Source organism: Notolabrus celidotus, chromosome 22 (assembly GCF_009762535.1).
Source record: "Notolabrus celidotus isolate fNotCel1 chromosome 22, fNotCel1.pri, whole genome shotgun sequence".
NCBI classification, from domain to species: domain Eukaryota; kingdom Metazoa; phylum Chordata; class Actinopteri; order Labriformes; family Labridae; genus Notolabrus; species Notolabrus celidotus.
The window spans coordinates 23,477,682-23,535,628 of record NC_048293.1 but is presented as its reverse complement, the minus strand read 5'-3'; the positions used below and the strand labels follow the sequence as shown (position 1 = coordinate 23,535,628).

The 57,947-nt window shown below is 42.7% G+C and overlaps 1 protein-coding gene across 2 annotated transcripts; it reads right to left on the bottom strand.

Annotated features, from left to right (window-relative positions):
• Window positions 1–13,618: 13,618 nt before the first annotated feature.
• Window positions 13,619–55,952, bottom strand: syne3 (spectrin repeat containing, nuclear envelope family member 3). 2 transcript variants are annotated; one of them, XM_034675288.1, is made up of 18 exons: window positions 55,845–55,952; window positions 52,776–52,933; window positions 51,497–51,669; window positions 51,030–51,339; window positions 46,668–46,823; window positions 45,097–45,456; window positions 40,386–40,522; window positions 34,276–34,450; window positions 33,373–33,555; window positions 32,021–32,164; window positions 31,697–31,831; window positions 31,269–31,430; window positions 29,094–29,266; window positions 27,554–28,211; window positions 26,875–27,018; window positions 26,272–26,457; window positions 25,657–25,707; window positions 13,619–17,034 (listed from the first exon to the last, which is right to left on the bottom strand). In XM_034675288.1, the coding sequence occupies exons 2-18, from the start codon at window positions 52,917–52,919 to the stop codon at window positions 16,852–16,854; spliced, it is 3,474 nt and encodes a 1,157-aa protein (XP_034531179.1). In that variant the 5' UTR covers window positions 52,920–52,933; window positions 55,845–55,952; the 3' UTR covers window positions 13,619–16,851. The 2 variants fall into 2 exon arrangements, with proteins under 2 accessions (XP_034531179.1, XP_034531180.1); XM_034675289.1 differs by having other exon boundaries at window positions 52,776–52,961; window positions 55,845–55,927.
• Between the last annotated feature and the right edge of the window lie 1,995 nt (window positions 55,953–57,947).

The window sequence follows — 57,947 nt, the reverse complement described above, 5'->3', positions numbered from 1 at the left end:
GTGCCCTTACATTGCATCATCATCCCTGATATTAAAGCTCCATCACGTCCTCATCCAAACAGTGAATGCAGCTCTTCTTCTTGTTCACCTCAACAATAAAGCTGTTCCACTTAGCACCCCCTACAGGCCTGGAGCCCCTCCGTTAAACTCTTGATTTGCAGTCTTTTTCTGGCTTTGTGTGTTTGCAGCCTGTTTCCTGTTAATGTCGTTGTGAAGCTTTTGGCAGCATGCTATTTTTATTTGCAGCTCTGCTCCACAGTCGCAGCTATTTTGGACCTCTGCATGTGATTCTGAATTTGCATCTCTTTATTTATCTTGATAAAGATCATCCGGGCTGTAGCAGACCGCCCTCGTCGGCCAAAAGGATTCATGTATTTTCTCCTGTAATGCATTTCGCTCACCACAGAGACGATGCCTCTCAGCAGGTTATGCAACAATCATTTATTATTTATACCGAGGCGTGAGCTGCTTCCATGAACCCCCGGTCCTCTGTCGCTTTTTCCCATGAGCAGAGAGCATCTGTGTCACTGAGACCGTTCCTGTTTGTTCCTGAACCACAAAGTGAACTCTAGTGTTCAAAGATGAATCACACAGAAACATGAATGTGACCCCAAAATACTGAACGCAGACTTCAGTCTGAGAACATAAAAGAATCCAGGATCCTGTGTGTTGTGCTGTTTGTTCCTAAACCTGTAGATATTGTTCAGCATTAATGGAGCCTTCACAGATGTGGAAGCTACCCATGCCATGGACTCTTATGATCCCCATACCATCAGGGACGCTGAGGTGGTTTTTAAATGAGAGGAGAGAGTCAGAGTGTGTGGAGGGAGAGAGTTCAAGAGGCAGCGATGGCAAAGGCTCTGCCCCCCAAGGTGTGGTGCTTGGACTTGGTGATAGGGGACAGGAGGTTGGCATCTGATGATCTGAGGCGGCGAGATGGGGAGTGGCGTTTGAGGAGGTCGGACAGGTAAGAGGGGGCGAGGTTACTGAGGGCTTTGTAGGTGATGAGGAGGATCTTGAAGTGGATTCGGTGCTGAATGGGGAGCCAGTGGAGGTGCTGAAGGATGGGTGTGATGTGGGCTCTGGAGTGGGAGTGGGTGAGTAATCAGGCAGCTGAATTTTGGACATATTGAAGTTTTTTGAGGTCGGTGGAGGGGAAGGCCGTAGAGAATGCTGAACTGATACCAAGCCGGGTGGTCCCTCTCCTCTTTAGAGCGGCGGACACAGCGTCCATGATTTCCAAAAAGTATGTCAGAGTTTGATTCATCAGACCACAGGACAGTTTTCCACTTCCCCTCAGTCCATCTTAAACTGGCTCAAGTCCAGAGAAGTCTCAGCTGGTTCTGGATCAGGTTTATATATGGTTTCCTTTGTGCAAGTACAAATGATCAAGGATTATATAACACCTAAAGATGAATCGTGCACATTTGAACAGGAACACAAGGAGGTATGGGGAGAATATTGAGTAGTATCATGAAAAATAATCATCACAGTTTTTGTAAAAAGCCTCCTGATACTTTGTTTTTGATGTTTCAGATTAAAAATAACTGTTTCTGCAAAGATGGAGCACGTGTAATCCGGATTATGTAACATGTAGTCGTTATTTTCTGCAGATAAAACGCAGAAACAGTTCGGACGTGAATTCGAGCAGCTGAGTGATTACGGTGTGTCTCTTCCTGTGCTGCAGTCATTAAATCCAGACTAAATCTGTGTCCGCTCTCTGCACACTGTCACCACACGGAAATGAGGATCATATTAGTGAAGTCTGTTTATACACTTCACACACACACACACACACACACACACACACACACACACACACACACACACACACACACACACACACACACACACACACACACACACACACAAACACACACACACACACACACGGCCATGTTACAGATTACAGAGCAGTACATGGCTGATGAGGGAGGCTGTCTTCCTCTGTTCAGCGGAGGCGGATGAAACTAAGACGGGTCACTTTGGGTCATATTCACCAAGGAAGGACGAAGACTTCAGATCATTAGAGTTTGAATATGAATTCTGTGAACTGGAGGGTAAAACAAGTCAACACAACTTAACACAGATTGGAGAGATGAACTACAAAGCCCAGACTTTCTTTGTTAAGTTCTTATTTGAGGTGATGGTGAGTCTCAGGAGGCGGGACGTGACATTAAAGTCAAGCTACAGTGTGACGCTCACAACACGGAGCAGCAGAGACCGACACGATGATGACAGCTGTAACATCTATGTTAGGGATGGATCTTCACTGTTCTCATCCTGGAAATGATTCTCCCTCTTCATCCTCAGGTATTTTTATCATCTTGTGTCGCAGCCCGGGTTCACTCTAGTCACATGATGTAGACGTCATCATGCCAGCCCACTGGCTCACAACAGCTCAATCCGACTTTAAGAGGAGAGCTAGCCGGTCTGAAGTCTGGGCGAGGTCGGGTTGAAAGATTTAATAATAGTTATAATAACAATGATCTTTATTTATGTTGCACTTTTCAAAACAGGGTAAGAAAGTGATTTAAAAATGAGAAAGAAACTAAAATACAATAAGAGAGAGAAATGTGAGGAAGACAAATAAAAGGAAATAAAACAATGTGAGGGGAATAAAATCAACAAAAGATTAAAACTATGAAAGAATCAAAAATATGAAATATAAAATTATAAATTATAAAACTATAAGTGATAAAATTATAAATCTATAAAACTATGAAACTATAAAAGTATAACAGTATAAAACTATAAATTAAAAAACTATAAATTAAAAAACTATAAAACAATACAATTATGAAACTATAAAATAATTAAAAACTATAAAATTATAAAATTATAAAACTATAAAATTATAAAACTATAACATTATGAAACAATACAATTTCAAAACTATAAAATTATAAAACTATAAAATTATAAACTACAAAATTATGAAACTATAAAACTATAAACTATAAAATTATAAACTATAAAATTATAAACTATACAATTATAAAACAGAAAATTATAAACTATAAAATTATAAAACTATAAAACAAAAAATTATAAACTATAAAATTATAAACTGTAAAATTATGAAACTATAAAATTATAAACTATAAAATTATAAAACAAAAAATTATAAACTATAAAATTATAAAACTATAAAACAAAAAATTATAAACTATAAAATTATAAAACTATAAAACTATAAAATTATAAACTATAAAATTATAAAACAAAAAATTATGAAACTATAAAATTATAAAACTATAAAACTATAAAATTATAAACTATAAAATTATAAAACAAAAAATTATAAACTATAAAATTATAAAATTATAAAACAAAGAATTATAAACTATAAATTATAAAACTATAAAACAAAAAATTATAAACTATAAAATTATAAAACTATAAAATTATAATATGTTTAAATTATACAGTTATACAACTTTAAAATTATAAAATGATGATATATATAAAATTTTTAAATGAAATCCTGGCAGTGATGCTGCTTGAAAAAGAATAAAAACCTCTTGTTGTTGTTTGTTTGCGTTCACACATGCAGCTCACTCTGAGCATTTCAGGAACGATATCAGGGACGGCTTTCTTTCATACAGATCAGATAACACAACACTTTGTTATGCAGTACCAGCATGACTGGATAGTTTACTAACCCACCTGCAGAAACCCACACCAGCCACCACACCGCCCAGAGCGCCTATAAATAAAAACAAATGGGAGGGTTTCTGAGAGGAGCAGGTTTGCATGCTGACCCACATCAGGCCTCTGCAGCAGTCAGGAGGTGATTCTCACTCTCTCTCCTTCAAACAGCAGCAGAGTGGATGCACTCCTGCCCACACGTTACAAAGCAGAGGCTGACGTTACGTAACCATTTCAAAGTGATCATCCTCCCACAGACAGAAACATCATGTTTCGGAGGCCAAAGACACTCCATCAACCTTCGAGTCGATCCTAATCTTTAGTGAGCTAAAATCGGCGGCGCCCCGGACGATACCATCGCAGTAATCTGTTTAAAAGCCATCTGGCATATTTTACTGCAGCCGGCTGTTCTCCACAAATAATCAAATCACACAGCAATACTTCCTCCACAACAATGTAATTCTTCTGATCACTGTCACACAATCAGCACACGACATAACTCATCCCTTCAGCGTGCTAAAAATGGACCTGCATGTTTATCCGCTGCAGCGGCGCTCGCTCTGATGTGGATTATAATGCGGCTCAATGTGTCATACAGTAAGTAATCACACAGAGTTCTGACCCTGCTGCAGTGTATCTGTGGAGGCATCAGCTCTAATCACTGATGAAGAATGTAAAGAATGCTTCAGACGATAAGGACGCCTCATTATACTTCTGAGGTTTAAGGAAGCTAGCTGCTAAACAAGGAAGAGGAAGGTTAGCATGAGCCAATCAGCCAATCAGCTCTCCACCAGGAAGTTCTGAATCACGCTGCATGATTCTCTCTCTGAATAGAAACAAAAGAGACAGAAACAAAACAAAATAAAACAAAACAAAATAAAACAACACTAAAAGGCAGCCCCACATTAAGTGCCAATAAGTAACACTGTTCAATAACTTATATTTTTTTAAGTTCATCTACACACCTGTACACACATTCTCTGACATTATATACAAACCTTGGGTAGATAAGCCCCGCCCCCTGAGTACATTGTGTCCTCTCTAGGATGTTTCCTCCCCAATTGAAGTCAGAAAAGCTTTCCATAATTGGCTAGTTTTGCTTTGTGCATTATTTAATCTTGCGATCATGCTTTCAAATGCAGCAGTTTCAGCCATGAGTCTGCACCACTCTTAAACTCTGGTTTGTGTGGGCTCTTCCAATTATGCAGAAGAAGCTTAGCTGCATTAATACAGCCTGTTATTATCAGTGCAGATTCTGTTTTAGTAACACCACATGGCACTAGAGAAAAGTTCCCTAAAAGACACAACTGAGGAGACTCTGGAAGAGGCTGTTTAAGCCAGCCTTCAAATCTTTTCAACACCGTTCTCCAAAATGGTAATGCCGTGTTGCAGCCCACAAATGTGCCCACTTCTTTATTACATTGCCAGCATTAATTATCCTTGTTTAGGCCCATTTTAAATATTTTTACGGGTGTGAAATAATATCTATGAACAATTTTCACCTTGCATCTCTTGTGGCCCCGCCTACGTTTGGTGGGCAGGGCCGTTTGGTGTTCTTGCACGGCTCTGGGACCTGTAGATACCACGAAGCAGGACCGGCAGCTCTTCAGGTAAGACGATGACGAAGGAAGAGTTCTGAATGTCCTAACTGTTGGAACAACTAAAAGGTTACAATGTTACAATGTCATTTAGCAGACGCTTTTATCCAAAGCGACGTACATACAAGAACAAGAACAACACAAGCAAAGATCTAAACAATTTAAGACCTTCCATTATCATCATCAACAATTAACATTACCACAATAATGACCAAAGTACCAAGTGCTGGGTCACTCAAGAGCTGAACACAGATTCCCAGAGTAGAGCAGGACAGGGTGAGTCAACTGTAGCTGGAGGACATGATCTGCCACTGGGGACAACAGTGGAGAACAGTCTAGCTAAGTGCATAGTGCTTCCTAAAGAGCTGGGTCTTTAGCTGTCTTTTGAAAGTAGAGGGGGACTCTGCAGATCGAATGGAGTTGGACAATTCATTCCACTATTTAGGGGCAACAGAAGAGAAGAGTGGAGCTAGTGATTTTGAGGCCTTGTGTGCTGGAAGCACTAGGCACTTTTCAGAGGCTGAGCGTAGCGGGCGAGAAGGGGTGTAGACCTGGATGAGGGGTTCCAGGTAAACTGGAGCGGTTTTGGTTACTGCTTTGTAAGTCATGATTAGAGTTTTGTATCTGATGCGAGCTACAACTGGAAGCCAGTGTAGTGAGATGAGCAGGGGAGTGACATGAGCTGTCTCAGGCTGGTTGAAGACCAGACGTGCTGCTGCTTTCTGGATCATTTGCAGAGGTTTAACCGTGCATGCAGGGAGGCCTGCCAGTAGAGAGTTGCAGCAGTCAATGCGTGACACTACAAGAGCCTGAACCAGAAGCTGTGTTGTGTGTTCTGTCAGGTAGGGTCTGATCCTCTTGATGTTATAAAAGGTCCTAGAGGTGCGGTCACAGAGGTCCGGAAACTGCAGCCTCTGGCTCTGCAGACGTGAGTTTCTGAGGATTATAGTCATGTGCCAGCATGGAGGAGTCTTCCTGGATACAGATCACTTCAGAAACACGGTTCTCCTCATTGTTTGATATCACTCTGATCAAACTTTACCTCTCCTAATGGTGTCTTACTTTATTTTTGAAGCCTTTCAACCTTAACGTTGGACTTCCACTGGATGCATTGCGGATCGAAACCATCTGCTCTAAGTCAGGTAGAGCTGATGTGTAAACACAGGCAGGTATATGACCCAGCTAAATCCACACGCTGATATGAAACATCAAACTCTGGATCAAAGTTTTTGAGTCTTTTGGTCAAACTTCTCTGATCGGCGTTATTTATAGTAACTGACTCACTTTTGAGTCACACATCTGAATAAACCATCAACGTTCACAGTCATCTGCTGCTGAGAGAGAAGTTTAACGTCTCTGCAGTTTGTCGGGAACATGAAGTCGCTTCTTGCAGAACATTTGGCGTGGACAGATCTGGCAGCGAGGACGTAAACAGGGAGGGAGCCGTGACTCGATTATTTCTGTCATCATGTTTTCAGATCGCTCGGTGGGGCAGATGGATCCTCATTGATCAGGGTGACAGATCTCTAACAGGGTGGATCTTTATATCTGTATCTATATGTGGAGCAGAGCTGAGCCGTCTGTGAGTCATGTTTCAGTCTGTGGACGTCGATGCTGTTTCTCTACAGGTGTCAGTCCTCAGAGCATCTTCAGCAGATCTCTCCATCAGGAGGAGGGTTTGTCTCTGAAGGACAGACACACTTCCTGCAGGGCTCTGAGCCAATCAGCTACTGGTCGGCTATATTTAACTGTATCCCTGTTTGAATCCAGGCAAAAACTGGGATTCATCACAATATTATCATGTTTAGAAGCCGCCTGAATAGTCCCAATAAAGCTCTCGTCAGCTGCACTGATCAATAAAGTTTGTATTAAGAAGACGTTCAGATGTTGTATTTTAAAGTGACTGATCATCATACACAATCTCAAAAACTCTCCCCTCTTCTCTCTGAATGTTGGAGCTCTTTCTGCAAACCGATAAACCGATAAAGACACAAAGAGGAGGAAGTTTAAACATCTCCGGTCAGAGTCAACGATGCACACGCCTGTTCTGCATGTCTCACAGTCATAGTTCATGCTACACACATGCTTCCTGTGTGATGCATCATTATTTATTCACCAGGTTTGATCCTGTTGCAGATTTGTCATCTTTCACCGCACTGTATTTTTAGAGCAGATATTTCCTGATGTTGCAGAAAGGCTCGCTTCTTTCAGAGAGCTCATGTTCAGCAGCCTTCCTTTATGATGCGCTCGATAAAGGAGGTTTGAAGGGTCAGGCTGGGGTGCAGGTTTGATTTCTTTTTCTTTTCACTTTTGATTGACTTTTCCATAATACATTTTATTTGCAGCACACATTGCTGGTTAACAAATACAAACAAAAACAGCTGCTGCAGTATTTAAGGTTGCCATTCCCTTTCCATGCCCCACCCTATCCCATCCCATCCCTCCCTTCAACCCTACAGCCCAGATCTTAAAAATTAAAGATAAAACAACCAACTATTCAGAATAATGATATCCTGACCCTCCCACAGCAGAAGAATGGATAAACACAATCAACAATATATACAAGGGAAAAAAATCACCTGCTCAATTAATTTAGCAGACTAGACTACTGTAACGGGGTCTTTTCAGGACTCCCTAAAAAGTCCATCAGACGACTGCAGCTCATACAGAATGCTGCTGCTCGAGTCCTAACAAGGACCAACAAAGTAGACCACATCACTCCAGTTCTTAAATCTCTACACTGGCTTCCTGTCTGTCAGATAATAGACTTTAAAATCCTGCTGATGGTTTATAAAGCACTGAATGGTTTAGGCTCCAAAATACATTGCTGATCTGCTGCTACTTTATGAACCACCTCGACCTCTGAGGTCATCAGGTACTGGTCTGCTTTCAGTCCCTAGAGTCAGAAGGAAACATGGTGAAGCAGCGTTTAGTCATTATGCACCACATATCTGGAACACACTCCCTGAAAGCTGCAGGTCTGCTCCAACTCTCACCTCTTTTAAATCAAAGACTAAGACTTTTTTATTTGCCACTGCCTTCCTATCTTAGCTCATTTTAACTCACTTTAAATTAAAATTTTAATGTAATTTTTAATATATTCTAATTTTCCTTTTCTTTTCTGTTTTATTATATTTGTCATTTTAATTATGTTCTTTTATGCTTGTCTGAATGTCTCCAATGCTTTTAATGTTTTAATGTAAAGCACATTGAGTTGCTCTCGTTTATGAAATGTGCTATACAAATAAAGCTGCCTTGCCTTGCCTTGCCTTACAAATAGACAGATTTAATAAGATATGGTCAAAATGGGTACCCTTCCAGAAGAACAGCCAACCCACTCAGGGAAAATAAAACTGCATTGGAGATGGACGTTGAAAAGAGGGACAGATATGGACACTGGCAGAGTGTGTGAAAAAGGTTGAAAACTTGATGTCATGATGATTGAAAACGATGTAAAACTGTTGATATCTGTCTGAATGAGGTGCTCTGAAAATAAAAAATAAAAGATAAAATTCAATAAAATAAAATAAAATAGAATAGAGTAGAATAGAATAGAATATGGAAAGATATTTCCACTCGTCAGACTGTTTTTAGAGTTATCATGTAAAAGTCAAATATTGATCTGCTGCTCAGAGCAAAGTTTGAGTCTTTACTGCACATTTAAAAAAACAAGTCCTCATAAAATCATAAATCCAAACAAACACAGTCAAAGGAAAAACATGTTCATGCAGACACACACTTCCTTTTCCTCATCTCAACAAACACACACACATCACACACACACACACATCACACACTGTCACAAACACAAACTCATGGTATTCTTTGGACAAACGTCCAGCTTGCTGTCCATCTGTTGTGTGACTGAATACAGACGGAAGCCAGGATCTCACACACACACACACACACACACACACACACACACACACACACACACACACACACACACACACACACACACACACACACACACACACACACACACACACACACACACAGAGACACACACCACATGTAGTTAAGGGGAAGGACGAGTCAACAGTTGAGTGCACAAACACAGAGCAGCTTCAGAGCGTCTCTTCAGAGTTTGAGTTCAGTTTGTTGAAGCTCTGCGACGTGAAGCTTCAGTGTAACGACACAAACAAACTTTAAATGTTTGTATTATCCGTGTTAGAGTGTGTTTTAACTTGTTTACACCGAGCAGCACAAACAGAAACCCTGTTCAGATTTACCCTGATGTTGAATGATCTCTCTCTTTTCATGTAGTGTTGATTTTTGTATTCTGCAGTCGGCCTTATTTCTCAGGCTCCTCATTTTACTTTCAAATCAGAGCCACCCGACTGCTTTCCTCTCACTGTTTCTATTTTACACAGAGCCTTAAACCACAGAGGTGTTAAACACACGCTGCTGTCTATGAGTGTTAACTGGAACAACAACACAGGACTCTGCTCCTCGTAGATCACACTTGTTCCTGATCTATTACATGAAGCACGCCGCCGTCTGTGAGATATGATTGTAAATGTAAACTTGATTTCAGGTCCTGTAATTTCATGATATTGGTGGTGTTTACTTTAAAAGGTTTAGAGGTGAGCTGATGAAACTTAAAAGGAGCACAAAACCAAAACCTCAAAATGATCCGTGGTTTCCTGAAAAACCAGTCCGGGTCTCTGAGGACGCTGAAGGTTCCTGAATATTTGAAAGCATCTTGAAATATTTGTATTTAATAATTAAAATCAAAGAGGACCGGCTTTTAGGAGTGTTCCTAAAAACTCACACTCGCTCTCAGAGAGTTACCAGTTCAATACGACCATCCAGACTGGGTTACCTGGTCAAACACTGGAGCCAGTTTCAAGGAGCGTCAGACTCTTTGTTGTAGTTTGTTTGTTGTTGTAGTTAAGTGAAATACGATCTGGTGAAAACACAGAGCGTTTTATTCTGAAAATTAACCGGATGTTTTCATTTTGTTTTGGTGCCTGACTTCCTGTCCCGCTCCATCTGCTCTGTTGAGATTGATGCGTCGTGCTCCGGCATCCGGCAAAAATAGAAGTCTTGTGTATCTGATCCGGAGGGCTCCGGCCTGCTGGATCAAAGACGCAGCCGGAATGCAACGGAGCGGATCCAGTGGAAGTTAACATATTGACTAGAATATAAACCTATCGGATCCGGTGCAGTGACAGACCGGACATGGGTCTGGTGGAATTTAGCCGTTAGCTTCTGCCTTCAGGGACCAGGTGGTAGAGAAGGTAGTATCGGTGTTGTCACTACCTGGAGCCTCTGTCTGTTGAACGTTACAATGGAATATAAAGAAGTCCTGCTAGTCCAGGGGACACACTGTAGTGGACACTGGAGGAGCTGCAGAAGACACACTGTAGTGGACACTGGAGGAACTGCAGAAGACACACTGTAGTGGACACTGGAGGAACTGCAGAAGACACACTGTAGTGAACACTGGTGGAACTGCAGGAGACACACTCTAGTGGACACTGGAGGAACTGCAGGAGACACACTCTAGTGGACACTGGAGGAACTGCAGGAGACACTCTAGTGGACACTGGAGAAACTGCAGGAGACACTCTAGTGGACTCTGGAGGAACTGCAGGAGACACTCTAGTGGACACTGGAGAAACTGCAGGAGACACTCTAGTGGACTCTGGAGGAACAGCAGGAGACACTCTAGTGGACACTGGAGAAACTGCAGGAGACACACTCTAGTGGACTCTGGAGGAACTGCAGGAGACACTCTAGTGGACACTGGAGAAACTGCAGGAGACACTCTAGTGGACTCTGGAGGAACGGCAGGAGACACACTCCAGTGGACACTGGAGGAACTGTAGGAGACACTGTAGTGGACACTGGAGGAACTGCAGGAGACACTCTAATGGACTCTGGAGGAACTGCAGGGGACACAGTCTAGTGGACACTGGTGGAACTGCAGGATACACTCTAGTGGACACTGGAGGAAGTGCAGGAGACACACTCTAGTGAACACTGGTGGAACTGCAGGAGACACACTCTAGTGGACACTGGAGGAACTGCAGGAGACACACTCCAGTGGACACTGGGATTTAATTGTTCCGACAAAGACAGAAAAGCCTGAAGTTGCCAAAACATGATTCTATCCTCACATTAAGGAATAAAGATCGTCAAATCAATGCCAGGATCAGATCAGCTAGTATCGGTATCAGCAGAAACCAAAGCCCAGGTATCAATATCGGTATCGGGACCCAATAAGTGGGATCGTTGCATAATTATATCACTATCAGATGAAAAGTGGTAATGATGGGATGATATGATGTCGTCTTATTACAACACAGCCATGTTTACTTCCTCTTCATCATGTTTGTTATTCAGATTGTTTCATTCTGCAGCTTCAGAAGAACCCTCCATGGTGAGAGTGAAGAGCAATAGTTTGAACATGGCTGCAGGGAGAGACATGTCTGTTAAATTGCTGCAGATTGATGAGGGCTGAATTCTCCATGGTCGAGAGGCTGTGCTGGTATTTCTGCTCCGTGTTTTTGGCAGAGCGAGAGCACCAGATTGCAGCACAGCTCGGTGCGCCCGGCTGGGGGGGCGAGGTGAGAGCGGCGTGGGAGGCAGCAGCACTCTTAGTGAGAACACTCATACAAACTGACACTGGTTTAGGGCTGAGCTGCTGAGATGAGAGAGGATGAATTCTCTGGAGAAAGTGGACTGTAGTAGCACTTCGAAACAGGATGCATCGAAAACAGAGGATGGATCCGTGTGACAACTTCCTGTTTGATGTTTTAGTTCAATAAACGTCAAAAATATATCTCAAGACTAATCTGGAATAATGTCTTTACTTCAGTCTGCAGTCTGATTTAAACTCCAGCTTTATCACTGTTTTTTTTCTCCACGCAGACTTTGTGACATCACTGCGTCACCGATCTCTTGATTGGTCAGGGCAGTCAAACGCCACTTCCTGCTATTACTTAATTATTCAATGTTTACAGTCACAGTTGTAATGAAGAGAGAAATGAGCTATAGAGACCCAAACTGTTCCTGTACCAGGCTGGAGGAACTGCAGGAGACACACTCGTGGACAGTGGAGGAACTGCAGGAGACACAGTCTAGTGGACACTGGAGGAACTGAAGGAGACACTCCAGTGAACAGTGGAGGAACTGCAGGAGACACAGTCTAGTGGGCACTGGAGGCAATGGAGACACACTCTAGTGAACACTGGAGGTACTCCAGGAGACGCACTCTAGTGGACACTGGAGTAACTGCAGGAGACACACTCTAGTGGACACTGGAGGCAATGGAGACACACTCTAGTGATCACTGGAGGAACTGCAGGAGACATACTCTAGTGGACTCTGGGGAACTGCAGGAGACACACTCTAGTGGACACTGGAGGAGCTGAAGGAGACACTCTAGTAGACACTGGAGGAACTGCAGGAGACACTCTAGTGGACTCTGGAGGAACCGCAGGAGACACTCAAGTAGACACTGGAGGAACTGCAGGAGACACACTCTAGTGGACACTGGAGGTACTCCAGGAGACACACTCTAGTGGACACTGGAGTAACTGCAGGAGACACACTCTAGTGGACACTGGAGGCAATGGAGACACACTCTAGTGATCACTGAAGGAACTGCAGGAGACATAATCTAGTAGACACTGGGGGAACTGCAGGAGACACTCTACTGAACGCTTGAGGAAGTGCAGGAGACAATCTAGTGGACACTGGAGGAACCGCAGGAGACACTCTAGTGGACTCTGGAGGAACTGCAGGAGACACACTCTAGTGGACACTGGAGGTACTCCAGGAGACACACTCTAGTGGACACTGGAGTAACTGCAGGAGACACACTCTAGTGGACACTGGAGGCAATGGAGACACACTCTAGTGATCACTGGAGGAACTGCAGGAGACATACTCTAGTGGACTCTGGTGAACTGCAGGAGACACACTCTAGTAGACACTGGGGGAACTGCAGGAGACACTCTACTGAACGCTTGAGGAAGTGCAGGAGACAATCTAGTGGACACTGGAGGAACCGCAGGAGACACTCTAGTGGACTCTGGAGGAACTGCAGGAGACATACTCTGGTAGACACTTGAGGAACTCCAGGAGACATACTCTAGTGGACTCTGGAGGAACTGCAGGAGACACACTCTGGTAGACACTTGAGGAACTCCAGGAGACATACTCTAGTGGACTCTGGAGGAACCTCAGGAGACACTCAAGTAGACACTGGAGGAACTGCAGGAGACACACTCTAGTGGACACTGGAGGAACTGCAGGAGACACACTCTAGTGGACACTGGAGGAACTGCAGGTTTTCATGTTGGCTTCTTGTGTTTGATTCTCTTCTTTTTTTCTTCTTCTTGAAAGAAAACACAAACTTCAAGCACAGAAAATATAAATTTAATGTTTATTTCATCAGGATACAAAAACATTGGTTAAATACAAGCTCTGTTGAATAATATGAAGCACTTCTACTCTGTTTCAAACAATAAAATAAAATCTCATCCTCTTACAAAAAGCTCTCACGTGTGTATCATTACCCGTGCTCTGTGTAATAACAGTAAGTACCTCGCTCTGAGAGCACTTTGGACTTTTTTTGCATAACGAGTGTGCTCAAACTATCTGACAGCTGTTCTTCGTTGTCTTTGCTACACATTCTGTATCTGCAGGAGCAGCTGTGCTCTGAGATTCAAGTCATTTCACATGTTGCATAAAGTTTCATTGGACATATAATAACAGAGCCAGGCGTTGCATAGGCGTCTCTAAAAGGGACACGTGCAGAGCAGACGGGCGGCGCGGCGAGCAGCCTGATTATTGATGCAGTATAAAAACACACACACACACACATTACTTATCCATACTTTTAAAGTGGTTATATAATGGTTACATATACTGTTAGACGGTAAGTGTCTGTAAAGCTTTATAAAGCTGCAGGCTGAATAAATACATGTGAGAATGGCACTGAGTAAAGATGATTAAATGGATGATTATGATGAGCTTTAAGGCCATAACAGCTTCTACATGTTTTATATATACACATCAAAATAAAGCATGATTGTTCTCACACATCAGTGCAAATTCACTTTGTATCTTTGAACCTTTACTTTTGGTTTCAGGGTCATGTTGAGCAGAGATAACAAGGTTTGAAGTTTTTACAGACTTCTGCCAACAAATCAGCAAATTCAGAAAACAAAGTCTCTGCGGTAACAATGTGAGAAGAATGACTTGGCACTAACGGGACCAGCTGATAACATAAAGGAAGGTTTAGTTCTGCTGTGATTCGGACTGAATGGGTCCGCACAGATTATGGCTTCACTGCACAAAGCTGTGTCCACCCTCTGCTCAGAGAAGTGTCTGTTAGGCAGTTTAACTCTGCAAACACAGAATAGAATAATCTTTAAGTTTGCTGATCTGTGTTTTCAAGAACACTGCAAACATGATTTTCTTCATCATCGTCACTCCTGAAAATGTCTGGAGTTCTGAAAGGGACTCCAAACATTTCAAGGACGCAGCTAAAGAGGCTGTCCGGCTGCAGCTGAAGATATCTGAGTCGACTTTGTGTTTGTGATTTGGTTGTAACTACATTTTTAAACACTGTCGCTCACAGAATCAAACTACATGTTTGTTATACACCCTGTAGGAGGATCGCATGAAGCTCAGTAAGCTGAAACACGAACACAGCTATAACTGATTTTGTCTTTAAAATACCCCAGCCTGATTTAAATAGTTGTTTTGGCGCTGAGATGATTCAGTGAAGCTGAAATGTTTCCTCTGATGTCTCCTCCTGAGCTCAGTCAGTCTGAGCTCAGTCTAACATGGAGTTATAAAAGAAGTGAAGAACATGTGAAGTGTGCAGAAACAGACCTTCACATGTAATAGATTATCATGATTTGGTTTCCCTGGTGAGAGTGACCGGTCAATCCTCAGAACACCCCGGCCTAAAAAGGGAAGATATGTGTGTACGAGAAGGTGTGGAGGTGTTTGGGAGTATTTTTAGGAGTGGTGTGAAAAGAGAGAATGCAGGAGAAAAGAGCAATCACAAGCTATTTTAGGTTTGCACAAAGAAGGCGACTGCCAACGTTTACAGCTCGGGCTTTGGCACCGAACGCACACGGTGGTCCAAGAACATGTCGGGGGGGGGTGTAAGACGGCGTGCCAATTGCACTCACACGAGGTTCAGACTGAGCAAAAGACAGATCGCCGTGGTCGAGCCAACACAGCACCTCAGAGATAAAAAAGTCTCCGACAGCTCTCATGAGACGCTGTTACAGTAAAACAGAACAAAGGACGAGTGATGCATGAGAGCGCTGAAGTCATGCACACCTGAGTCCTGCAGCAATATTACCGGATTAACTGTGATAGAATCAGGGGAAAAATAAAGGTGCAACAATCTTAAGTTAACATGCAGGAAGGTTAAACTGCTCAGAGAACCCTCACACCTTCTACAGACGGACTCTGGAGGATTTCATTCTTCAAAGAACATTCTGCAAAAAAAAACAAACGTGCTGAATCCTTCAGTGATTCATCAGAGCACTGCGTGTCGTGTTTATGAGGTAATGTTTCTGACTGCAGGGAACAGACTTCATTAGACAAACGTCTGGGCGCCGCCGCTCTAAAGTAATCTGACCGGATTAAACTATCCGACCAGATCATGAAAACAGGCTGAGATCTGGATCAGGCTGAATCTCAGGTCGAACAAAACAACAGGTACTTTACCCTCTGTTCTTCAATCTGCTCAGTGACGCTGAGGACGATGTTCACTTTGAGCTGTGAGGAATAAAATTAAATATAAAACATTTCTCCGAACATCGACGGCATTGATCTTTCAGGTTGTGTGGGTTTTGGCGCCCCCTGTGGAGTAAGGAGGTAATACGTAGTCCCATTAAGAACACTGCTAATCCAGATTTGGTAACGTTTAGTCTGGATCTGGATCAGCTTAATGCAAACTGGATTATCAGATCCTGGTAGGGAAAGATTAGATTTCCTAATCCAGATGATTTTAACCGGATTAAACCTTTTTGAACGGCCGGGCCTGGACCTGCATCAATGATCATCAGGGAGGAAGACGTATCAAGAACAAAGTTCCACATATCACTGCCTCTTCTTGTGTCATCACAAACTGAGCTGATGTTTAAGGAGGACAGGATTCAACAGGGTTAATCTGATGTGCATTAACTAGAATATATCATACAGTATGATGTGTTTTAAGAGCCGGAGCAGGTTCTTGTTAAATTGGAGTTACAGTGTTAAAAGTGGAGACATTGCAATGAATGACGACTTTGGTTGAACAGATGTTAAAGCTCCTACAGTTTGATTAAAACTGTTAAAGTGTAGGATGACAGACAAGTCTGTTAAAAGGATTTTAAAATGAAGAATAAAGGTTTATGGAGGTTTAAGGGAGTGATGGATCTGTGGTTTGCAGACGTGCGTGCTACTTGAGGTCATGGTTCCTTCATAGATTGTGTTGCAACAGAACAGAGAAGATATTTAAAAGCTGTAAATGTAGTCATTGGGGGGGTTGAAGCTCTCGAGGTGAAGTGGATCCTGTTTGTGGTCTGCTGGAGTCTTACTGTGGGGAGGTCAGATGTGACTCCGTGCAGAGGTGGGTCTCCTATGTGGGCGGGGGTCCGTCGTACCGCAGCATGACGTTGAAGGATCTGGCGAAGTTGTTGGAGAGCGAGCAGCTGCTTCCTTCGTCCATGAGGGGCAGCAGGAAGGCGAGGAGGAGCAGAGCGAGGAGGAGGAGCCACAGAGGGAGCGCCACACGACAGACCCGATGACACAAACTGGGTTTCTGCAGGAAAACATCAAAGCTCTCATGAACACCAGAAGTTATATGCTGGTTAAATTGAAACGTCTCTAAACTCTGCATAAGCTTGGTGAGTGAAGTAGTCCATGAAACACTCTCTGAAGGTGCTTCAGTTGCACTTTATAATACACACGGCACAGTCCTCTGATTCTGTTGCTAATCTAGAGAAAGCCCAGATAATACTCTGCATGTTTTGTTGGACATTAAAATAAGACTCCTGCACATTTCTGATCTGTGACGACTTGGCTTCTTTTTCTCTGGATCTCATGAACGACAGCACGAGGACGACTCCGCCTTCATTTCTGACAAACTGTAATTTCTCTCCTCTTTTAAAGATCTGAAGAACGAGCTCTGTCTTTGATGCTTTTCACATCCACGTGATCATCTGCTGCTTTCTCTCAGCTAAAAAATTCTTCAGATTATCTGGAACTTTATGTTTGGGCATGCATGAAAATAACACAGTGATAATGTTGTGGTGATTCATTTGCTCAGAGACACAGGAGACGGTTTTAAAATGACACATCTTGTTGTTAGTTTGAGATGGTGGAGAGATGAAGGCGGCAGCGGCAGCAGCAGCAGCAGCGGCAGCAGCAGCAGCTCGCCCACACAGTCACAAACATCATGTACCGGAGGAAAGTGATGCAGCTCAGTCCTGCAGACTCTACATTTGTTTGTGTGAATCATTTCTGCTGCCCACGTTCATCTCTTACTCTCTGAACTCTTTGGATGTCATTCAGTGTCAAACTGAGCGGGATGAGCAACAAACTCCGACACACCGAGCAGCAGATGTTTATGTGTTGAGTTATTATGAATATAATTAGATGAAACTCATGATGCTGAATCATTATTAGGGACGTAAGGAGATATCACAAGACAGTAAAAAATCAATATGAATAAAGGGAGCTGTAGCTGCTGCCATAACGCTCTAAAGCTCTACTACCTGGATATAAAGGAGCACAGGTGATTTTATTTTATTTTTTTCTGTGTTAAGCATTTAATCTGCAAATAGTTTCTGCAAATAAGATCCTTAGAAAATAAAAATACACCCAAAAAAATCTATCATATCTGCAACAACTTGCAGCAGACCCTGATTTCTAACCCTCATGCCGACATTAAATATTTTCACACTCAAGTTTCATTTCATAGATTTTCATTTGAGCATCATGCATGTTTTCTTAAAGTGCACCCCTTTCTGAATATAGCTTTTGCCTCTCAAAGCATACATGAGCTGTGTCCAAGTCTTTCTAACTATATAACGAAAAGCTAAATTCTAGCAACAGTAAAAGTTAGCATAAATGTAGGTAATTGCATGACAGTTTAAAATCTGATTAGGACAAATCCTTCTTTACAGCTTATTATAACCCAGGATTAATACAGCAGATGACTGACTTAAGATCACTGCAGCCATCGTCACATTTCATTTGTTTCATAACTACTTCATGATAACGTTATGACTATGTAAAGCCACAGTGGAAAGCAGCAAAGTTCATGTGGCGTTAAGGCTCAGGTTTGCTGGATGTGGAAAGACTTCCCTCAAAAGTAATTTAATGGGGCTTCATTTAGCTGGTATGGAGAACATTAACCTACCCAGGGTTCCCACTCTTTTCCAGAGATCATTTTCCAGGACATTTCCAGGACATTTTCATTGATGATCAAGCTGGTATGACAGTCTAAAATTAGTTCCTAATTTAGTTTCTAAATAGTCTAATATGTTCCTCTCAGTGGAAGTCTACATTGAAAGACATGTAGTCTACGGCTATCAATGAAATCATTTCTGTGTTTCTGAGTTTCTGTGCAGCTGTGCTGCTCTTTTTGTTCCATTTGTTTTCACTATAGGGAGTTTGCACTCCTACTAGCTTGAGCAGGGGTTCTCAAACTTTTTGGGGCCAGAGCCCCTTTACAGGTGAGAAAAATGTCCAAGGCCCCCTCATAATTGTAACACAGATTAAGCACATTAGTGATGTGTCATGATCAAAAGCTGCGGCTCTGAGAGCCGATGCTTTATAGTGAATCAGAAGAGCCGGCTCGCATCGAGAGAGAGCCGGCTCCCAGTTTTTTCATTTCCCTGCTTAGCTCTCACAGTCCCCAGCTCTGCTCACAGCAGAACTTTGTTTTGATTGGTCAGCATGGCGGCCATGCGGCCAATCATATGTGAGGATATAGGATACAGGTGATGGAGGGGAGGCTGTGTATCGTGGCTTCATCTGTTCCCTCAGAGAGAGTCTTCTTGAAGACAGGGCAAATACTCACTGAGAGGAGAAATCGGATCAGCCCATCCAAACTGAGGCATCGAACTTTTCTCAATGCCAACCTGAGGACATTAAAAATGTTTGCTCCAGTTTGGTTCTGGTTCTGTTTGCTTGAGTTTGGTTCTGGTTCGGTTCTAGTTCGATTCTGGTTCGGTTCTGGTATGGTTCTGGTTCTGTTCTGGCTCGATTCTGGTTCAAGTCTGGTACGGTTCTGGTTCGGTTCTGTTACATTCCGATATGGTTCTGGTTTGGTTCTGGTTCGTTTCTGGTTCAGTTCTGTTCAGTTCTGGTTCGGTTCGGTTCTGGGTCAGTTCTGGTACGGTTCTGGTTCGGTTCTGGTTCGGTTCTGGTTCGGTTCTGGTACGGTTCTGTTTCGGTTCAGTTCTGGTTCAGTTCTGGTTCGGGTCTGGTTCGGTTCTGATCCGGTTCTGGTTCGATTCGGTTCTGGTTCAGTTCTGGTATGGTTCTGGTATGGTTCTGGTTCGGTTCTGGTTCGGTTCTGGTTCGGTTCTGGTTCGGTACTGGTTCAAGTCTGGTTCGGTTCTGGTTCGGTTCTGGCACGGTTCTGTTCAGTTCGGTTCCGGTTCCGGTTCAGTTCTGGTACGGTTCGGTTCCGGTTCGGTTCTGGTTCAGTTCTGTTATGGTTCTGGTTCGGGCCTTGTTAGGTTCTGATCCGGTTCTGGTTAGATTCGGTTCAGTTCTGGTAGGGTTCTGGTTCGGTTATGATCCGGTTCTGGTTCGGTTCTGTATGCTTAAGTTTAGTTCTGGTTCTAAACTAATCCTAACCCTAACCCTAACCCTAATCCTAACCCTAACCCTAATCACAACCCTAACCCTAATCCTAACCCTAATCACAACCCTAACCCTAATCACAACCCTAATCACAACCCTAACCCTAATCACAACCCTAACCCTAACCCTAATCACAACCCTAACCCTAATCCTAACCCTAATCACAACCCTAACCCTAATCCTAACCCTAATCACAACCCTAACCCTAATCACAACCCTAACCCTAACCCTAATCACAACCCTAACCCTAACCCTAATCACAACCCTAACCCTAACCCTAACCCTAACCCTAATCACAACCCTAACCCTAACCCTAATCACAACCCTAACCCTAACCCTAACCCTAATCACAACCCTAACCCTAACCCTAACCCTAATCACAACCCTAACCCTAACCCTAATCACAACCCTAACCCTAACCCTAATCCTAACCCTAACCCTAATCCTAACCCTAACCCTAATCACAACCCTAACCCTAACCCTAACACAACCCTAACCCTAACACAACCCTAACCCTAATCACAACCCTAACCCTAACCCTAATCCTAACCCTAACCCTAATCACAACCCTAACCCTAACCCTAATCCTAACCCTAACCCTAATCACAACCCTAACCCTAATCTCAACCCTAACCCTAACCCTAACCCTAACCCAACCCTAATCCTAACCCTAATCACAATCCTAACCCTAATCACAACCCTAACCCTAATCATAACCCTAATCACAACTCTAACCCTAACCCTAATCACAACCCTAACCCTAATCACAACCCTAACCCTAATCACAACCCTAACCCTAATCACAACCCTAACCCTAATCACAACCCTAACCCTAACTCTAATCACAACCCTAACCCTAATCACAACCCTAACCCTAATCACAACCCTAACCCTAATCACAACCCTAACCCTAACTCTAATCACAACCCTAACCCTAATCACAACCCTAACCCTAACCCTAATCCTAACCCTAACCCTAATCACAACCCTAACCCTAATCACAACCCTAACCCTAACCCTAATCACAACCCTAACCCAACCCTAATCCTAACCCTAATCACAATCCTAACCCTAATCACAACCCTAACCCAACCCTAACCCTAACCCTAACCCTAATCACAACCCTAACCCTAATCACAACCCTAACCCTAACCCTAATCACAACCCTAACCCAACCCTAACCCTAATCACAATCCTAACCCTAATCCTAACACTTATCACAACCCTAACCCTAACCCTAATCCTAACCCTAACCCTAATCACAACCCTAACCCTATCACAACCCTAACCCTAACCCTAACCCTAACCCTAATCCTAACCCTAATCCTAACCCTAACCCTAATCACAACCCTAACCCTAATCACAACCCTAACCCTAATCACAACTCTAACCCTAACTCTAATCACAACCCTAACCCTAATCACAACCATAACCCTAACCCTTATCCTAACCCTAACCCTAATCACAACCCTAACTCTAATCACAACCCTAACCCTAATCACAACCCTAACCCTAATCACAACCCTAACCCTAACTCTAACCACAACCCTAACCCTAATCATAACCCTAATCACAACCCTAACCCTAACTCTAATCACAACCCTAACCCTAATCACAACCCTAACCCTAACCCTAATCACAACCCTAACCCCAATCACAACCCTAACCCTTATCACAACCCTAACCCTAACTCTAACCACAACCCTAACCCTAATCATAACCCTAATCACAACCCTAACCCTAACTCTAATCACAACCCTAACCCTAATCATAACCCTAATCACAACTCTAACCCTAACCCTAATCAAAACCCTAACCCTAATCATAACCCTAGGATCAGGGTGAGAATGATTTTGTAACAGAATAAATGCATACAATTGAGCAATTATAAGGCTTCTCATAAAATCACCATACGTAAAAGGGTTTTCAACACACAAACCATTAGTTTTTGCAAAATTAAGGTAAAATATACGGCTACAAAAGATCCTAAATTAAGAGCCGTTCGTGAGTCGAAAGAGCCGGCTCTTCTTGGGGGCTGAGTCAACAGAGCTGGCTCTCTGAAAAGAGCCCAACTTCCCATCACTAAAGCACATGCTTAATACCATTTGCACTCTTAGATGACCATGGAACTATTTGTATTGTAAAACGTATTAATGTAAATACTTCAGACCTGTACCATAGTGATAAACAGATAACACTTCAATTTGAATCAAGTAAATACCACTTGTATACTTTAAAACAGAGGATCATTTCATTCCTTGTGGACTCAACATGACAGCATTATACTTTTCAAGTAATTGATCTTAAACGCTTTCAGAAAATTAACAGTAACAAGACTCACATATCCCTTCGATCCACCAAATGGTATCATAACAATGGTGTATGCTGTTTTGTAATGACACAGCACAATTTTATAATTAATTAGAAATGTATTTAAAATATTTCACGGGCCCCCAACCTATGGTTCGCAGACCCCCAGGGGTCACAGTACCCCACTTTGAGAACAACTGAGCTAGAGTACGGTAATTGAGCCAAATGTACCATAAAACATGAACAATATACCCCCGTTTTCTGTGAATGCATGATTATGAAGTGAAGGAGAAAAGATGTGAAAAAAGTTGCGCAGTGTCGCTGTCTTTTCCAGCACAGCATGCACTCAACTTTCCATGAATGGGGATGTGTTTTATTAATAGGGTCAGGTCAAACGCAGCCATGTTGGAATAATTTTCCAGGACTATATGTCATTTTCCAGGACATTTGACTTTTTCTCCCATTTTCCAGGTGTTTTCCAGTACTGGAAAACTGGTCAACTGTTTTCCAGGTTTTCCAGGACGCGTGGGAACCCTGCCTACCTATATGAGCATGTGGCTGTGTTTCCTGTGCTGTTATGAATTAACCTGCTGCTACTGATGCTTTTGATAATTAACTATTCACTAACCCTAAACTTAGGAGTCATCTGGCAACAAAGAAAGGCAGAAAACTCATTACATTTTCTATTTTCAAGGTTTTATTTCAAGTTTAGCTACTATTTTTGTCCATATTTTTTTACTATAATGGGTAAAATTTGCTATTTTTAGATAACTTACAAAAAAAAACATTCTGGAAGACATCTCACGACCCCCCAGGAGGTCCCCACCCACACTTTGGGAACCCCTGATGTAGTAAATGGAGTTAAAGCTGTATGTAGGCTGTGTCTGGTTAATCTGACATCTAACCACTCCACCAGAGACCTGAGGAACCATCAAAGGCATGAGGACGCTGACCTGCAGGTGGAGCTAGCTCTGCTTTCCTTTCTGTTTGAATGACTGAAGATAAGTTGCTCCTACACATCCCAACACATGAACTAAAACACATGTCATAGAGAGGGATTCATAAAATACTATGATGTTTACGTCAGCAGAATTAAACGTTGGGTGTTCTTATTATCAGGTAGAGTATAAAGTAAATGTAATATATGTTATCACGCCTCAGCGGGGAGGGAAACAGGAGCTCCAGAAACATGAACACAAACCAAACAATGTTCTCAAACAGAGAGTCTGCTTTATGAGGACTGACTGAGCAGCTGCAGAGTGTCTGAATGCAGAGTGTATTGGTCTGTGTGAGTTGTTCTGTGTGTGTGTGTGTGTGTGTGTGTGTGTGTGTGTGTGTGTGTGTGTGTGTGTGTGTGTGTGTGTGTGTGTGTGTAAGAATGAATGATTGACTGATGAGGAAGCAAAACTAGCTAAACCTACCTACAAAGACAAACACTCTCTGAGCAAAGGTATGCAGGTGTTTCTCTGAAACAGCTCACGTCAACAAAGTGAGCGAGTGAGTGAACATGTCAGAGGACTACATAATAAATGACTCTACATCCACTGGTCTGTCCTCTGAAACTCCAGAAGTGCCTGTGTGTTCAGATCAAAAGAGAAGTGAAATCCAGCCTCCAGATATAAAACACATCTGTCTTTTCTAGGCTCTTAATAACTCCAGAGGAGCGCCTGTTCATCTGTTTCTACTGAGTCTCAGTTTCACTGTAAACAGTTCCACAGAGGCTTCACTCTGGCTTCCTTCAGCGGTATGAACCTGAAACAGAAACTGATGCTCTTGTGATGTTCTTGTAATTAACGGGTCTTAAGTTTGCTGAAATAACAACATCATGATGCAGATTAGTCAAAAGTCAAGCTTTGTCAGGTCTGTCCTCAAGAGGAGAGGAAAACTACGTCTACAATGTTTGTTTGTTGAATGGAGGTGGGATCCATCATTTCTGATGCTGCGTTCCAGGAAGTCAGGAAATCTAGACGCTGATTGTCTTTAGTGACACAGCATCAAGCAGATTTGTGTCTCAGTGTAAATGTTTGATCTAGAACAGTTTGTTAGCTGCTCTTCATGCAGATATCTGTTTATAGAGAGGAAGAAATCCTCCTCAGATTGGTGTGGATTGTGTTCCTCCTGTTTTTGCTCTCCATACAGACGCCAAAGCCTGCTGGTACCTTTAATGCAGCAGGGGAACGCTGTATGTATCTTTAAACTGTGCTTAAATCAAAGACAGATAAAGATGCAGGTCATCTCAAAATAAATTAATATTATACTGGTTAATGAGATTTATTCAGTAAGAGCCTCGGGGTGCTAGAATAAAAAATAGATGTAAACAAACCCTTCTAGGAAACCTCTGATAAAGCAGCAGCAGAACCTCCGATCGCACAAAGACGTGTGAAAGGATTCAGGAATGTCTGCTTCAGCTGAGGCGTCTGAGGGGTCAACGGGGGGGTCTAAAGGGGGGGGCATTCTTTAATCTGCTAACCCTCCACTGCACACTAAATGAATGGTGGGGTGGGGGATGGGGGTTTTATATGCGTGACTTCATGCCAGGCCTGGGTGGTCAGGTGTTTGGCTCTATATGTTAAAAGGAAGAAGGAGAGAACTTGTGTTCAAGAGGGGCACAAATATTTCAGATCTGAGCAGGTAGTTCCCCCGTCTCCTGCGCAGGAAGAATAAACACTGTTTGGAGATGATCTGGGTGAAAAAGAAGAACTGCATGTTTAAGTGAAGCTGTGACGGGAGCTGAAGCTTCAAAGACGAGAGAACAACCAGCGTCTGCCTCTGAAACTCCTCTGAACTTTTTCAGCAGTAGGAATTAGAACGTATAAAAAACAATGAGTGCTTCAAACACTTTAAACCAGGGGTTCCCAAAGTGTGGGTCGGGACCCCCTGGGGGGTCGTGAGACACAAATGGGGGGGTTAATCTAAATAAGCCTTTAAAGACATTTCTTGTTCAGTACATCCTGTCAGACTTCTTGCTGTAAAGTCACAGTTAAAGATCTGTAAGTAAATGCTGTCGTCTGCACTAGCAGAAGAATTCAAATCTTGATGTTTATTCTACATTTAAAAATGTTTGCCTAAGTTATTAGAATGTCCATTTAGCAAACATCAGTTAATACAACAGCTCTGACACACACAGGATGAAACGATGTCTCAACTACCTCACCTCTAAAAGATAGTTTTCACATGAGAGAGAAAAACTCAGGACTCAATGAGAACGTTTAAAAACAATGTTGTTTCATTTGAATACTTAAAAGTTGAGTGTTACCTTTTGCACCTTTGCAGCTACAGCCGGCTTCTCCTGTTTGGCTTGGAGTCTCTGCAGAGGAATAAAGTATTTATCAATACCAAGAGCTGTCTGCATTCGAACCTCAGCAACAGATGAACCCTGAACCCTGAGCGCAGGATTATCAGACTCAGAGATAAGTCTGTTAACTACCTTTGAGTAACTCTTTATAATCACCACGTCTGAGTCCTGTTGTGTCTGCTTCTGACTCTAACAGACGTGAGAGGTTTGTCTGCTGCTGTGTAAGCAGTTCAGTCTATGATGTTAGTCTGCCACCTTGTGGTGAGAAAACAACGGTGCACAGAAAGGAGGGATCCCATGAGGTCACATCACAATCAATGCAGGACAGTGACAAACAAACATCACTGTTTTCAAAATGAAGAGCGTTTATATCTTTGCTGGATTCTTTTTAAAGTGCAAACAGTGACGTGTGAATTATAATCCCCTGAGACAGAATCTGAATTAGACTGATGATAACGACGTCTGAACAGTGACAGACAAAAACATGCCGTTTAATAAAAGATCATATTAAGGAACAAAGTCAGAGAAATTATGTTAGTTTTATTTCATAAGGTTAATAACTTTTAATCATCTCACCTTAGCTCCAGTCCTGGTCCTGATGTCTCCCATGTCCTTCAGTTTGGACTTGTGGAGCATCCAGCGGTAACGCAGATCCTCCAGACTTCCGTCCTCTGCAGGTCCCGGTCCAGCCTCGCCTGCCGGACCCTCCTGGAGCAACTGATGGAACTCCTCTTGACCCCAGAGCACTCCTGCCCTCAGAGCCTGCACCGGGACACACACACAGGTTTAGAACCATGGACTAGAAGGATGGAGTTTCTGTTTCTCTTTGCTCAGAGAGGCGACACGAGGAACTATGAGGACTCAGTGATGAGGCATGATGAGGGTCAGATATATTTCAGCTGACAGATTAGACAGATCAGATTTAGGATTTTAAAAGAGAATGCTGCAGAAGAGCAAACACACGGCTGTGCCTTTTCATATGTACTGCTGCATAATTAAAACAAGCGAGAGAATCAGGTAGCTGTGATCATTTATAAAATCCTAATTTTCAACATGGGCTGCCATAATATGAAAGATACAACGATAGATTTTCTGATATGGTTAATCTGTTTGAGGGAAAGACTGCAGTAATTCTTCCCTGTATGAGCCGATTGATCTCCAGCTGGAACAGAGACTCACCTTGAGCGTGTCCTGTCTGCTCTTGAGTTCTTTGGCGCTGAGCGTTGCTGCCTTCGTGCTGAGGACCCCCGAGAGGAGTTCACTCTCTCCGGACAGCCAGGCCTCGAAGTCTCTCCTCCTGGTGCTGCTCCGTCCATCAGCCGTCTGGAAAACAGACAAAACACTCAGGAGATTACGTTTCTCCAGATATGTGAGGTGGACTGTTTTTAACTCAAACTTTTCCCTCTCTGTCTCGCTCTGAGATTTCTGCAAGAGGCCGTGGGGGAGCCAATGTAGGAATGCAGATTCAAAAGCAGGAGCGATTGCTTTCACGTCACGTTTTCTGTTATCTTCGTGCATGTAAAGAAGCTGCTTCTTAGTCCCAGAATCTTCGTTTTCGTTCTTTCCTTGATTCTGCAAATAAATCTAATTACATCTAACTTCGAAATGAAGTCAAAATCTATCAATGTGCTGAACCTTGTTGCTCCATCAACCACGGTGACTACTCCAGCATCCTTTCTCCAGAGACAACCGCCAATGCCGCCCCCCACCCTCCAGTCCCGCTGCGTGGGACATGCATGAATAACAACAAGGGGTATTTGAAAGACCTCTTCAGGAGTGCAAGTGTGTTTGTGTTTGTGTGTGCAAGAGTTTATTACTCAAAGTTGAAACAGTTTTTTTGCAGTAAAGATAGTGTTACCATTGTTTGCTGTGTTGATGGGGTTGATGACTTCTTGGCTTGGTCCCTCCTGAACAGCATGAAAGCTCCTCCTCCTCCTCCTCCTCCTGGACTCATCCCCTCTCCTGCCACCACGCCAATGTCGCCTCCGGAGCTCGTACCTCTGGAGCTAGTTCCTCCCGAGCTCCTTCCTCCTCCCAATGCGGAGAACGATCCTCCTCCTCTGACTCCAGCCAAGACGCTGCTGTCACCCCCTGCTGGTCTGTCGCTGTCAGGGCTTCCATCAGCAGCTGAAACTTCTTGAGCTGCTCTGCTGCGAAGACTCCACCTCGAAGAATCAACTTCGTCTCCTGTTAGGGAGCGTCTGCCGTCCATATCTGTCCTTTGAGAGCCGAGGTGCTCCTGCTGTCCTGTGAGAAGGAGACCAGCTTCACCCTGACCTTGAATCCACCCTACCTGCTCCATCAGGCTGCCCTCTCCTTCTCCTCCCTCCAGCCTTCCTCCTCCTCCTCCTCCAGGCCCAGAGCTGCCCAGGACTCCGTACATCTCTGCTGGACTGTCTTTAAGTTGGATTCTGACCGGCCTGTCCCCCTCCCCCAGACTCAGCTCTGTTTTTAGGGATGTGCCTCCGACCCTCCATGAGTCAGCCTCTGTTTGCTCCGTTGAGCCGTTCATCAGCCTGGAGGAAGAGAAAGAGAGAAGTGTTTTTATTACTCACCATCTAAACTGCATCAAAATTAAATGGACGGAGGAGCAAAGTTCTATAATTCATCTCTCTTCTGTGCGGTTCATCCTGATAGAAACTCTGAGACGCTACAAACCTGAAGGCAGACATTATTCTTTTCTTTGTGTGAATTCATTTATTTATTCTGAACCACATCAACTAAAAACTCCCCGCAGTGACTCAGCTCCAAAGATTAGGAACAAAACTTTGGACATGAAATCTCAGATTTGGGGGATTTCAGGGCTTGAAACTATCTCTGTGAGCGAGACGCAGCCCTGACTGAACAAAGTTAAAGTTCTGATCTGGTTCTGAGTTTGAGATCTTTCACAGAAGTTTTCAGGAGCCTTGAAAAGTTTCCATAGTAGCCTGCTCACACTTCCCTCACAGCATTACGATGTTCCTGATGACGGGGAGGTGAGGTGAGACTTTGGAGGCCAGACATGGCGTCAGAATTGTGCTGTGAAAACCTCAGTGTGACGTTGAAGCCACACTGCAACATTTCTAACAGACGGATGAGCAGACATCTCACTGTTCTCGTCTTGAAAATGATTCTCCTTCTTCAACCTCATGTTTGTAATCATCCTGTTACATGTTAGCACCGGTAGCATGATATAAATGTCATATCGCCGCTTGCTCATGTTGATTTTTCTCAAATATTTCCTGCTGCGTTCTCAAATCTGTCGCTTCTTCACGTGAACATTGTGAAGAAGCGTCCAGCTTGTCCTGAACGCTTTCTGAAAGCTTCAGGAGTTCTGAGCGAACACGACTTAAACAAAACCAGAGGAATAAAATGAGTGTAGAATAAAACTACACTCATATTGAAAATTCTTCGTGTACCTGTGGAGGTTGAGACTCATGTTGTAGAGGGCCAACCAGGACTCTCGCAGGCGCTTCATGTCTCGTATGATGTGGACCTGCCCCTCCTCTGAAGTCCTCTTTAAGACGCCTTGACCCTGGACCTCCATCTGCTGCAGCTGGAACTCCTTCTCTGGAAACTCTCCCAGCGCTCTCTGTGGAACGTCGGGCAGGTTAGAGAGGTCAACACACACTCCATGTGACCAGCTGTCCCATCCATGTTTAATAACTGATGAAGCTTTGGACCGCAGAGACACGAGGAGCAGAGGAGCAGAGGTCACAGGGTGTTCAACACAGATTTAAAGATGTTCTGAAGCGTAAGAAAAGTTTGATTCTTCATCTCTCGTCTCTCTGTGCTGAAGTGTACAGTCATGGCCAAAAGTTTTGAGAATGACACAAATATTACATTTTCACAAAGTCTGCTGCTTCAGGGTTTTTAGGTGTTTTTGTCAGATGTTTCTATGGTATAATGAAATACAATTAGAAGCATTTCATAAGTATCAAAAGCTTTTATTGAGAATTACACAGAATTCATGCAATAAGTCAATATTTGCAGTGTTGACCCTTCTTTTTCAAGACCTCTGCAATTCTCCCTGGCATGCTGTCAATCAACTTCTGGACCAAATCCTGACTGATGGCAGTCCATTCTTGCATAATCAATGCTTGGAGTTTGTCAGAATTTGTGGGTTTTTGATTGTCCAACCGCCTCTTGAGGATTGACCACAAGTTCTCAATGGGATTAAGATCTGGGGAGTTTCCTGGCCAAGGGCCCAAAATCTTAATGTTTTGTTCCCCGAGCCATTTTGTTATGACTTTTGCTGGACTTTCTTGGGCGCCCTGGAGCCTGTTTGGCAACAATTGAACCTCTCTCCTTGAAGTTCTTGATAATTCGATAGACGGTTGACTGAGGTGCAATCTTACTCGCCGCTATAAACTTCCCTGTTAGGCCCTTTTTGTGCAATGCAATGATGGCTGCACGTGTTTCCTTGCAGGTAACCATGGCTAACAGATGAGGAACAATGGTGTCATGCACCATCTTCCTTTTAAAGTGTCCAGTCACTCACTCATGACAGATTGATCGCCAGCCTTGTCCTCATCAACACCCACACCTGTGTTAATGTGTGTGACACCTGTGTGTCATTGAAATTATGTTAGCTGGTCCTTTTGTGGCAGGGCTGAAATGCAGTGGAAATGTGTTTTTGGTGATAAAGTTCATTTTCAAGGCAAAGAGGGACTTTGCAATTAATTGCAGTTGAGCTGATCACTCCTCATAACATTCTGGAGTATATGCAAATTGCCATTATAAAAACTGAAACAGCAGACTTTGTGAAAATTAATAGTTGTGTCATACTCAAAACTTTTGGCCATGACTGTACACAACCCTCTACCGTTAAATTGGACAAACTCAGAAACACAGCATTGTTTTCTCCTCTCCTGTGCTCTCACAGTGTCAGCTTCACTCTGTTTTCACTCTTCTACTCGTGTTTGTCATAGACTGTATGGTTCAGAGACGCAGCGCTCGAGAGCAGAAGTGCAGCAACATTTTAAATAGAAGGTTAAATCTTAATGAAATACAGGAGTGAAGAATCTCTCCCCCTTGGTGGTAATGAGATTGGCAGACAGCTCTGTGTTATAATGATCGCTGTGATTATAAAGAATCTAAAATTCATGTCTGGAGGCAACACTTAAGGTCAAAGTGAGCTGCCTTCAGTCTCACAGAGCCGGCGGATGGAATAACACGCTTCAGTGAGACGAATCCTGAGCAGGGGATAGATTTAATGAACTGATTAGTTTATCCATCATGAACCCACTCAGACCCCAGCAGGTTCAACTTCTGAGATGAAAGTCACGGAGCAGATGCATCATAATGAAAGTCTGATCCTAACAGGTTTAAAGTTGCTTCATTTGTCAGTTTTAATGTTGTCTAAATGGGCGGATTGCTCTGTTAAACTTTGCTCATGTTGCATTTTACTCGTAAAGAGAAAGAGACACCAGACTGTCAAGGCCAAATTCCACCAGGTCTGTCTCCGGTCCATCTCCGATCCGTCACAGCACTGGATCTGATAGGTTTCTATTTGATCAGACAGAGACCTGACTGCAGGAGGAAGACGCTCAATGACGCTCGTAACTTTGGAACATTGAAGTGTTTAAAGTCACCTGGGCCTCGTGCTGGCGTCCCTCGATGCTCCAGCCTCCTGTTGGACTGTGGAAGGACTCCAGTTTCTGCTTCATGATCATCAGCCACTTCTCGATGTTCAGCAGGCTGTCGTGGAAGCTCTCGTGGTCTGCGATGCTCTCCTCGCTCTCATGAACCTTCACCTGGAAGGAAAATGTAAAAAAAATGATCATTGAGGTGATCAGACGCGAACAGGAACTTGTAGAAGCTTATCCAAAGATTTATCAAGAAGAATACTTTAAACTTTCATCCCTAACTGAATCAGAAAAGTAAACTTGTGGGCAGGGAATCAAAACAATGAGCTTAAAGGCCCCAAAGGTATAAAGATCATTAAGTTTATGTAAAAGAGGACGAAGATTGAGTGTTAGTGGTCTTTCTGTCGGATATTAAAGATGCACTGCAGTCTCACCCTGACGGCCTGGTGCAGATGTTTCCAGTCGGCACAGAGTCTCTCAAACTGAGTCCTGTTGTTCTGACTGGATGAGACCAGAGTCTCCAGAGCCGTGATGTGGGCTTCACAGTCCTCCAGGTCCTTAAGGATCACCTGAGGAACCACGAAACACAAACAGGATGACAGGGGAAAATTTCCTTTTCACTGTAAACTAAAAACAAACAGAATCCAAACGGCTGCATTTCAGCTGGCTCGATGAATGCCTGAGTGTCAGGGTGCTTTATCTGCTTGACAGCACCCAAACACAAACCTGGCAGCGGTCAGATGTGTGATTAAACTCACCCTGAACTGGTCTGACTGGGATTTCTTAGCCAGGATGTCAGGCTGGAGTCCTTCTGCTGCCATCACTCGATCCCTCAGAGCCGTCAGCTTGGAGCGAATTAACTCGTAGGCATCTCCAAAGTCCTTGGTTCTGGAGATCAGGCCCTGAGTGAGGGGAACATGGCACTGAGGGGGGTGTTGTAGAGCCAGTGAGGTCTGGCAGGTTTTAAATGCATGATGAATGCTTCCTTTATGCCTCACGTCTATGATTCCCTTAAACTCTAATTTAAGAAACCCTTCTGACCCGGTTTCAGTTTGAAAAGTATTTCAGTGTGAAGGTGAAGATGTAGTTTCTGTATTTAAGACAGACATTGAGTCTCACTTGTTACAAATTGTCCGACCCTGATTGGTCAAACTCCTGTCATGTGACCTTGCCTTGAAGTCATCAGTTCAATCTAGTATAAAGGCGTTTTTCTACTGCAGGAACTTTACCCCGGAACTAGGGACTTTACCCCTGAACTACATGCATTTCGACCGGAGGAACCAGGGTCTAAATTTAGTTCTGGGGTAGTTAATCTCCCCCTGAAAAGCCCCTGCTTTGGGGGTAGTACTTTTCAAAGGTCCTGGGACTTTCGGCTGAACATAACAGTGTTTGTGGAGTTTACACAGTTGTTGAAACACAGATGGAGTTCTTGGGAATGCAAACTAGTTTAGTTATTTATTAAGATTTCAAAATATTATTTAATATAATTTTTTTCCTCCATATGTCACTGGCCTGATTTGCACAATCTACCTGGGACTTCAGCCCACGGTCGAAACGCAGACAACAATGGGGGCACAGGAACCTTTTAGTTCAGGTTAAAAGAGTTCTGGGGGCTAAAAGACCCCGGAACTCCTCGTCGAAATGCACCTTTACTCGGTTTGCTGACGATGTTGTTGTCTGTGCTAGCTGCCATTGTCTGCCCACTCCTTACCCCAAAATACATCAAAATAGATGACAGCTGGTGGCCTAGTGGTCTAGGCGCCCAACATTTCCTGTCTCTCTACAGCTATCCTATCAATAAAGTGAAAAAATGCCCCCCCCCCCCCAAAAAAATAAAATAAAATAAAATTCCAAAAAATAAAATAAAAAAATAAAAAAAATATTTAATTTAATTTAATTTAATTTAATCAAATTAAAATAAAATAAAATAAAATAAAATAAAATAAAATAAAATAAAAATAAAAATAAAATAAAATAAAACAGATGACAGGTTAATGAAACTGCCTGCTCTCTTCTTCCTCTTGATGGAATACGTCCACAGTTCTCTACATGGTCTGGGTAGCCCAGGTGAGAAATGAAGACCCAGTTAAAGACTGTTAAACCCAGGTACCTGTAGTCTGCTCTTCCTCTGCTGCAGCTGGTTGTGCAGCAGCTCTCTGTTCCTCACTGCAGACGTCAGATCGTCCTGCAGACCATCAGACCTCTCAGGACCGAACACCGAGTCCAGCAGATCCCCCTTCACCTGCAGCTGTCCGAAGCGACCCTGCAGCTGGACGCTATCCTTCAGCAGACGCTAACACACGGGACAGAAATGGAAGAGGCGTGAAGTTTGATTACCGGACTATGCATTCATACATATACACTCAATTTATCAAATATCAAACTTCAGAAAACATCTTATTACAAAGTTTCATAAAGGATTTCAGAGAAAGTTCATCCGTGATGAAAGTCTTTCACAAGCTGGACTTTGAAATGTATGCTCCAGGAGACTAAGATTACAGAGTTATAAACCCTCTGATCTTTTTTAAGCAGGGTTTATAATTTCATGTCTTTTCTTTTGGGCTCCAATTATCTCCATCCCAGTTCGATCAGGCATCATTTATTCCAATTGTGGAAAAAATCCAAAGTGATTGCGTCATGTTGAAGTTAAAGACTTTGAGGCATGAGCAGATCTGTCGCTCAAGTCGAGGCGTTCGATCTGTTAGCATGCAGATATTCTCTTGGCCAGTGATTGTGCTAGCGAGCAGTTTCTTGTTTCCTCAAAGTAAAGTTTTGGAGCAACACTGTCGGTCTTTTGGACTTGTGTCACCATCCACCTGATAAATGCAAAGCTCAAGTGACATTTGAGCTTTCTATCAAGCGAGAGCAGTGAGAGTGTGACCAGCACGTCTAAACAAAACATTCAAGGTTTACTGATTCAGTGGAACTCTTCATGTACGAGCGACCTCTTTTAGACTTTTACTCTGCATCTGGAAGATCGTTTAAAGGAAACCAGTGTGTGAGTGTGTTTCACCTCGATGCTCTGCACCAGCATGGCGATGTGGGAGAAGTCAGTCACGTCAGCAGAAGCTTCCAGAACCTGAGAGACCATGTGGCTCCACTGGGTGTAGACCAGCAGAGGGTCCTGCAGGACGTTTCTGAGCCCGGACTCTGACTCTGAGCACAGCCTCGTTGCTCTGCACTTCACACTGCAACACAAGAACAAAACAAGATCAGGTCCCAGCAGAGTCACAGGAGGATTTAAAAAGTGAAGGTTTAAAAATGCTCCAAACGTATCAGCACACATTCAAAATCTTCAATATTTCATGTTAGTTTAGAAATAATCCAAAAATGTGAGGATTCAGAATCAGATATTAGAGTTTTTTTTTCCTGCAAAATTGAATTAAACTCCAGAAAACAGAAAATAAAATGTATTTAATTATGTCCTTTAAGAGCTTCAGTAATTTAAAGCAAAGCTGAAGACACGCCTGTTTGCTGTTGTGGTTCCTGAGGTTGTTATACATTTCTGTAATGTCCTGTTCTGTGGTGTGTTGTGTATGTATGTACGTATTGATTTTAAAATTCTATTACTAGTTTTTAAGGCGCTGCATGGCCTCACACCAGACTACATATCAGAGATGCTTTTAGTGTATAAACCAGGAAGGCCTCTCAGGTCCTCCGGCTCCTCTCTTGTAGATGTTCCTCAGAGGAGAACAGAAACATTCAGTGACGCTGCTTTCAGCCACGACGCTCCGAGACGATGGAACAGCCTGCAGGAGGATCTGAGAGGAGCTGATGGAGATATTCAGACTTTTAAACGTAAACTGAAAACGTGTTTATTCAGTCTGGCTTTTATGTATTGTTTAACAATTGTATTACTTACTTTTACTTTTATATTGATTTAATTTTAACTGTTTGTTTTATTCTTATTTATTTATTCATTTATGGTCCTCGGCAGGAAAATCTGCCCTCCTTGTGGAGCTCACAGTGCCATGGGAAGAGGGGTTGGAGGCTGCCCACGAGAGATAGAGGGCAAAATATGCAGATTTGGTGGCAGACTACAGGGAAGGAGGATGGAGTGTAAAGCTCTACCCAGTGGAGGTGGGGGCTAGAGGCTTTGTGGGAGCTTCAAGAACACGGCTACTCAAAGACTTGGGGTGTCGGAGAGCTAGGCTGCACAAGGCAACCAGGGAGTCCTCAGAGGAGGCCGGAAAGGCAAGCTTCTGGCTATGGCTGAGAAGAAGGAACAAAATATGGGGAGCAAGCAGCTCCTGAAGAAGGTTAGCTGCAGGGAGTGTCAGGGAGACGTCCCTGTTCACTGCCCCACCAACAGGAGATGTTCTGGGCTAAGGGGCGAAACATCAATGAGCGGTGGTCCCCAGGTGATGACCCTGCAGCTAACCAAAACAGGCACCGTTGGAGGTGCGGCAGGCCGAGGGCCATGAAGGAAGAACACCTACCTGTAAAACAAATTATTTATTTAGTTTAATTGACATTATTAGCCTTAATTTTATTTTCAACTCTTATCCTTACCCTTTTTTAATGTATTCATTTTGACTATTGATAGTAATATTTATTTGACGCTTCAACTTATTTTGTTGGTGTTCGTTAGTCTCTATTTTAAATCCATTTTTGTTTTAAAGTATGTCTTGCCATTATTTTATTTCTGCTTATTGCCTGTCTTCAGTCGCTGTAAAGCTCTTTGAACTGCATTTGATTTTTATGAAAGGTGCTCTATAAATAAAGCTTGATTGATTGATTGACTGATTGACTGATTGATTGGTTGATTGATTGATTGATTGATTGATTGATTGATTGATTGATTTGACTGACTGATTGACTGACTGATTGATTGATTGATTGATTGACTGATTGACTGACTGACTAATTGATTGATTGACTGATTGACTGATTGACTGATTGATTGACTGATTGATTGACTGATTGATTGATCTCTTTTAGGCTCTGAATTTCACGGCGTGTTTATTCCATTTGCTCATTTGAAACTGCGACAGCATATAAAGTGTTTTCTTTTCTTCCTCCGGTTGTCTCCTGACATTTAAATGCATCCCTCCCTGTGAGCTTTGAGAAATGGAAAATGTAAATCAAGACTGTTTGTGCAACAAGTTGTTAATCTCTTCGTCTGTCACGAACCCTCCAGTAGCGGTCTTGGGTATTAAAGGGGCCTGGTTGGCCTAGCAGTTTCATCTGCAGAGGAAATTCCTTGTCGTAATGGTCTCTAGTTCGACTCCCTGACTCGACCCTTTGCTGCAGGTCTTCCCCCCCTCTCTCTGCTCCCCACAGCTATCCAACCCAATAAAGGCAAAACAATGATGGAAAGTCCAATCATCGAGACCAGAGGCAGGTGGGAAGACATTTTGTAAATACCTAAAGTGTGTCTGAAATTGTTATTCAAAGCAAAGTTTATTTCAGTGTGAAATCGCGTCTAGACCCGTCCTCTGTCGGGGGAAAGTGTGTGGAACTCTACACCACTTTGAAGAAATTGGCTCAGTTGTATTCAAAGCACGATGAGACCGACTCAAAGTGACCACACAAGATCAATAAATCTGGCTGAGCTCCTCCACAGACGTCTGACCTCAGCCGCAGTGAACATTTCAGAGGGAACTTCAAAACTGAAGCAGTCAGACATCACAAGGAGCTCAAATCACGCTGGGATAACGCGGGTCATGCAGGCTCGAGTGCATTCTGTCAATAAAGCAGCATGAAGGTTTGAATAATACCATCGCACCCACACCATTTCACCCTCAGTTTGATGCACAGAGTTTTCAGAGGGACTTGTGATACGGCTGGAAGGCTGCAGAGACTTTGAGATGGAGATTCTGAAATATGCACCAAGACCCCCTGAACCCCCGGAGCTGCAACGTCAGACGCAGTTTATTGTCTCAAATTAAAGGCATGATTTATTTTAACTCAGGCAACAAGATTGAAGTTATTTGTTATTATTTGATCTTTGTGCTTCGTCTCAAACCGTTTGTGGTATTTGACGCTTTAACAGAGAGAGCTTTGTTCTTATATCTGTCAGCTGTGATGGTTCAGATACTTCCACTAGGGGGCAGATCAGGACTGACTCACTTCTGGATGATATTGAGCTGTGTGTCTTGAATCTTCAAATGTGCAGTAAATAAGAATAAATACAGCGTAACACTCACAGAGTCTAATCAGGTGAGATCAGGACAGAAGAACCACCATCTTTGTTTAGGTCAGAGTCTGCTGCTGACCTTCCTTCACATCCTGATAAACTGCTCTGCTGTTATCAGGATCACTTTCATCTTATAGAAGAACACTGCTGAACGAGCTGTAACCCAACTTCATCAGGTCTCAGAGATAACTTCTGCTTTTTAATTCTATCTTTTTTTTAACAGATCTGTTTTTATTTAATTTTGATAAAGCGCTGGCATGCACACGTTAACTTTACTTTACTCTCTACTGGCAGGCCTCCCTGCATGCACGGTTAAACCTCTGCAAATGATCCAGAACGCAGCAGCACGTCTGGTCTTCAACCAGCCTAAGACAGCACATGTCACTCCCCTGCTCATTTCGCTACACTGGCTTCCAGTTGCAGCTCGCATCAGATACAAAACTCTAATCATGACTTACAAAGCAGGAACCAAAACCGCTCCAGTTTACCTGGAACCCCTCATCCAGGTCTACACCCCTTCTCGCCCCCTACGCTCAGCCTCTGAAAAGAGCCTAGTGCTTCCAGCACATAAGGCCTCAAAATCACTAGCTCGACTCTTCTCTTCTGTGGTCCCTAAATGATGGAATGAATTGTCCAACTCCATTGGATCTGCAGAGTCCCTCTCTACTTTCAAAAGACAGCTAAAGACCCAGCTCTTTAGGAAGCACTATGCACTTAGCTAGACTGTTCATGTCCCCAGTGGCAGATCATGTCTTCCAGCTACAGTTGACTCACACTGTCCTGCTCTACTCTGGGAATCTGTGTTCAGCTCTGGAGTGACCCAGCACTTGGTACTTTGGTCATTATTGTGGTGATGTTAATTGTTGATGATGAGGTCTTAAATTTTGTGGTTGCTTCATTATAGGTGCTCCTTATTTTATTAAGAAGAAAAAAATAAAATGTCCTTATTTACTTTTGTGCATTGCCTTTACACTGCTTGGCAGTACCTGCACCCAATTTGACTTGAAGCACTTTGTTACTCTTACTGATCTTGTTTCCTCTTGTCTAGATCTTTGCTTGTGTTGTTCTTGTTCTCGTATGTACGTCGCTTTGGATAAAAGCGTCTGCTAAATGACATTGTAACCTTGTACTGGATAATCTGTGTTTGTGTTGGTCTAGGTAGCGTAGCCTCCATTTCTCTTGATAAGCACGGTGCATTAAGCTGTAACCTACAGGTGCCTTAAGGATGAAATAACCATCATTTTAAAGTGCAGTTAAAAGCAGGCGTGTCCGCTCTGTTAGACCACTGAAGCTGTTATTCCGCTCCTTAAACCCTCTAACGACTACATCATGAAGCAGACCTGAGTAGACCCCCTGGAGGAAAATGTGCAACACTTGATAATACGCTGAGTTTTTTTTTCTTTGTTTTAACTGTACGATATCTAATCTTCTGCAAACAGTCGACACTCCTGTTCCCCTCAGGAATCCTGGGCTGGTGGATCCTCTTCTAAAAGGACAGGGACTGAATGTTTGGATGGGTAATTACATATCTGACATTTCAGTTCCCCTACAGCTCTGCTCTCAGGCCTCTGCGAACTCCCTCTGGTGCAAATGATGCGGAACAACACGCTGTAATTATTCTCACTGATTTCAATCATGATATCACCTCGGCACATTTATTTATGAGTGCCAAAATCCCCAACTCCTACCTCTGAGCTGAAATGATGTGTTTGGACTTGAAGCTGGGATAGGTTGTTTATTTCAGAGGACAGGATCTGATATTTTGTTGTATTTTTTGACACTGTTTATTCGGATGCAGCAATCTATGTCTCAAACTCTGCGACAAAGCAAACAGAGATGCCGTATCTGAGGCTGTCACTGGGCTGTAATAAGCCTGTCCAATTACCTCTGTGTGCTCCCTCTGGCCAAACTGCTCCTGAAGCTGCTGCATCGCCTCCTCCCTCTGCAGCAAAACCTTCAACCTGTGTGTGTGTGCATCCAAAAGCAGGACACTGTTCACTCTAAACCTCGACCCCAGGGGAACCAAAGCTGGGGTTTTTGACCCCTTTCCCGATGGATTCTCTCTTGTTTTTCTCCCCGTGCCTCAGGTTCAGCCTTAAGCCTCCGCCTGAAGGGAAAGCAAGCCAATAACGAACCAATGATACTGTTCCAAATCCTTAACCCCATTCTGCCGCATAAAAACAGGCTGCACTGTCTGAAAACCTCACCAGCAGATAGACAGAACTTGGTTCTGTTGAGGATTGTAGAAGGTAGACAGGGACCCTGCAGACCCCAAATACCAAGGAGGAGGAAAATGGGACGTCTGAATGATGACCACCCTCTGCTAGAGAATCACATAAAACCTCCTCCCTCACCTTCCACATGCAGACGCTGAATTTGTTTATTGAAAAACAGCACAATAATGAATTATTTTCCCTGCATACTGATGGGTAAGACCCAAAAAAATGAAAGAGGGACTTTTCCCTCTCACTCAGGCATCAGCTCAAGCATCTACATGCAAGGCAGCCAACTGGGGACTTATCCCAGACTTTAGGGGTCTCGTGAATTAACTCCTGAAGACAGTGTGGGCAGAATCTGTGCTCGCTGATAGAAATCTGATGACTTTCAACAGAAGCTGAGTGAAAATCTGCAGGAAGCTTAGTTAGTTCATGCTTTACCAAAAGCTTCCCTGACTCTGTGCATGAAAGGGAGTGAAGAACTTAAGGTGGGCATGTTGTAGAGATATACTTCATAAATAAATCTGCCTGCTAGAGTCAGGAGAGTAAGATACACTTTGCTCTTCATCTTCCCTGAAAGACAATATTTGTAACTGAAGGACAGTCCACAAACCGTCATTCTCAGTGATGAGGAGAAGAATGGATCTAAATCAAACCAAACATTTGGGAGAAAGAAGGAACACTTCCTGGTTTCATTCGTCTTATATGAGATCCACGGTGTTGTAACTTTCAGGGTTTTTAAACACTGTCAGGATTCTCGTCACGTACCTCTGATGTTCTTTGACAACAGCCAGGACGTCATCAGAAAGGTGTCGCGAGTCCTCTGAGAACCTGAAGAGCTCCTTCAGCTGAGCTTTGAGTAACTCCACCTGGGACTCTTCTCCTGCCAGAGCGTTCCTCACACCCTGCAGAGAAGGAGAGAACACACGAGTTCATATCGGACACACAGGACGTACATTCATTGAACTTTCACGTCTAAAAAACTGAACTCTGTTTTCATTCAACATGTTCTGTGTTTGGTGAGCTCTCTTCACCACCTTCAGTGATTATTTTGCTTTTAGCAGCTCCTCCGAGTGTGTGACAAATATTTTGTAATAACAGCAATCACGGCTCTGTCCTATTAAACCAGAGAACCAGCAGGCACAATACCACAGCCCTGAAAGTGACTCACGTTAATGGAGAGCATACAGACTCAGCAGCAGATGATAAACAATGAGTAACCACGGTGTTATTATGAAAATGATTGTGAGTGAATGTTAATTGGAAAGAGCAAATGATGTACATCCATAATTATTTCCATCAGCTGCAGCTGTGTTAACCCTGCTGCTGTTCATCAGAGGAAAGAGCTGCACTCCATTCACTAACAACTGCTGTAGCTCGATCAGTGCTCTCTCTCATCCTCCTGTTTGTTACATGACTCCCTCATTATGTCAGGAAGTTATTATTGGAAACAGACGCACCGCACAGGTTTACAGTGAAAGTTGAATCCAGTTCAGACTGCGCCTCAGCTCAGTGACTCATTAGTCACTGCACGCTGACTTACTTTAAGTCGGTGTTCACAGAATAAATGTACCCGTCTTAAAGTAAGTCAGCGCGCAGCACGGTGACTCATCACGCAGAGAGTTACTGAGAGACACACCCTGACTCTCAGACGGAAGACGTGACAACATAATGCAGCCGCCGCTGACTTCCTCTTTTAACAAAGCCTCAACAAAGAGAGTTAGTTATGAAGCCACACCAGAGAGGAACCAGTTAACAGAACTCCAGGACGTTTCTTTGTGTTCTTAAACTACAGAGTGTTTTGCACCTGTGCATTTAGCATATTTAAACACGCCTAAAATAAATAAAAGTTATAATAAATAAATAAATAAATAAAAGCAGGTTTGAGCTGGCATGTCTGGACTCAAATGTGTGTGAGTTTGCCGTCACCTCAGAATAAATAAAAACAGAAAAAGTGTTCAATTTTAAATTCTGCACCCGTTTTATTGGACCCCAGGTAGGCTCTTCAGACTTGGCTTAAGGATTCGACTTCTTGCTGGAAGTGTGGATGAAGGAACCCTGGTATATGTGCTTTGGTCATGCCCCATGATTAATCAGTACTGGAGGAAGATTCATTGTTATATTGTTAATGTTGTAAAAATGCAACTTGCACTGTGTCCTAAGCTTTAGGAGATTCTACAGTGTTATCTGTTTTTTTTTTTTAAAACCACTGATCGAATGGATACAAACTGCTATTATGACCGGACAGATTATCCTCAGGAATTGGAAGACCCCGGGAGAACATCCTTTTCCGAACATGGCACAGTAGCTGCATACGAAAGGATGTCTTATAGGATGCAGGACAGAACAGAAACATGTATTCTGAAGTGGGGCGTGTCTTTTGATGGGATTAACAGGACAGAATGAAGATCAAGTGTGAAAATTAGATGTGGTTTTTGTGTGTGTGTGTGTGTTTTTTGTTAAAGCTAGGGTTGGTAGTCTCGGAAAACCAGCATGAATTTGAATGTAGCTTTTCCTCATGACTCCGTCTAACCCCTCCCCTCCTCCCTCGGAGCTCCTCCAAAACGACGCCCCCCCGCTCAAATGCACGAGCGCCGCTGATTCTCGACCATATGATCGTGACTGATTCAAAACCGGTCCTCACCAAAACATTATCATAGTGAAAGTTAAAAACACAAACAAATATGGCTGCTGTTAGTACTCACAACTATCATGCTAGCATTATCCAGTTGTACCGGTGACACGATATCAGGAGAAAAGTTATAACACATATATAATACTGTAACAGCTCTACTGTTTGTTAAACCTGTTCAGTGTAGATGTTCTTAATTCCTACAGTGTTGACGGTCAGTGAAGGCATCAGGAGAGGTGTAGAGTGTGCGAGTAGGAGAGAGGAGAGACAAGAGGAGAAGTTTTTCATTCATTCAAACATTGATTGTTGCTTTGTTGGTTGTCGTGATCGCGGCCGACAGTGACCGGTTATTAAAACTCAACGTGTTCACGAATCGGCTCGTCATCACTACAGCGTCCGGACGGACGCTACAATAAATATATATTTTCTGTAGGACTTACTGAACGTCATTAATTATTCTGCTTGTTGGTGAGAGCTTTTTAGACTCTGATCCAGACTACAGTCCTGAGCAAAGCACCTCATCAGGTCAGAGGGGACAGGCCCGAGGTCGAGCGAGAGGGGCAGTTAATAGAGTCGGGGGAAGTAGAGGCAGGAGACGGGGACTCGGAGGAGTGCACGCCGGGGAAATGTACGCGCAGGAGGAGGGCAGAACGGCTGGACGGGATTTGATTGTTTTAAAATTTGGGGAGCCAAAAAACGATGATTGGTTAGTGTTTTCCCAGGTTTACTCCGGCTGTAGATAGCAGCTTTTTTCACTCTTTTTTAGGAACACATCATGTAATGATTGCCATCAGGACATAAAGATCATTTTAACCAGTATGACAAAAAGTGTATCTAAATCTGATTACCAACCACCAACCCTGTTTTTATGATCACAACCATTGCTCACATCATCATCTCCTTCATTTTTTAAATTATACTTTTGAAGATTTTTTGCCTTTTATTTGATCGAACAGCTGATGAGAGATGGGAGATGTGGGGGGGAGATCTTCAGCTGCTGGACGAGTCCTCGAGTCAGAGCTTCTCTCTGACCGTCATGTGTAAACGCTGCGTTAGTGTGCGAGCAGGTTTGACTCAAACAAGCAGGTAATCCGTCCTATAACATAACTAGATCTGACTCATACGTCCTGATTGACTTATTACGGTCCCTCTAAAGTCACAGAGACTTGATTGTTTTCCTGTCTATGTAAAAGCATTTAAATTATTGATGTCTGTGAAGGGACTTTCAACAAATATCACAGAGATGTCTCTAAATGAAACCGCCCACCTGCGCTTCAACAGGAGCACATTACTGATATTTTTAAGGTTAGGGCCATTAGTGGAACATTTCCACTAAAGTTTGGCATTTCCTTCCGGCACACAGATGCAAATTCGGAGCGTTAAAACACTTCAGCGACATATTTGCGGAGTAGACACAGCGGAGATGTTTACAAGCTTCCTAAAAGTGAAAACAGTGTGAGACACAGGGAGGTGACAGCCTGTCGAGAATGCAGCAGATGACAGATAGATGAGACCACGTGTCATTTAGCATTCCTGTCACACCCTGCAGGAGCAGCTCTGCAGGTCCACAGGTACGCCGCTCTGCCTCTGAGAAGCCTCCTGCTGATTCTGTCCTTCATCTGTCACATGTACAGAAACAGATGAGAACTTAACTCTGTGGAGGAAAATCTTGTCACGTTCGTTCCCACTTTCCTCCTACGAGAGGAAGCTTATCAATCAACACCCACAGCCTGACAAAGAGGATGATAACCCTGCTGTATGTGACACCTAGACAGAGGCAATACTCTGACTGCGACCACACCTCTCTGAGGCACTCAGGAGATCCGCTGAAGTAATAAAGCCGCCTCGCTGACAGGCTGCAGGATTGTTTTTCCAGGGGGGGGACAGGTATGTGAGATAGCGAGGTGGTAAAATTCAGTCTGATGGAGATAAAGAATTCAGTCTTCATGTCAGGGCACGAGCACTTTCTCACCCCTATCAGAGGGACTGCAGGAGGAGTGATGATTGTTTACCGTCACAGACATCAACATAACAAAAGGAAGAAAATGAAGGTGTGCAGAGATAGAGGATGGATGAAAGCAGGGAAGAAAGACGGGTTATAATAATAATAAACAAAATGTGTCTGCTGTTAGAACGTGCAGATCAGCAATGGCAGGCTTAAATCATCCGACTGCAACGCAATCAAAGTATTCCTGTCATTCGAGAACCTGCACCAGAGTGAAATCATGTCACAGCAGGAGATCTACGGCTGACTCTCATTGTGGGGTGTCTCTTTTGTTATTTACCCAACAGAGTACAGAGGCTGCTGTCAGGAACCAGGAATGTTTCCACGTGCATGGTGATAGCACTGCAACAAATACCAGGTTTCAAACTAAAATCTGAGAGAAATCTGAGGGGACACAATAACCAGAGTTTAAGATCCTGATGCTGGTTTCTATTAATCAAAAGGACCCTGCTTTGGCGTATGAACCTGCACAGGTATGAGGAAGAACATGCATTATTCGATCTTGACCAATTCCATCCCAGTTGGCCTGGAGAGGCTCAAGCGGAGCCACATTGTGAGGAGATTTTAACAAGAACTGAAGATAACTGCTGAGTCTGGAGTTTGAATTCAACAGCATCTCTTAAAGAGGAACTTTATGAGTGATACTTGTCAAGATATCTGATTCAGCAACCAAGACTGCGGTCAAAGACAAGACATCTCTCTGTGTGCAGTTCCTTTAGAGTCCACTTGAGGCTGTCTCCAGAAGCGAGTCACTTACCATCACGCCTGTTGTAAAATGTCAAAACGAAAGAAACGTGTTAACAGCCTGACGTGTTAAATATAAATGTAATGATAAAACCTACCGTGTACTTGGTCCACTGGCCCACCATCTGCTCCTCCGTGCGATCCGTGCGGTCTCCAGCCTCCCGGCCCTCCTCCAGCTCCTGGTCCAGCCCCTGCAGCATCACCCTGAGGCCGCCGATGTCTTCCGACAGCCGCTGACACCGGGCCATGTACTGACTGTGAGAGTCCAGGCTGGAGCGCAGGCCGTCATCCACCTTACACATACCCATCCTCAGCCTGTGCCAGCCCAGCCTCAGCTCCTCGGCCTCCTCGACAACCACCTCGGCCCCCGCGGGAGACGTGTTACCCCTCACTCCTTCTGCCAGGCCCTCGATATGCTGCAGGGTCTTCTCCTCACCCGTCACACTGTCGTCCAGAGCCTGACGCACGGAAAGAAAAGGAAGCATGTCAATGTGATCACACATTATGTACCATAGAGTCAGGATCACGAGTCACGTGGGTTTAAAAGATGAAGTCTGTTTTTTGAGGGGCTCAGAGAGGAAAAGTTTGAACCTCTTGCATGTGTTCAGTGAAGTCTAGATCATGCAGTTTCTGTTTATCTCTCTCGCTATCTGTTTTCACCATGTGGGGTTTATTTTTTTATATATATTTTCATTAGGTTTTTCTGCTGTATACCAATCATAAAAGTGCATGTGACCCAGTTTTATATTTTTACAGACAAATAAGAACACATCGTACAATGACAACCACTAGAGTCCAATCCAATGTGTATTAGAATAAGTTATTTTAAAATTAAGAAAACAGGAAGGACTCATGAATTAGAAAGAAGATATGATGCATGAAAAAAAAAAAAAAAAAAATTAAATTTAAAATAAATAAATAAATAAAAATAAATAAATAAATAAATAAAAATAAATTGAATCAAATAAAAATATATTTTTTTAAATAAATTAATACATAAAAATAAATGCTTTTTAAAATAAAAAAAATAAAAAATAAATAAATAAATATAAATAAAAAAATAAAAAATAAAATAAAATAAAATTCTAACATACATAATCTTGAAATTAACTTTTACAACTTGCCCTTTGAAACTTAAATGACATTAGTCCTCAAGAGATGGAATATAATTTACAAATGACCACCATGTGGAGTTTTCTAGTGGTGAAGTGTGGGCCCATACCCTGCAACCAGTTAAACTGGTCTTTTGCATGTTTTTTGGTGTTTGTCCATTTCCTGATTTGATCATTCAGGTATTTTCAACTCATTCGTTGTTTGTGCATGTGGTTTTTAATGTATTGTTTGCAGTAGGCTCCTGTTGGTGCATTTGTTTTTGACTATTGCAGCATGATCGTCTGCATCCTCTAATATTAATTTACAACCTCATGTAATATCAGTTAATGCACCTTGCAGGCACAGGTCTCTTCTGTCCATGTGAGCGTCATGGTTAGCTATGAACAGTCAAAACTCCTTTTCTTTAAGTTGGTACTTTCAGGAGTTACCCAGCTGATACCTTGACTCAAACTCTGAACAGGATTTTTTCCCGTATCAAGGCTGAAAATAAACAACAAAGTTTTGAGGCTGCAAACAGCGTGACAACAAACAGCTGCATCCTAATTCGGCTTCTTACTTGTAAAGCTTTGAGCTTGTTCTCGGCTGAATCCTCCCTCTCCATCAGATCACTCAGCTCCTTGGTCTTTGACAGCAGCCACGACTGGAACCTCTGAACGCAGCCTTGGTAGGTCTGGTGCTCCTCAGTGATCTTCTGAAGCAGCGTCAGACGCTCCTAGCACAGGAGGAGAAACACCTCGTGGTAATTTATAGCAGGTCTTTCAGAGCACATCACACGGTTCACATTTGGGTTTCAGGGCCACGAGTCGGGATCTGAATTTGTATTCTTCAGTGAGACTCTTCTGTTTGTTGCTTCCACACAGAGACTACCAAAAAGGGCCAGTTCATGGGTGGGAGACGCTCCTACAAAATACAGCATTATTCAAATCACTTTCCCCTCTGGAGAAAAAACGGACAGCTCCGCCAGCAGCAGGCTGGTGTGCCTGAGTGAATGCAGGATGTAGGTAAAGACAGACGTGGGTGTGTGGTTAAATCTGACTGACACTTGAAAGAGCCGTCTGAAAAGAGAAGAGGAAGAGCCGTTTCATTGTGCAGCTCACGGAGGAGAGAATCAGCCAGCCTGCGTGTGTTCATGTTCACTAATCTGACAGCATCTTTACTCTGAATGTGAAATATTCACAGCTGAGATTCAGCAGAGTAGACTGTTGTTTTCTCCCTGTGTAATGTCTGAATCTGATTATAGATGCACGGAAAACAAAACAACAGTTTGCATTAAGATGGTTTCATTGTTCAGTCGTCTGGCTGAAGGATTTACTTTAAAGAAAGAAAACACAAGTTTGACTGAAGTTCCTTCAAGTCGAGTCGATTAAGGACAACAGAAATCAGATAAAACACAAACATCATCAACACACTAACAAATGCAGACAAGCATCCCATCAAACAGAAGATCTAACCAAAGAGATCATTATTTAGTTTCTCACGTCAGTATCTGAAAAGGTTTGGTACAAAGTTCTCTTTTTTCAGACAATGATGATGATGATGTAATTTCTATGCATAGATCTTCCTCTCCTGAAAACTGGATGCAGTCTTCCATGCTGCTTTGTCTTTCGAAACTGATGCAAGAGTCCAAACCAAGCTGAAATGAAGCTCACGCTGAAGTGCCAAAAACATGCAGTTCTTCAAGTGTCCACTAGAGGCGGTCTGAAAAGTGAGTCAATCCTCACAACCCCTTTTCCACTGAGGCAGTTTCAGGGCCGGTTCAGAGCCGGTGCTCAATTGAGAACCAGTTTTTTGTGTTTCGACTGAGAGAGAACCGGCTCCCGTCCAGGAAAACCGGTTCCAGAGCAGCACCAACTCTTTGCTGGTCTAGAACCGCGAACCGCTTAGGTCAGGGGTAAGGGGCGGGATTGCTGTGACCAAAAAGACAAACCAAACTAGTCATATGAAGTCGCCATCCATGTAAAGCACAACGAGAAGCACAGAAGTGTTAGTAAAGTTCTCTTCGGGACCTCATGTGATTACAAAAAGCCAGGAGGAACACCAGCATGCTACGTTATCCGCCATTGTTATCGTGAGGGAAAGTTCGCACTTAACCTGCTGGGAAAAGCGGTCACATAGAATTGATGTCATGGCGTGCCTCTTCCACAGACTCGAGCTGGTGGAAACACAAACGGGTGCCGAGTTGGTTCCCGAGTTGAACCAGCTCCGAACCAGCGCGAGCACCAGCCCAGAACTAGAACCAGGTTCACATTGTCGAAAGGGGGTAACAGAGCGCCATGTTCAAATATTTAAGACATAAATCCTGTCCAGCAGTATGATGAAGGAGCGGAGCAGGTGAGAGAAACTTTAGGTTAGCGATCTCTACAAAGAAACTTAAACCATGAGCGGTGGTGATGATAGCAGCAGGGTTCAAAGTTGTGACATTAGTTTCTTTTCTTTTTTCTTTTTTTTTTAAATTAATTAATTAATTAATTTATTTTTCTTCTTCTCTTGTCTGCACATATATTTCTGGTTTGTGTCATGTTTGTCACAAACTTCCAAATATTAATGGAATTTATTCTTGCAGCAAAAGAAAAGAAAGAAACCATTTTTCTTCTGTGCTTGTGACTGTGTGCATGAGACCATCACCACCCCTCTTAGAACTCTGGCCTATCTTTTATTGACAGCTAATATCATATTCTGTAATAGAGGGCGTGCACACCTAGGTGGACCAAAAAAATAAAATAAAGTAAAAAAAAAGAATACACAAAGATATACAAACGGACAGGGAAAGAGAAGGAGAGAGAGACCGAAGACACTTAGATGGAGAGGGACCATCTCACCATGACGCCAAAAACACCGTGCGGGGATACTAATGATTAAGCAACCCTTAGTGTCCACAATCATTACTGAAGCTTGGGTCGCAGAGGGTTGCCGCCGTGCTGTGTTCTATTTGTGTAACAAGATGATAGACATTAGTTTCTTTTTAAAGGTGTGTGAACCGCAGAGCTCAGAGAAGAAGGAGAGCTGAATGAGGACAGTTTCATGTTCAATCCACGGCAACAGGCAGATAAGAATCCATCACCATTGGAACGATCACTGACGAGGAATCACTGGGACTATTTTTAAAAACTGTAAACATACATCATTTTAAATCAATAAGATAATATTCAATCAATGTTTTTACCAACGTGTTTGTATCTAAAGTTAGTAGTAGGGATGCACCGATCCGATCCTGGTATCGGATATCGGCTAGATCGGACTCAAAAAGCTAGATCACATATCGGTGACAAGGGGCCGAAATATAGTGCTGATCCATATGGCAGATCTATTCATCTCAGTGGGAAACACTACGTTGACATATTTGTTTATTTTCTCATTTAAAGCAATTTTTTTTAGACAGAATATTTAATTCCTCTTATCCACTGCTGAGGTTTAAAGTTGAATTGTAATATCTGTTTGTTATGAAGATTAACTCATCAAACTGCTGGTACATATTCATTATCTCTTGAATAATGATACTGTCACTTTAAACATGTTTGTTTTATTTTGGTTTACAAAGTCAGAAAGGCCTGAAGTTGCCAAAACATGATTCTGTCTTCACATTAAGGAATAGAGATTGTTAAATCAACACCAGGATCGGATCGGCTAGTATCGGTATCGGCAGATAACAAAACCAAGGTATCGATATCGGTATCAGGACCTAAAAAGTAGGATTGGTGCATCCCTAATTAGTAGCCGACTAATAAGAGGGATAATGTATGGTTAGCAGGTTGCCTCGCGTCGGGGTCTTGTCTCACCCTGTCGGGGTTCTTTTTCCCAAAACAACCTGCAAACGATACATTATCCCTTACTTATTGTTATTGGCTTTAAAAGATCTGTAACATGCATCTGTAGAACAAAGGCTGAGTCAACATAAACCACCCCTACATCATTTCTCTTCCTCTCTTTTTCTCTTCTTCTCTTCAGCCTCCTTCTCTCTGAAATCCTTCACAAACCTTCCCTTAATCTCATTCAGAAACATGGATGTGTAGGAGTAAAGTGTAAAGACATGCCTGCGTGGTGGAGGAGCTAGCTAGGAACAAAAGTTTCCACTTCAAGCCTCTGATAATGCAACACGCAGTCCAGAGAAGCTGTTTCTTCTTCTTTATCTTTTTACTCCAGAGGATTTACATTTTTTATATTTCAAGCTTCGGTTTATTTCTTTGAGTGCTTGTTTTGCATTTCATTGTCTTTCCTCCTCCTGTGTAAGTATTCTTTCTTAAACTACGCCAAGCTCAATCTGTACATATAAACAATCAACGTTTTTTTACACCTGTCCTCAAATCCCTGCACGTCTTCTTCTTCTTCTTGTGCGTCTAAAAGGAAGTGACTTCCTGATGAGCTCTAAATGTTTTCAATGATTTACGCTGTGAAGCATCTGAACCCTCAGGTGAGCAGAGACAGGTTCGTTTAGTGTTTCTAAGATCGAACCAGGTGAAGGAGCTTTACATTTCTGTGGAACGAGCTTCCTGAATACCTGAGCTCTGATAAAACTGTCACTTCGTTTCAGTGATTATAGCTTATAGCAGCTTCAAAATGAGATAAGATACATTACCTCTTTAAATCATTTTCCACAGACTTTTGTTTTTGTTTTTACCGTCTTTTTTAGATCCATTTAATGTGTTCTTAATGTGTTTTTATGCTCCTGTATAGCTCTCTGAAGTGCCTCTTATCTGAAAGTTATAAATATTTCCCTGCATTAAAAAAAAAAGAGCAGGACAAAACGCTCCGTCTCGAGCATCAGCCCTCGACCTCTAAGTTCAAGCATCAAACAACGCAAGTGATTTAAACTAATGAAGCTTGTGCATGATGAAACATTAGGTGAATAAACTGCGTCTCTCTGACATCTCCTGTGACGGCTCTGAGCTCAAACAAACAGTGCAGCAGCGTCTGATCTCACCTCCGCTCTGTCTCTGACGTTGTTGTAGGCCTCCTGCAGCCTCTCCTGGGCCTGCGGCTCCACGCTTGGATCCTGGGTTCTGTTGTGCAGCGCCGCAGCCTCGTCCAGCAGACGCTCCAGCAGCGCCGCCTGGCCGTGGATGTCGCTGACCATCACTCTCTGCTGGTCCACCTGCCACAGCTTCTCCTTCACCCCCAGCTGCAGCTCCACCCCGACGTCCAGACCGCGCTGCTGCTTCGTCAGCCACAGCTCGAACTCCTCGTAGGCCTTCAGGTACTCGCTCCAGTGCAGCCACACCCACTCGATCCGACTGGACGTGAAGGGAGACACGTGTTACAAGGAGCTGTTTGTGTTCAGACTAAGATCAGTAAGTATAAGGGGATTTAAAACAGCCTGGAAGACCACTTCAGGACATGAACTATGTTTCAGGGTTCCGCCTTCCTCCAGGTGAGCAGAGATCACCTTACCTGTGACAGTGGATGATATAGGTGCTGGTATCCTCCCACAGGATCTTCAGGTTTTTGAGCTTTGTGAGGGTTTGGTTCTTCAGCTCTTCATCGTCGCTCCGTAAGAGTTTTTCCGCTGCCACCAGCGCCTTGTCCATCTTCACTCGACCTTCATGCTCGGAATGATGGATTTTCTAAACACAGAGAAGCATTGAGTCTCTTTAAAATGCAAACACAGTGTAAAAATGACAACTTATTACCGTTTACCACCGGACCCACATATTCCCTTTAATGTGAATGCCTCGTGCAGCCTCACATCTTTGTCAAAAACGTGTTGGAATTTATTTAATCCTCAGTTCTTCTGAGTTCTTGTTTGATATCATTATATCATCAACAAGCAATCTTAAAAACAATGTTTGAGAGCTTATGTTAAAGATCTGCGTCAGAGGATGATATGAGCTCAAAATGTTGTAGTTTCATTTCATCTACCATACCTGGCAAATCTCTTATAACCTTATAACCAATGAAAAACACAACCCTGTGTTTATACCAAGCGGCAACCTCCGGTCTAGAAACATGAGTCCAATGCAGAAGTGCTAAAAGCTGCAGTTCATCGAGAATCCACTTGAGGCTGGCTCTGGAAGTACTGGAAGTCACACACACATGAATGTGAAAAAGCCGATCTTTACAGCAGAAATAAACATGCTTACAGCCTGGTTCAAAAGACGAGTATAGTCTGGATAGCTCATTTCTCGATCAGCTCACACTGTGAGGGGGGTGAATTTTTTTCTAACCTGGCAATTTCAAAGATATTCAGATTAGGAGTCTTCCTATGAGAGGCACAGCTGACTGCAGGAACACTGCAGCTGTTGGCTAGGAGGCTCAAACCCCGCCTCTTCACACTGGCTCTACAGCAGCAATACAGCTGCCACCGATGATTGGCCTCAAAACAGCTCTTCAGAAACAGATGGATGACGTCACGGATACTACTTCCATCCTTTATATAGTCTATGGTTTATACACGTCTTAAACCAAAGATTTAAAACATACAAGCACTGAAAACTGACGACCTAAACGTGTCTCATCTCCTAAATGTTCAAATCCTTGTGTTCAGTTTAAAGATCTTCAGATCACTGTGAGCCTGGTTCTATGATTTCCTCTAAAACTTCATCAACCCTGCTTTAAGACCGGAAACTGCAGCCGTTTCCTCCCTGGTGTCTTGTGACAGACGGCTAAAGTAGAAACAGAGGTCAGAGGTCAGAGGTCAGAGGTGGACTCAGTGGTCAGTGTAACGTCTCACCTCTGTTTCTCTGAGTCGGGCCTCCAGAGCATCACGAGGCCCCTGGGTGTTGTCGTTGGCCTTCAGCCTCTCCTTGATGGTCCTCATCCAGGACAGCGCTGCCTCCAGGCTCTCCATGAACTCCAGCTGCTCCTGCTGCGTCATGACCAGACCCCGGACTGAAAGAAGAGCAACAGCAGGCAGACTCTAGGTGAGCAAGAATTTACCTTTAAAAAGGGACAAAAAATAACTCACAATGCTCAACAGAAAGCCTGTGAGACGCGTTTATTGTTTTCAGACAGCCTGCTCCTGAAGTTGTCCCTTAAACCAGGAACAACCTTTAAAAAGATGCTGCATGTAAAGATATCCTAGATTACGTGCAGAGCAGAGTCTGACACTAAGATGACAGTGTTCCTTTCTATCAATGTTTAGTGTAAACAGATGCTCTCACAGCATCAACAAATGAAGCAGCTTCATTATGAACACAAGGATGGCATCATTACTCCTCCCACTCACACACGGGGAACTGTCCTGACTCTGCGTTCACACGTCTGAGTGCACCATTGGGAAATGTTGGGTGCATTTCTGTGGAGTCACCGTGTTTCTCTCCACGGAGTGAAACAGCAGCCTGCCCACACAGAGAGAGAGAGAGAGCTCTTTAAATCAGCTGTATGAAGACTCACATGAGGGCTGAGGAGAGACCTGTTCCTGTTTCCTTCACGCAGGAGACAGAGACGGGGGAGCTGAGTGAACACGACAGTCTCGTTCTCTAATGGGCGGCTGATATAAATCTATTGTTAGGTAATACGCTTAGAAATGTTTCTCCAACAACATCCAAACATGCCTAAGGTGCATGTTATCACACAAAGAGAGCTGCTCACCTTTAACATGCAGAACAGTGGAAGTATATCAGGCACTAAAATAGCTTTAAAGATACAACCGAAACCCACATCATCACTTTCAGCTGCGTTTATAATCCTGTCAGGTTTTAGTTTCCAAACCGAACACTTACTTTTTTATCTGCACTTGTGTTCAGACTATTTCTGAGTGTTTGTCTCTCTTCTCACACGATGCGTTTCAAGAACATGACAATGGCTCAATTTCAGGACCATTAAAACCACTGAGTGAACAAACAGTCTAAATATACAGAACTGTGTGAGGCATTGTGCAGAGGCTCAGTGTGCCCCGAGGAGACGCAGCTGTGAGGGAAAGCCTTGAATTGCCCTAACTGACATAGGTAGTAGAAAGGAGGGGGCGTTCTTGGCACTGAGAGGCTCAACATCGTTTCTATGAGGGGGAATAAAACTCAGGCGGCATGGACCGTTTTCCTGAATGACTCATTTCTCCCCACCACAACATTCCTGTTACCCGACATGAGCTGGTTTTCACTCTGAGTCCTTAACTTCAAATCTAGAACTCCACGTCCCAGAAAAATACATCAAAATGTTGTTTATTTCCTCATAATTATAACAATAAAACATGTTTTTGCCAATGCTTCAATGCAGTTATCTTTTACTATGTTCAAAGTATTTTGTTCTGTTAAATCTGACGCCTAAATGTACTTGAGGATCTTTATCTTACATTAAAAGTCCTGTTTTTAACATTTGGATCATCTTGAATTAAAGTTAACATATCATGCAAAATCGACTTTTTTTTCATTCCCTGCACACATGTGTGCTAACAAGGAGCTTAGGAGGGAGGCATGCTAGTTGTAGGCTGTCTTCAGAAACACAAAGATCGGTTTTACTCCCCACGTCTGCAGATTTGAAGATCTAGTGGATGATTTTTATTCTTCATGGAAAAGTGCTAGCGCTAGTTAGCATAGCCACATAGCTACATGTTCGTAGCTGTGTACCAAGACACACGTCGACATGCTGACAAATAAAAGAACAAGAAACACTAAATCTGTGACGAATCGTTCAGAAAGGTCCTGCTGCAGGCGCCTCTCCGTCAGGATCAGATTCTGGATCAGATTCAGAGGGTTGAAGTAACGCGGGTCTGTGAGCAGCCAACATGTAAACATTAGATCAACGTGCTGGACAGCCGAGGCCACATCCACTTCCTGAGGGGGCGTGGTCAGAGAGAAAACAGACTGTTCTGAGCAGGGCTGAAAAAGAGGGTTTTTCAGGCATGCCAAAATCTGATTTCAAAGTATTTTTTTTGAGCATAAACTTTAAAGACATGTTTTGGGGACCTCTTAGACCAGTATATTTTGATGAAAAAGAGCATAATATGTCACCTTTAAAGCAGCAAAGTAGATAGTACAAAACAGTATAAAGTAAACAGGAACATATAAAATAGGGATTATTCAAACATTATTAGCAATTAAAAAAGGAAGTAAGTAAAAATAAAAAAAAAGGAGGAAATGAGTCAAAATCTCAAGAAAAATATTGAAATAAACGGACTAAGTTAAATGTATGGATGCATGACCACTTTGGGCTTCTGTAGATGTAAAATAATCAGCTGAATCAATTATTTATAAAAGCTACTTTCATTAAAAGTTTCAGCTGCTTCCATTGTACAGTTCCCTTAATTTTTAGAATGTTTTACATAATTTTAATTTACTCTTAAACTTTATTTTTAACCCCTGAGTGTCTGGTTCGTGTTTATTTTAAGAGACTATTTCGGTGTGATTGAATGACAGTAAGCCCCGCCCCCTCCGTTTGACAGCTCTCTAAACCCCGTCTAAACTTTAATCCCTCTAATGCGCATGTGCTTCTAACGGCTGTAACGTTCACGGCTCGAGCGTTTACTGTCCCCACTTTTAATACAAGGTCGCTGCTGACTTCCTCCCTCCTACAAAGTCTCCTTATAACTTCAGTTAATGCTAAGCTAACTTTGAGGACGGATTAGCCGTCAGGACCGTTACAGTTAAAACCGCAGGAGACGTCAGACCGGTTTCCGTAGAGCCAGGTCTCTGCGGTTCACTTCAGTCTAGTAATCTAAAGCAGAGCTGGAACACCACAGACAGGAACACAGCAGACTACAGTCTCCGTGTTTGAAGCTAAAAGCTAGGCCTTTAATCAGCGAGCTAGCTTCACAGTGGAGCAGCTCGTTTGAAAGAGTCCTCAGAAGAATAAAAACACTTACAGCTCCTCGCTCATCAGGTGGGACTGTCTCTGCGGAGTGAAGCTAGTGTTGTGAACACAGAAGTTAAGGCAGCAGGCAGGAAGTTGAGCTGAGGCCGAAGGGGGCGTGTCCCCACAAACAGACTGTCATGCTGCCTTCACTGACATACTGTAAACTACAGTATCAGCCCACTACCTAACAGGAACTCAACTCAACTCAACTTTATTTATAAAGCACCTTTCATACATAAACACATGTAGCCCAAAGTGCTTCACAGAGTGACAGACAGTAAGGAAACAACAGCAATGGTAAAATTATAAAAGGCATGATTAAGTATTTTATTTTAATTTTATTTTTACTTTATTTTATTTTATTGTATTTTATTTTTTTCTATTTTATTTTATTTTATTTTATTTTATTTTATTTTATTATATTTGACCCTTGTCATTGCTGTTATTATTGTTATTATATTTTTTTAACTATGTTAGTACATTGTTGTATTCCCCTGTCCCGGCTTGTAAGCTGCTGTAACAAAATAATTTCCCCCAACGGGGGACAAATAAACTAGATCTTATCTTATCTTATCTTAAAAAAAAGAAATACTTAAAAAATAAAATAAATCAGTACAGTAAAATTAATAAAATAAGTAAGAGTGAAAAGAAAAAGTTAAGAATAAGGTAGAATTAACAAGGTCAGATATATACATATTAAAACAATGGTTTAGATAATAATGATTAAAATGATAATGATAATAATAATAATAATAATAATAATAATTATAATTATAATTATAATTATAATAATAATAATGCAGTCCAGGGCTAAAATAAACTACACCAAATTAAAAGCTAGATTAAAAAGGTAAGTCTTTAGTTTACTTTTAAAAACACCCAGAGAGCTCGCTGTTCTGATGTCCAGAGGCAAAGAGTTCCAAAGCTCAGGGGCGTAGGAAACCATCTCTCTTATTATAAAACGAACCTGTTACGATGATGAGGAATTAAAACTGGTGTTAATGGGTGCGGATTTGGCCTGATGGCTAAATTGCGCACCCATGAAGCGGTTGGCCTGGGTTCGATTCCAGCCTGCGGCCCCTTTCCCGCATGTCGTTCCCCCACTCTCTCCCTGTTTCCAGCACTATCCACTGTCCTTCCCACTCTAATAAAGGTGCAAAAAGCCCCCAAAATATATATATATATAAAACTGGTGTTAAGAATTGCCCTTTTTCTTTTTTGATTTGATGTCTTTATTTCGAACATGTAAAAGTAAAATAGGAAAAAAACATACAAGTAAAAAAGAAGAAAAAAAAACCCCAAAATCAATCAGTTCCATTAGCAAGCACTGAAACATGTTACTTTACATGTGTGAAAAGCAGTATGAAGAAGTTCAAACTTATCTAATCCTACTCCTTTATTCACTATTTTCTGTCATTATACGAGTGCATTCCCACCAAACAAATCCTCATACTTGCACCTACAATCAAAAGCAAACCCCTCATGATTCTCAACACTTGTCTTCCTCCTTGTACCTCATGAAAACTACTTCTTTATACCTCTTCCTGATAATACACATAACATAGAGTTTTAAATTACATTACAACCAAGTATTACAAGTTACTCTGAATTGAAGCATTTGGAGCTTTAGATTATAGGGGCTGGACCGCTGCAAAATAGACTGTAAAAAAACTTAAGTATGAAAAACTCAATGGAAGTTAAATGAATTCATATCCCTGAATTATTGGCTACACAAGCACTTATGTTTCTTGTCAAGGGAAAGGGGTTGCACGATTTACATCAAGCAGATAAATTAGCAGCTGATCAGCTTATTGAATTATCATTGTTATACAATCTAGGCCTACACTTTGTTTTGGACTAAAGTGCTTTTCACACTGAACAGTAGAACCAATAATTACAAACACAATAAACAACAGCAATTCTAATGCAAATAGAGAAATGCAAAGGAAACCACAGACAACAAATTTCAAATTACTGTTATTGCACAACAAGATAAACATCTATGATTATCATCAGTGATCTTAAGTGTATGTAATGGAAGAAGGTTGTTATTAGTTATCTGCTTAAAAAATCCATATTTTGCACATCTAATAGTTTTTATGTTTTACAATAA

Bases quoted from the DNA above. Each gene is read 5' to 3' on its own strand.
- syne3 (XM_034675288.1), bottom strand. From the start codon at position 52,919: ATGACGCAGCAGGAGCAGCTGGAGTTCATGGAGAGCCTGGAGGCAGCG. The intron at 26,458-26,874 runs GTGAGTCTCTGT...GTCCCGGTGCAG, and splicing joins GCAGACAGGACACGCTCAAG to GCTCTGAGGGCAGGAGTGCT. The intron at 25,708-26,271 runs GTGAGATGATTA...ATTCCTCTGCAG, and splicing joins GGACCAGGACTGGAGCTAAG to AGACTCCAAGCCAAACAGGA.